This window comes from Camellia sinensis, chromosome 13 (genome assembly GCF_055761805.1).
Source record: "Camellia sinensis isolate YWXY chromosome 13, ASM5576180v1, whole genome shotgun sequence".
In the NCBI taxonomy this organism is placed as follows: Eukaryota; Viridiplantae; Streptophyta; class Magnoliopsida; order Ericales; family Theaceae; genus Camellia; species Camellia sinensis.
Window position 1 is genome coordinate 7,726,456 of NC_138973.1, and position 72,089 is coordinate 7,798,544.

The window sequence follows — 72,089 nt, forward strand, 5'->3', positions numbered from 1 at the left end:
TAATGTCTCAATGGGACCACATAATTAAATGTGGTGTTATCATTTATAAGAAGCCTACAATTTAAGTGATTCAATTTAGTTAATAGGCTTAAGGGTATATGTGTTATGGACCTAATGTGTAGATACTAGTTGTATAATTTCTATTTCTATGAGGGGCAGAAATAGAAATTAAAACATATTGGTTAAAGTTGGTTTTCATTACCTTTCAGTTTGAAAACCAATAATGGTTAATTTATTGGTTTTCATTACCTTTCAGTTTTAAAACCAATAATGGTTAATTTAATGGTTTTCATTACCTTTCAGTTTTAAAATCAATAATGGTTAATTTATTGGTTTTCATTACCTTTCAGTTATGAAAACCAATTACAACCTTTAAAAGGTTATGGTCCCTATTCCTTCCAAAGGTGGAAAATAAAAACACTGTTTGTTTTTCTAAATCCTCTCAAGGAGAAACATAAGGCACCAAAGGGAAAGGATTAGAAGGCTCTAACAAAGTCAATATCAAAGGTTTTATTGACAATCAGACGCTTCCGTTTAACCGTTCATCAATGGATTCAGGTATGTCATTTTGTCTTGATTTCTTGATAATACACATGGTAGATGATCCGAAACATGAAGTTTTATGTTCTGAAATTTATGTTAACAAGGATCTCCCACTGGACCACATATGTATCTTGAAAAATGTGCTTAACTTTAGTGAGCTCAGAAATTTGTTATCATAACTTGAGGGTATCCAAACAATCTTGTCCATTAACTATATTAATATAGGATCAAAGCGGTCATCGTTACATCAATCGTAACTCGACCCACCAATGGTCACGTATACAAATATAGCTAAATGACATAGATCAATCATGGATGCGTAGCATGGAAATTACATGTGATGTGATCCATACATGCCTATGTCCAACTGGTCCTACTTAACTTTATTGAGATCAATACTTCACAATACGTAACAGAGCGTAATAAGCTGAATACTTCATTTCTGCAGAAATTAATCTAATTACATAGATAAAACTCAAGGCTGACATAAAGCAGTAATATAAATACAAACTCCCACTAAACCAGAATGTTCTCAAATAGAACAACACCCATATGAGCAGTGTGCTCATGAAAGACCTTGGGTGGTAGTTTCTTCGTAAGTGGATCCGCTATCATGGAGTTTGTCCCAATGTGCTCTATGGAAATCTGTCCACTCTGCACTCTTTCTTTTACAACTAGGAACTTGATATCAATATGCTTTGATTTTGTCGAGCTCCTGTTGTTATTGGAATATAAAACTGCAGACTTATTATCACAATATATCTTAAGTGGTCTTTCAGTGCCTTCCAAAATACGCAACCCAGTGACAAAATTCCGCAGCCATATCCCTTGGTTTGATGCCTCATAACATGCTACAAACTCTGCAGCCATGGTGGATGAAACTATGAGCGTCTGCTTTGCAGACCTCCAAGAAATTGCTCCGCCAGCTAACAGATAAATATAGCCTGATGTGGATTTCCTACTGTCTTGGCATCCAGTAAAATAGGAGTCGGAATATCCAATGACCTCTAACTTATCCGATCTCCTATATGTGAGCATATATTCCTTTGTTCTCTGTAAATATCGCATAACACGCTTGACTGCTTTCCAATGATCCATGCCATGATTACTTAAATATCTACCTAACATTCCAACTATAAACGCAATATCCGGACGCGTACATACTTGAGCATACATTAGACTCCCTACAGCTGAGGCATAAGGAATCTTCTGCATTTCTTGAATTTCAAGACTGTTCTTCGGGCATTGGCTGAGACTAAACTTGTCTCCCTTAGCAACCGGGGTTTCACCTAATTTACAATTTTGCATGCCAAATCTAATGAGTATTTTTTCGATATAGCTCCTTCGTGATAATCCCAGAATACCCCGAGAACGATCTCGGAGTATTTCGATTCCTAATACAAAGGAAGCATCACCAAGATCTTTCATTTCAAAATTCTTAGATAGAAATCTCTTGGTGTCATGCAATAAGTTTATATCGTTTGTGGCAAGCAATATGTCGTCAACATATAAAACCAAAAATATGTGTTTACTCCCACTGAACTTGTGATACACACATTCATCAACAACATTAGTTTCAAAACCATACGAAGTGAGAATTTGATGAAATTTGAAGTACCACTGACGAGAAGCTTGTTTGAGTCCATAGATGGATTTAGTCAATTTGCAAACCATATTCTTTGGGTCTCCTGACACAAAGTTTTCTGGCTGCACCATATAAATTGTTTCTTTAATGTCACCATTAAGAAAAGCTGTTTTGACATCCATATGATGCAACTCAAGATCAAAATATGCAACAAGCGCCATAATTGTCCTAAAAGAATCTTTCGAAGAAACTGGAGAGAAAGTTTCTTTAAAGTCAATTCCTTCTTTTTGAGTAAAGCCTTTGGCTACAAGATGTGCCTTATACCTCTCCACATTACCATTTGAATCCCTTTTGGTTTTAAATATCCATTTACAACCTACGGGCTTCGCACCAACTGGTAATGAGACAAGTTCCCAAACTTTATTGTCTTGCATAGACTTATATTCTTCATTCATGGCTTCTATCCACTTATGAGAGTTGAAACTTTCCATGGCTTGACGAAAGTTGATTGGATCATCTTCCGACATTCCATTTTCTACCTCATGTTCCTGGAGATATACAATATAATCATCTGAAAATGCAAATCTCCTTTCTCTGGTGGATCGCCTTAATGGCACAGATTCTTGAGGTTGAGGTTGTAGAGTTTGTTCCTCAGGAACAATTACCTCATCTTGAATGGGGGTTTGAACTATATTATCTTGAACAGCATTGTCTGGTTGAGGATTCGAAATTACTTCTCGAGCAATGACAGGTATAGGAACCTGTGATTGGTCAAAAGTAGTAGTAGGAAGTGGGATTACTCCTGCTTCCTCCTCAAAGACAATGTCTCTAACTGGATTTCTCCCCCCAAACTCAACATCCTCAAAAAATGTTGCAATTCCCGTCTCAAATATTGACCTATTTGTGGGATCATAAAACTTGTAACCCCGTGATCGTTCGGCATAGCAATAAAGTAGCTGCTAATGGTTTTAGAGTCCAATTTTCGTTCATGAGGTTTATAAGGCCTCGCCTCAGCAGGACACCCCCACACATGCAAATGCTTTAGACTAGGCTTTCGCCCAACCCAAAGCTCATAAGGTGTTTTTGCAGCTGCTTTAGTTGGCACCCGATTTAAGATATAAGTTGCTGTCTTTAGAGTCTCGCCCCAGAGGGACTCTGGTAAAGTAGAATGACTGATCATACTTCTTACCATATCCTTAAGAGTCCGATTTCGTCTCTCAGATACACCATTCATGCTAGGTGATCTTGGCATGGTGTATTGTGGGACGATTCCACATTCCTCCAGGTATTTTGCAAACGGTCCTGGACGTTGTTCACCTGATCCATCATATCTGCCATAGTATTCACCACCACGGTCAGACCTGACACTTTTAATCCGTTTGTTGAGTTGTAAATCAACTTCGGCCTTAAATTTTTTGAATACGTCCAAAGACTGTGATTTCTCATGGATAAGAAATAGATACCCATATTTGGAATAGCCGTCTATGAATGTGATAAAATATTGTTGACCATTCCAAGACGCCATAGGGAATGGGCCACAAATGTCCGTATGAATTAGTTCTAAGACATCTGTAGTCCTATGGGCACCATATTTCTTTATTTTGGTCTGTTTTCCCTTGATACACTCAACACAGACATCAAAATCTGAAAAATCAAGAGAGTCTAAAATTCCATCAGACACAAGGCGCTCAACTCTAGATTTAGAGATGTGACCTAGGCGTTTGTGCCATAATGAGGCTGAATTTTCCTTAGTTAATTTACGCTTTGTACCTCGTGATTCCACGTGCAAGGTTGCATTATAAGATGCAATAGTTTCGAGCAAATATAGATTATCAAACACATTAAGTAAACCAGTACCACAACATTGGAATTAATAGACATACTAAACTTCATATTTCCAAAAGAACAATAATATCCCAATTTGTCCAATACAGAAACAGAAATTAAATTCCGTCTAAAGGACGGTACAACAAAAGTGTCTAATAAATCCAAATAATAACTAGTTTTCAGTAATAATCTAAAGTGCGCTATTGCCTGCACTTCTATTGACTTGCCATCACCCACAAAGATGTATCTTTCAGCATCAGTTGGCTTTCGGTAGTTCAGGCAACCCTGCATAGAAACACATATGTGAGTAGTAGCACCAGAATCTACCCACCAAGTGTTTCTTGGTACTGAAGCTAAATTTATTTCAGAACAGACCAAAACATGAAATGTACCTTTCTTTACACGCCAGGCGACGTATTTGGCACAATCATTCTTTTTGTGTCCGGGCTTGCCACAAAAGAAACAACCATCCTGTACTTTCTGTTTCTTTGGTTCCGGACCCTGAGGAATAGCAACTTCCTTTCCCTTATGCTTTCTTTTGCCCGTAAGCTTGGAGGTGCTTGCCAGATGAGCACTTTCAATCCTTTCTTGCTTCAATCTCTCTTCCTCTTGCACACAAAATGAAATGAGCTCATTGAGAGTCCATTTCTCCTTCTGGCAGTTATAACTGACCTTAAATTGGTTAAATTGTGCAGGAAGAGAGATGAGAACTAAATGCACGAGCAAATCATCAGATAGATCGAGCTTTAGTGCCTTAAGTTTTGAAGCAAGATGAGACATTTCCATGATGTACTCGCGAACATTACCCTTGCCTTTGTACTTTATTGAAATCAAGCTTGCTAAAAGCGTGCTTGTTTCAGCCTTATCATTTTTAGCAAAACGCTTTTGAATTTCTAAAAGAAACTCACCAGCAACGGTAACATCCTCTGTTATTGCACCCCCGAAAAACTTCTGGAATCCCACGCTTCATGATCATAAGACTTAGCCTGTTAGAACGATCCCACTTTTCAAAGTACACAGTTTCCTCAGGAGTACTTTGTGCAGTGAGAGCATTCGGTTTTGGCATCCTTAATGCCAAGTCTATGTCCATGCAGCCGAGAACAATCAATATGTTCTCTTTCCAGTCCTTAAAGTTTGTTCCATTTAACATTGGAACATTGTTCATGTTGACAGAGATTGAAGTAGTCGACATTAAAGCTGAATCGAAAAGAAAATAAAAGGAATAAACAATTATACTCACATTAAGTTACCAAACAGATAACCTCTAAATAAATTAATTTAATGACAACATCTCAAGATACCTAGCACAACATTAATACCAAGCCTTTGGGTAGTGATATTAACTGTAAGTGGTATTCTTGTTGTAATGATCAAACATTGACAATAAGTTATGTCAAATAACAAATCTATCTTTTGATGGATTTATTATTCACATTAGGTTTCCTTGACAATTGGCACATGTTTATCACCACAAAATGTGTGTGTAATTCTGCCAAGTCTTAATCATGTCTTTGGACTGATAAATACCCGCATGAGATACACAGACATGAATTTCAAAACATTCCATATAAAACAATCTAGACAAGAGAGATCACTTTTGTGACATCTTGTTTGAATTGACTTATATTTAGAACATTAGAAAATTAAATTTCCGTAGACGTTGTATGAAATTACATTAAATTTAAAGATTTCTAAATTTGTTACCCCGTATATGTTATATAATCTGCAGCAATCCCAATTATATACATATATATATATATATATATAAATACATGATGTTCACCATTTGAAAAAAATGAACCGCCCATCCGAATTATGTTCCATTTCCAGAAAACAAAACAGAATTTGCAGCAGAGGGAAAAACAGAAATACAAAAAACAGAATCTGATTCCAGGAAACTAAATAGGATGAATAAAAGCATATCTATTCTGATAATACACATGATATAACCGCTCTGATACCACTTGTTAACATAAATTTCAGAACATGAAATTTCATGTTTCGGATCATCTACCATGTGTATTATCAAGAAATCAAGACAAAATGACATACCTGAATCCATTGATGAACTGTTAAACGGAAGCGTCTGATTGTCAATAAAACCTTTGATATTGACTTTGTTAGAGCCTTCTAATCCTTTCCCTTTGGTGCCTTATGTTTCTCCTTGAGAGGATTTAGAAAAACAAACAGTGTTCTTATTTTCCACCTTTGGAAGGAATAGGGACCATAACCTTTTAAAGGTTGTAATTGGTTTTCATAACTGAAAGGTAATGAAAACCAATAAATTAACCATTATTGGTTTTAAAACTGAAAGGTAATGAAAACCAATAAATTAACCATTATTGGTTTTAAAACTGAAAGGTAATGAAAACCAATAAATTAACCATTATTGGTTTTAAAACTGAAAGGTAATGAAAACCAACTTTAACCAATATGTTTTAATTTCTATTTCTGCCCCTCATAGAAATAGAAATTATACAACTAATATCTACACATTAGGTCCATAACACATATACCCTTAAGCCTATTAACTAAATTGAATCACTTAAATTGTAGGCTTCTTATAAATGATAACACCACATTTAATTATGTGGTCCCATTGAGACATTATCTAACATAATACATCAATATTAACATGGTATCAGAGCTATAGGTTAAAGATCTTGGTGTTCTTCGCCTTCCGGCGGGCGGTAACCTTGCCTTGACCGCCCGCCGGATCTCAACCAATTCAAACCTCCCTCTCCCTCTCGGCACCTCACTGAAACACACTACCATGATCATCACTCACTCAATTCACAGACCCACCCATCAGCATCACCCGAGTCGGCAACGGTAGCTTCGGAAGCACTCCTCAGAAATTCTTGACCAGTAGAATACAAGCACTCCTCTCACATGCTTCCCCTCTCTTTAGCCTCCGCCATCACCGCCATCAAGGGCCACAAAACCCTAGATCTCGTCCCTATCGATAACCTTCCGAAGGCGCTCACCATCGCCGACCTATCTCCGGCGCCGATTCACGGCAATCAGCTCCGAGTCGCCTACCAAGGCGTCCCCGGCGCTTACAGCGAAGCCGCTGCCAGCAAAGCCTATCCGAACTGCGAAGCCGTCCCTTGCGACCAGTTCGAAGTCGCATTCCAAGCCGTCGAGCTTTGGATCGCCGACAGAGCCATCTTGCCGGTAGAGAACTCTCTCGGCGGAAGCATCCACCGGAACTACGATCTCCTCCTCCGCCACCGACTCCACATCGCGCTTGCGGAGGTTCAGGAGTTCACCTCTTTCTTGAGGTTGTTGGGGAGCTATCCCATGGAGATGACACCTTGAGCGGGAGAACATGATCTAAGGAGCTAATGCTCTCTTTCTGCCCGAATGCTCTCTCTCTCTCTCTCTCTCTCTCTCTCTTTGCAATACACTCACCAAGCTCTTTCTCTCTCTCTCTCTCTCTCTCTCGGTGTGCGTGGACGGAGGAGAATATCTGGGCTGAATATACACAGATAAAAAAAAAAAACAAACAGATTTTCTCTCTCTCACTTTAAACCCTCTCTTTTTCTTTCTTTTTCTTTTTATATTGACATCCACAGACCACCAACTGGACCCCAACGGCTAATCAATCCCCACTCTACTCTTTTGTTGATTTTATATATATATATATATATATATAGGAGCACCTCTCCAGACACACCTTTTTTTATCATCATCAACTTTCATCTTTCACTTCACGCTTTACACACCACACCACCCAACTTGTCTCCAACCCCTTTAATTTTTAATTTATGTTATTTTTTTTATCATTTAAATACTCTCTATCTTTTTTTATGTTTTCATTATCTTCTTCCCACTCTCTCATAAAATAATTATTCTTCTCATTTAAATACTCTCTATCATGTGCCCACTCAGACAACAATCTATCATCTTATCTTTTATTTTATTATTAATAGGACAACCATTCTTCTTTTTCTTGTTTTCTTTATTTATTTATTTCTTTTTTTATCTCCTTTTTGAAACCATAATCATCTCTCCCACCAAACCATCTTTCACATTCATACCCACTACACTTTTTTTTATATATATTTCCACCAGGTGCTTCTGTTCTTTTCTTTCTTTTCTTTTCTTTTTATTTATTTATTTCTTTTTATTTATTTATTTTTTTTTTTTTTTACTCTTCTTTGTCAAAACAACACACACACAAAAAAAAAAAAAAAAAACCAACAACAAAAATCCACACACACTCTTTTATTCATGTGGGGGTTCACCCCGATCCACATTTTACACCAAAAAAAAAAAAAATAAATAAATAAAAAAATCATCACCACAACAACAGATTTGTTTTCTTGTCTGCAGACGGCCACCCACCGACCTCCCTTCTCTACTCTGCCGCCGGTCTCTTTTTTTTGCCTCCGTCTTGAGCGGCCCTTGCCGGTGTTGCCTCTGTGTTTCCCACTCCACTGGGTACGATCACTACTCCCTGCTCCTCCACTGCAGCATTTGGCGGACCTCCAAATCAGAACATCACGGTGGCCTTCCGCTTCAGCTCCTTATTTTCCGCCTTTAGCACACTTATCTCAGCTCGCGTATCCTTATACATGCGTTGGAGCAGAGCCAGTTGGGTGTTTAACTGCTGCACCTCATTTGTCCTACTCTGAAGCCGGTGCGACAAGTTTGTGACCGCCGTCATGGTCTCCACACATGACTTCAAAGTATATATCCGTTTGCACCGCCATTTTTTGCTCCACAGACCGCATCGGAAAGTTCAATGAAGCAAAACCGGAGGTGTTTGGTTGAGGTTCACTGGCCACCGCACCAGTTATCTCCCTTGTTGCCTCGTTGAGGTCGGGAAAGAGAGTGAGCAGACCACGGGACGATGAAGCCATTTTCTGGGCAACAGAGTGTCACAGAATCTCTTTCTCAGAAACGGAAGAGTTTTTTTTTCAAAGGATTTTCGCAGTTTTTTTTGTCTCAGCCTCTGCCTCAGCCTCAGCCTCAGCCTCCGTCTTGGTTAAATAGCCAAGGCAGACACGCGCATCATGCGCCGCTCGGCGCTCGACGACAAACTGGGCGCGCCTTTTGATGGCACGCCTTTTGATAACACACCTTTTTATGGATTGGGCACGCCTTTTGATGGCACGCCTTTTGAAAGATTGGGCACACCTTTTGAAGGCACGACTTGTAACGCCCCACTACTTGCTGGCCCAAATAACTTGTAGGTTGACCAACAATACCCAAAAGCTTAAGTCCAAGTTATTTAGTAGCAAGGTAGTGGTGTTATAAATGCCCAAGATCACCCATGCAAACTTCCGATGTGGGACAGGATGTTACAAACTCGCCCACTTATAAATCCTCGCGTCCTCGCGAGGGTCTATAATCAATCAGAATACCACGACAAGCTCGTGGCCAGCCCAGAATAAGTGGCCCACATAGTTGTGTGCATGGGTCGGCTCTGATACCATTTGTAACGCCCCACTACTTGCTGGCCCAAATAACTTGTAGGTTGACGAACAATACCCAAAAGCTTAAGTCCAAATTATTTAGTAGCAAGGTAGTGGTGTTATATATGCTCAAGATCACCCATGCAAACTTCCGATGTGGGACAGGGTGTTACACGACTTTTGAGGGCTCGATATCTATATCCATGTATATCTTTTGGGCAGCCTATACAGTGTCTTCTACACCGGTCAGCTTTATCAATCCCTTTGTTTCAACCTCAAATAGGTTTCTCTCTTCACACCTATTTGCGTTTGAGGGGGGGTTATACACAGTATCATGTATAAGTCGCTCATGGCGCACTCCCTAAGTCGCCCCCTTGGTGCACCACCACAACCTGCTACAATGGTCCGACATGACCCCATAAACTGTCCCGACATTGATTCCGGTCAGCTTCTACTACGGTTCGACATGACCCCATAAACTGTCCCGACATTGATTCCGGTCAGCTTCTACAACAGTCCGACATGACCCCATAAACTGTCTTCTACATCGGTCTGACACGACCACACAGTGTCTGCTACATCGGTCCGACATGACCTCGTAAACTGTCCTGCTACATCGGTCCGGCATGACCTCGTAAACTGTCCTGCTACAACGGTCCGACATGACCCCGTAAACTGTCTTCTACACCGGTCCGACATGACCCCATAAACTGTCTTCTACATCGGTCTGACACGACCACACAGTGTCTGCTACATCGGTCTGACACGACCATACCGTGTCTCCTATCCTGTTTTATTTTATTTATCAGTTTACTTTCCTGTTTTGTTACTCTCTCCAAACTCAAGTTGGTTTGTGTCTAACCTCCTTGAGTTTGAGGGGGGCTGTTAAACCTACTCCACTAAACCTAACCCACTACACCACTACCACCTCACCTACTCCACTAAACCTAACCCACTACACCACTACCACCTCCACTTCACCTACTCCACCACTCCACCTCCACTTCACATCTCCTATATAATGTACATACAATACAATCAATAACTACAATCAATCAATAATACATCAATATTAACAGTTGCTCCACTTTTTTTTTTTTTGGGTATTATTTTATATTTAAAGTTACGATATTTTAAAGTTTAAGATACAAAAAAGATACTACTTTAGTCACAAAATATTATTCCTTTATTTTATTTTTTATTATTTCAAAATATTAGTCCCTTTTCAAAAATCAAAGCTAAAATAATATTCTCTCTCTTCCAAAATAATAATCTCTTTTGAGAAATTTAGGCCTTGTTTTGTTTGACTTTGAGAAATAAGCTTTTAAAAATTATTTTGGAAAGAGAGTTTAGAAATTTTTGTAGTTTGTTTACCTCTGTTTGAGAAGAGGATTTTTGGACTTTTTTGGCTAAAATAGCCACAAAGGACAAAATAGACTATTTTATCCACAACAAACAAAATATCACATCCAGCCCATAATCATTACACTCTTCTCTCACAAAAAAAGTCAAAAAAGCCAAAAAGTCAAAAAGTCCTTCCCAAACCAAGCTTTTTAGCCCAGGCTAAAATAGCCAAAAAAACCAAAAAGTCAAAAAACCAACCCACTTCTCAAAGTTGTATATTTTGAAAATAATTTTGAAGATTGGAAGTTTGGGATGATTTGATATTTTGTTGTAATTGAGTATGTGTATGTGAGAGAAAAAGTGATTGAAAATGAGAAAGGAGAGAGAAAATGTGATTGATTGATGTGTAGGAGAGAGAGAGTGATTTTGAAAATTTTTTGAGAAAAATTACAAATCAAACAAAATTTTCAAAAATTTTCTCCAAAATCTTTTTTCCAAAGCCAAACCAAACAAGGCCTTAACTTTTTTGATAGTACAATTATTACATTTTAAAATTATTAATTTTTCAAAATCATCCTTTAATAGTACTTTTTTTGAGAATATCAATTGTCATAATTGTATTTTTTGTGTTATTAAATGAATTTAAAAGAATGGCAAAATAGTAAATTTATATTATTTTATTCCTTGATTTTTGAAACTGGACTAATATTTTGGAACAATGAAAAATTAAATAAGGGACTAATATTTTGGGATGGAAGGAGTATGAATTTTCTATTTTGTCATTCTTTTAAATTCATTAATAATACAAAAAGTATAATTATGACAATTGATATTCTCAAAAAAATATATTATTAAAAGGTAATTTTAAAAAAGTAATATTTTTAAAGTGCAATAATTATATTACTAAAAAAATTAAATTCTAAAAAAAAAAAACTATTATTTTAAGACACGAGATTCTATCAGCAAGAATGTGCTCACATGTCAGCCCATTCACGCATGAGTTTCTTCCCCTATTAATTGAGGACAAAATCGTCTAACAATAAAAACAGTTAAAAAATAGCCTTAACACAGCTTTTACCAAATATAACTTGTAATTCAAAGTATAATATATGTGGGGATGTATTTTCAGGATACCAACACGTGGCATGGTGACGCCGACGTGTCAGCCGAGGTGCCACGTGCCCTGGTAGTTAAGCCGAGGTAATATCGGAGAAGCCGAGGTCATCTCCGAAGATGTCGGAACCCGAGATAAGGGGCGAGAATCCTAAGGCAAAGGGGATTGAATCAAGATAAGGATTAAACTCTTAGGGAGTTTATCTCTATCACTTAAAAGAGTCCAGAGTAAGCAGTGAACTAGAGTTCATAGAAGTCATACTTCTAGTGGGACTTGGATTGAGTATATTATAAAAGAGAGGCACCCCCGTGGGTCTAAGGTATGTAATTTATACTTTGAGTATTCAGTTTAGTACTTGATTATCTTTGAGAGATATACTGACTTGATCGTCGGAGTGTCCCCGGGTGGAAGAACCACCGCCGGAGCTTTTTCTTTCTGTTTCAGGTTGCTTAAGCCATCTATTCTGCTTGTGCTCTCCAGCTGATCACTAGACGGGCAGTGTGGTCAGATTTTCACCCACACAATTTGGCGCCGTCTGTGGGAACGAAGGAAGAATAGATGGCCAGTAACGGACAGCAAAATATTGGGGATGACGCTCCCACTGGGAGTGACAGCCCAATTGATCTTGATATCGAAGGAGATAACCACAATGCAGAAGCCCGTGACCAGGGTCACAGAGAGAACGACGTCATCCCAGAAGGCGACACGTCAAAAAGAGCAAACCAAGGAAAATACTACAATGAAGATAACCTCCAGGTATGGAGGGACAGGTGCCTACGGAGGGATGAGGAAGTAAAAGAACTAGCAAACAAGTTGGCGGACCTCCAGTCAGTCGTCAACTTCATGATGCAGAATAATGTTATGCAGCCACCATACCCGCTGCAAGATACGCCGATGCCAGCGAACAACACTCAGAAGGAGGTAAGAAAAACAATCCCCGAGGTCCCTCAGCATACCAGAAGCGGAAGGCATTCTCACCGGCCTTCCAGGGAAGTCGGACGGGAAAACCCGAGGCAAGAAGAGTCCCGAAGGACACACCACATGAAGAATCCAGACCCCAAAGAACATCGACATGTTCAGGGGCAAGTACTCCATTTTGGCACATCCCACGAAGAAAGATCCAAACGACCCCACCACGAGGCCGAAAGCAGTGTACCAAAAAGACTAAAATCCAAAGACAGCCGAGCTCCAGGGAGGAGCAAAGAAGACTTGAGGGACTACCTCAAGAGGAGGCAACAGAATGCAGAAGCCGAGGTAAACTCCCCAGTGAAACCGAAGACAGCCTTCTCGGCGGAACTGGACAAATTCGAACCGCCCAAAAGATTCAGTATGCCGAGGTTTCAAATCTATGACGGTAAATCAGATCCAAACTTTCATGTTGGGTTGTACCTAAATTCAATGGCGTTATATAGCGGAAACGAGCCGTTGCTCTGCAAAGTATTCCCCTCATCCTTTGGGGAAATTGCATCTGATTGGTTCCACAAGTTACCAAAAGGAAGTATAAAGACATGGGAAGGCTTGGCCGAGATGTTTGTGGCCAGATTCGTGACCAACAAGCTGCAACCCCTGAGGGTTGATGCTTTGATGGCTCTACGAATCACCAAGGAAGAAGGCCTCAGGGCCTATGCGAAGAGGTACTACGAGGTGTTCAACCGAATACCTGAATGCAACCAGGAAGTAGCATTCGTGTCTTTCAAGAACGGCCTAAAAGATGACTGCCCTCTACGGAAGTCTTTGGCAAAAACATTGCCAAAAAGCATGTAAGAACTCATGGCAAGAATTGAGAAATATGCCAGGGCCGAAGAAGATACATCGGGAAACAAAGAGGTGAAACAAGAAAAGGGAAACGGCTCGCCAAAGCGAGGCCGAATCAACAATGGGCCTACCAAACAAGAAATAGAATTAAGAAATAAACAGGCGGTAACCACAGTATTCCGGATCCCAATCCATAAAATCTTGGATCGGATTCGAAATCAACCTTATTTCAGGGCTCCGGCAAGAGCACCAGGGGAATTCATGGGAAGGAACGTTGGTAGACGTTGTGCCTACCACAATGAAGAAGGGCATCCAACTCAAGGCTGCAGAGCCTTAAAAGCACACTTGGAGGACCTAGTAAGACAAGGCCTTCTGAGGGACCTGGTCGATGAGGCCAGAACAAGGGAAGAGCAGGCAAGGCTGCCCCAAGCACCAGCAGCACCCCCTCCCCCAGCACAGCTACCACAAGCAGGAGAACCAAGGGTGGTCAATGTAATCCACTCAAGGGTCAATGAAAACGAAATCAGAGGAGAAACCTAGAGGGTAAGACATTTACAGCATATTTATCAAGTCGGGGAAAAGAGACATCGGCCAGAAGAATGCCAAGGGCCAATAATAGCCTTTACTGAAGCCGACCTAGAACTGGTCCAACACCCGCATAATGATGCCTTGGTAGTATCCCTACAGGTCGGGGAGTGCCAAGTTAAACGCATCCTAATAGATCAAGGCAGCTCCTGTGACATCATGTATGTCAGATGTTACAAAGAGCTAGGCCTTCACCCCGATGACCTAGAACAATCAAGCGGCCCGATAGTCGGCTTTAACGGAACGCCGACATGGCCACTGGGTGCAACAAGCTTAGAAGTACAAGCCGGCACTAAGAAGATCAGGACGGAATTCCTGGTAATTGACACACCCTCACCATACAACATCATCTTGGGAAGGCCGTGGTTGCATGCAATGGGGGCAGTCCCCTCGACATTGCATCAACTACTCCGGTTCCCAACAGAGAATGGGATTGAAGAAGTCAGAGGGGATCAACTACAAGCTAAAAATTGCTCCATGGCAGCAATAAAATCCACCTGTAGTGTACAGGAACCAAAGAAAGCAGAAGTTGAAGATGAGGACATGGAAGTCCTGGAAGATGTTGGGAAAGAGCCAGCCGAGAAACGCGAAGAGGCGCTAAAGAAAATCCTCGTCCAGGAGGGCGACGAAGAACGATTTTTTCTTCTCGGCTCAGGCTTAGCCAGAGAAGAAGAAAAAGAACTGGAAGATTTTTTAAGGGCAAACATAGAGGCGTTCGCCTGGACACCTTATGAAATGCCTGGCATTGACCCCGAGGTCACTTGCCACAGTCTGAATGTCGACAGATCGGCAAAACCTGTGATTCAACGAGCCAGAAGGCCGACGTTAATGCACGTCGAAGCAGTCGAGGAAGAGGTAGACAGACTCCTTGAAGCCAGGGCCATCCGAGAAGTCCAGTACCCAACGTGGCTGTCCAACACAGTAGTAGTAAAAAAGAAGACTGGCAAGTGGAGGGTTTGTGTAGACTTCACCAGCCTCAACAACGCTTGCCCGAAAGACAGCTTTCCTCTGCCCAAAATCGACCAACTGGTAGACGCCACCTCGGGACATGAAAGGATGAGTTTTTTAGATGCATACAGAGGGTACCACCAGATTGCTATGTACCCTCCAGATGAGGAGAAGACCGCGTTCATCAAGAACGAAGAGAGAAGGCTGCAATTCAGCTCGCAGTATACCAACAACAGCTTGCCAGAGCTTACAACAAGAGAGTCAATCCAAGAGATTTTCAAGTTGGCGACTTAGTCCTAAGAAAAGTCGTCGGGAACAAGAAGGATCCCAGGGAGGGCAAGCTTGGCCCAAACTGGGAAGGACCCTACAGAGTTACTTCAGTACTTGGCAATGGAGCATATCGGCTTGAGGACAATGAGGGCAAAGCATTGCCCAGACCTTGGAATACTTGTAATTTGAAATTTTTCTATCATTAGATAAACATCATTGTTTGGCCGATATTATCAATAAAGTCTTTTCAGAATCCTTTCAACATGTTCGATTGATAAAGTTATGCATGGATGTTTTCGAAGACATATCAAACTCAGGCAAAGTTAAGCCGATGTTATTCCTTAATCCACTTGTTGAAATTTGTAGCAATTTACAAGTTGGAATTAAGCTGATTCCTTATCTTCACTTGTTGAAATTTGTAGCAATTTACAAGTTGAAGTTAAGCCGATGTTATTCCTTAATCCACTTGTTGAAATTTGTAGCAATTTACAAGTTGGAATTAAGCTGATTCCTTATCTTCACTTGTTGAAATTTGTAGCAATTTACAAGTTGAAGTTAAGCCGATATTATTCCTTAATTCACTTGTTGAAATTTGTAGCAATTTACAAGTTGGAATTAAGCTGATTCCTTATCTTCACTTGTTGAAATTTGTAGCAATTTACAAGTTGAAGTTAAGCCGATGTTATTCCTTAATCCACTTGTTGAAATTTGTAGCAATTTACAAGTTGGAATTAAGCTGATTCCTTATCTTCACTTGTTGAAATTTGTAGCAATTTACAAGTTGAAGTTAAGCCGATGTTATTCCTTAATCCACTTGTTGAAATTTGTAGCAATTTACAAGTTGGAATTAAGCTGATTCCTTATCTTCACTTGTTGAAATTTGTAGCAATTTACAAGTTAAAGTTAAGCCGATGTTATTCCTTAATTCACTTGTTGAAATTTGTAGCAATTTACAAGTTGGAATTAAGCTGATTCCTTATCTTCACTTGTTGAAATTTGTAGCAATTTACAAGTTGAAGTTAAGCCGATGTTATTCCTTAATTCACTTGTTGAAATTTGTAGCAATTTACAAGTTGGAATTAAGCTGATTCCTTATCTTCCCTTGTTGAAATTTGTCGCAATTTACGAAACGAAGATAAGCCGAAGTTATTGCTTAAGTTCTCATAGCAATATGTGGGTTGTTTAAACCCTAGGGAAGATGCTTAACACTTGTTGAAATTTGTAACAATTTACAAGTTTATGTTAAGCCGACATATGATCAACCGCCGAGGTATACAGAAAGTTACAGGTTAAAATAAAGGCTAAGTATATTGTTCATTACTTGTTAAAATTTGTAGCAATTTACAAGTGGGTCAGATTAAGATTATCATTTAATACTTAATTGAGAAGAAGCTTGCAAAGTTTACATTCTATATGTTCTATACTTGTTGAAATCTATGAAAAGTTTGCAGGATAGTATCTTGCCGAAGTCAAAGTTTTATGGTTATACCCGAGGTATGAAACCCCGAGGAGATTGCACAAAGGAAGCAACATGAGGAAATATGCAAAAATTTCATAAGTACAAGACTATGCAGAAATAGTCAACAGAATATCACAAGATTGGAACATCCAGAAGAAGAACTGTTGCAGTTACATATAGAAGAAACCACGTTGGCCAAAAGAAAGAGTTTTGCATTACCCAGAAAGTAAAAAAGTACAAAGCGCAAAAAAAAAAAAAACAGAAAAAAAAGAAGAAGGAAAAAAGTACAAAGGACAATTTTTTCAAGATTCTTCAGCATCAGCCACTGCAGGGACTGGGACCTCAGATGACTCTGGGGGTACCTCCTCGGCCACTTTCTCCGCTTCTATCTCGGCATCAATCTCAGCGATTGTTGACTCAACACTTCTTTCTACCAACAGAAGATTGGATGATAGTTGCCCAGTGGCAGTCTCCTTGGGTGCCCCCTCAGCCCCATCACCCTCCTCATCCAAAGTCAAGTCCATAACCTGCTCAGCAGGAGGAGGGGACTTGGCTTCGGCAGCATTCTTGGGTCTTCTCACCAAGGCTTCACAATTATCTTTTTCTTCATCTTCATCAACGGCCTCGGCCTCAGACTCTGATTCACCTTCAGGAGGAGGAGAAGGAAACGGTAACGGAATAGCGTCGGCCTGACGCAATGGCGAGTCAGTAGGAAGGTCAAGCTTCTTTATCAAGGACATCCAACCAAGGGAAAATCCCCTGTTGCATGCCTGCCTGACTTGAAGCTTGTATTCTTCTGCGACGTCGGCCATACCTTGAGCATAGGCCTTTTCGTCGGCCTCTTTGATTTCGGCCTCTTTTGTAGCCAGAGCTTGCTGGAGTTCTTTCTCTGCTTGGGCCTTCTGAACCTCGGCCTCTCTTTTCTCGGCCTCAGCAACTTTTCTAACGGCCTCAGCAGCTTCGGCTTTCTCAAGAGCTAAAGTTTGAACTTTGGTTGCAGCCTCGGCTTGATCCTCCAACTTTTTCATTTTTGCTTCAAGAGACTTGATCTCTCTCTTCATAGAAGATGCTTCCCTTTTCATATCAACCAACCTTTGACGATTTTCAAAGGATTGCATGGCAAATGAGTGGGCATGTTGAATGGCCTGCAGAAAAACAGAAATGTGAGACAGTACTCTCAGTGAAGAACAGAAGAAAAAATCACAAGTACAAACAGAAATACTTACTTGAGCAGAATGTTGGAGCATAAGAGCATAATTTTCATACTCACTAAGCTTGCTATTCCGCTCAAAGTCATTTGGTAGAAGAAGAGCAGTGCTAAGGGCGACAGCAACATTAATGTCGTCAGCACTTTCACTAGCCATGATGGGCCTATCCTCTAGGGATAGATCAGGGGCCCAGGGGACGTCGGGCTTCTTCGAAGACGAGGTTGTCGCAGACGATGACCTTGGCCTCTTTGTTTGTGTAGACCCTGAGGGTTGGCCCTCAGCAGACCTTTTGGTTGAAGTAGAGGCTGATTTTTTGCTTTCAGCTAGCTTCGAAATCGGCAGAGCATCCTCAGCCTCGGCATCTGTAGCTTTGGCCTTAGGCTGAGCCTTTTTTACCCTCTTTGGTTTGGGTGGAAGCATTGATTGCGTTGGTGCGGCTTCGGCGTCAGTTGGAAGGTCGGCGAGAAGATCTTGGACGACAGGCCTTGGACGAACCATTTCGGCTGTTTTTACAAGCTTTCTTCGGCGTTTACGTTCAGGAATTGGTATTAAGTAGGGGGCCGAAGTTGATGGAAGATCGGCTGGGTCAGATGTGGATTCTTGATCTGTTCGGGATATAGAAGCAGTTAAGGTTGTGGTTGTAGGTGGAGAAAGGCTCTTTTTCCTTTTTCTTGGGGCGTCGGGTAAGGTGGATTTGTATGTAGGGATGAAGTTTAGTAATACTGGGGCTTTTCGTTTATGGATTGGGAGGCCAAGAAGTGTTTTCAGATCTGTTCCTGGGAAGAAGGATTGGCGAAAAATTTTCGATGGCTGATGAAGATCTGCAAAGAAACAAGCGTCAGAAATAAAGTATTAAAGTCTTAAGTAAAAACAACTAAGTGTTGACTCAGGGCTCTTACTCTTGCCCTCTGTAATTGTTCGAGGAAGAGGGTAGAGGTGGACATCTTCGTCTGGGCCAAATTCCCAATTTCCAGAAGCAATGAGAAAATCATCTCCAGCCCCTTTGTTGGAGTCTGGGAGGTCGGCTATAATTTTGTACTGAGTGGATCTCGGCTTAAGGTAATAGACAAAACCCCTATCCTTCAGATCGAGAGGGCACATAGTATAACAATATTGAAGGTCGGCTAGGGTGATTCTAAGGTTTTCTTGCCTAGCTAAGGCAATAATACCGTTAATTACCCTATAGGAATTGATAGTAAGTTGCATAGGGTTCAGCTTATAGAAATGGAGAACTTGACGAAAAAGGGGATCAAGTGGAAGCCGAAGTCCACATTCGGTAAAAGCAACTATTGGAAAAGGCATTGTATGATCTGTGGGCACGATGGTATCATTATCCCCAGCCAATTTAAGATGAACGTCGGCTGGGATAGAGAATTCTTGCCTAAAGTATTCAAGTTTTGTCGGGGTATTTACCCTATGCTTCCACATACCCATTATGTTGGATTAAACTAAGAAGAATATGTTTCAGAAGATGGGCGTTTTTCAGGTTTCCCTAAAGATTAAGGGTTCTATAGACAAATCCCAAATCAATGAAGTATGAAGATAAAAATCGAGGGCACAGATCTGGGGCAGATACAAAAAAGAGAAAACAAAGACGAAGTTTCAGATTCAAGAACAGAGGTATAGTTCTCAGAAACAATAGAGATACAGAAACAAATCAAGAACAGCGGCAAAGAGAATGATGAAAAATCATAAAAGTTCTAGACATAGCCACAAATTCAAGATACAAATAAAATCAAGACTTCGAGCAAAGATCAGTAATGGCGACAGACAGACAAAAGCACATAAAAAGAATGGAAGAATTAAAGGAAAGGATCTTACCAGGACAAAGGAAGCCGAGGCAATGTTCGCCGAACCCAGAAACCGGTTGCAACAGCAAAGAAGGCTTTGCAAGAATGAGGGATTAAAAGCAAATCCAGAAGAAAGATTGAGGCGATGGCAGATTCGAAGAAGAATGAGCTTTCAGAGAGAGAAAGAGCAAGAAGACGGAATGAAAAAGTGAAGAAAAGATAGAGGCAAAAGAAAAGTTTTCTCAAAAATGTGAAACGGCGGCAAAATCAGGGTAATCATTACGCCTAGGGTAACGCACGCGTCAGGCGGCGCAGACGAAATGAACAGACAGCTTCAGGCGCGTCACCGACACGCTCCAATAAAGATGAAACACGTAAAAGAAACAGTTAGATATGCATGACAGCTCATGCGCATGGGAGAATACGATCGAAGCCTTGTTCTTCGAAGAGAACACGTCGGCTGAAAATAGATAATCTTGGCAAAATAGTTTTTGAAACGTTACTGAGAATAGAAGTGACAAAATTTCGGAATAGGTTCCATCACCTCAGAATGCCGAGGTAATAGAACCTAGGGGGCAGTTGTGGGGATGTATTTTCAGGATACCAACACGTGGCATGGTGACGCCGACGTGTCAGCCGAGGTGCCACGTGCCCTGGTAGTTAAGCCGAGGTAATATCGGAGAAGCCGAGGTCATCTCCGAAGATGTCGGAACCCGAGATAAGGGGCGAGAATCCTAAGGCAAAGGGGATTGAATCAAGATAAGGATTAAACTCTTAGGGAGTTTATCTCTATCACTTAAAAGAGTCCAGAGTAAGCAGTGAACTAGAGTTCATAGAAGTCATACTTCTAGTGGGACTTGGATTGAGTATATTATAAAAGAGAGGCACCCCCGTGGGTCTAAGGTATGTAATTTATACTTTGAGTATTCAGTTTAGTACTTGATTATCTTTGAGAGATATACTGACTTGATCGTCGGAGTGTCCCCGGGTGGAAGAACCACCGCCGGAGCTTTTTCTTTCTGTTTCAGGTTGCTTAAGCCATCTATTCTGCTTGTGCTCTCCAGCTGATCACTAGACGGGCAGTGTGGTCAGATTTTCACCCACACAATATATATATATATATATATATACATAGTAATGTTGTAATGACTATATTTACGTATCATATTTTGTTTAGTAATTCATATGTCAATATTATATTAGTTTAATGGATGTTATAACTTATATTTGTTACCAATGTAAGGCTGACACATGAAGTAATAAATAAAAGGGTTTTCCTATACACTCTATATGTATCCTATTATAAAATGTGTAATTTTATCACAAATTTTTTTAATATTAACCATAAAATGTCTAAATTTTTGTGATTACTCTTACAAAAGTTTTTGACTTGGTTATAATATTTTTTGTTATGTTAATTTATAATGAGATTATGTAACGCCCTCAAAATCAACCCATTATATATATATATCATTGACATGCATTATTTAAAGAAAACAATTTATTAATTCATTCATCAGAGTATTACTAAATAAAAGCTTTACATGTAACATCGAATAAAATGCCCTACAGGCTTACATCTTTCCAAGCCAACACTTGGATACAAAAAGATGAGTTCTAACTCAACACAAGAAAAGCCCTAGGTTTGGATGTTTACATGTACTAATAAATAAAGACAATTAACTAAAGATAGTCTTCAAAATCCCAGTCCCTTCCAAGCTAAGTCCTTGGAGGTAGCTTATCACCTGAACCTGAAAATGATGTTCCCATCTAGGGTGAGCCACAGCCCAGTAGAAATATACTAAACCACATATAAGCAATGAATAAAGCAATAGCATTCAACAGATGGTTAACCAAGATAATCAATTACTCCGTTTTACAGTCTCATGACACTATTGTCTAAGACACGTTTTACTTTCCAATTTTATCAACATGGCTCAGAACCTGGCCAAACTTACCACTATGAATTATGTATATCAGATTCACATTCCTCCAATATCAACAAGCAAATGAGACTCAAGCTCAAATCAAAACACTTCATACTTCCAGTTTGATACACATTTTAGTGCTGTATCAATAAAAACACTTCTATATAAATAAGCACACTTAAAAGTGATGCTAATGGAGTCCATCCCCTATCTCCTCCCAAACAAAATCCGGTTTAGAGGTCCATCCCCTATCTTCCCCTAAACTGTGGAGTACATCCCCTATCTCCTCCCACACAAAACAATATATGCAAATGCAATGCTCAATCAATACACGTATTTTCTGTATTAATGCAATAATCAAAATTAATGACTTAACCAATGTGATTAGTTTCAGTTATTCCTAATCCACATGCAATGTCTACAACAATCACGACTATCCTCCACCGATAGCCCAAAATAGTTATTTCTAAACCGAAAATAACTATGTCAACAATTCAATAGACAAATGATTCAAATAACCAATTACGCCATTTAATCAATGAATTCCCCAATTCCATGAATTTAACCATCTTTTCCCAATTCCATGAATTAATTATACAAATTAATTTAATAATACAACTAGGGTTTTTCCCAAAATTTACCAAAGTATTCCCAACATATCAAAATACCAAAACTTAGATCAAAACTTATAAAATGGAGTAGGAAATCCCTACCTCGAAGAGAACAACCCAAATGGAGAAGACAGAGATGAATACCCAAAAACTAAAGTGCTCCAAATCGCCAAATGTTCAGATTAAATGGAAGCCCTCGACTCACTCTATCTTTTTAATGAAGGATCTATGGTAGAAACACACCCTAAGTGGATCAAATCTAAGAGAGAAGGTGAGTATGGAGAGAGAGAAGTCGGACCTAGGGTTTGGGATAAAAAAGAAGATGAAAAAGACTGATCAAAACCCGCTACTGTGTATATAAGCTGGACAGGCTCGCTCGAGCGACCAGACACAGAAAATCTACGCTCGAGCCAAGGGAGCCTTGCTCGAGCCAACAACACAAAAGCTCGCTTGAGCGAAAGAAAACTCGATCGAGCGAAGAACTCAAACCCTCAGGTCTGCAATCAGACACACGCTCGAGCTAAGGAACTATCGCTCGAGCGAAGAACGAACTAACTCGCTCGAGCAAAGAAAAGCTCGCTCGAGCCAAAAACCTCAGCTCTCAGGTCTAACTCAAAACGCAACCCTCGCTCGATCGAAGCTACCCTGGCTCAAGCGGAGGACCAAAACAAAGAGATCGCTCGAGCGAAGAACTTCTCGCTCGAGCGAAGAGTCAAAATTCTGGGCAGCAACACTGGATTTCTAAACCCAACCAACCTGAAACAAACCTGCCCAACACATCCTATAACCCCAAATGAGAAAATAAAGGACAACAACAACAATTATACAATGACAGAGTCTACGGAACCTAAATCCGAATACAATAATCAAATGGGAAAAGACCGGGGTCGCTATAGATTATGCATTTTGTGATTGATGTTATCAAAACTTTTGGTGGATGGGGACTGGGTTGGAGTATATGAAGATTTTATTATAAAGTGTATTGAATTTTATTATTTTTTGTATTTAATAAATTTTTATGTTCTTTTCATAAATATTTTATTTTTTGGTATATCTTGATTAAAAACGTTTAAAAAGTTAAAAATAAATATTGATTAAAACATTAAAAAAAATTACTAAAATATGAAAAACAAAAAAGTCAAAAATTATATGTGAAAACTCAAAACCAATTTTTGTTCCCACCTTGGCCTTTAATGGGAGTGTTTGGCCTAGCTTTTTTGGACCAACTTATAGCTTTTAGGTTTGAAAAAGTAATTTTGGACTGTTTGTTTCAATTTTGAAAAAAACTGATTCTGCTTCTAAGGGCTTTTTTTAGAGAAAAATAAGTTGAGAATCGGAAGTTGCTCCAGGCAGCTTCCACAGTTGAGATTATGTGGAGGGGTGTGCAATTACTTAAATGTCCTTCACAATTTGTAGTTATTACAAGTGTGCCATGTATATAAACCAAAAACTCTCTCTCTCTCTCTCTCTCTCTCTCTCTCGCACGAACGGAATAATTTTAAAAAAAAATTTAATAATGAATAAAAAAGATAAAGGCATAATTATATATAAATAAAAAACCCCCAATATTTGACCTTTATAACAAAACAAACTCTGAGTTATTAATTTTATTAATTTAAATACTAATCTTTTGATTGTTTTCAGTCTAAACCATTTACCTATTTTCGTCAAGTAAAACTGAAAGAAAAATAGTATTTTAGTCAATAATCTCGATATACGTGTACATAAAATGTCTAAAATATTTTTTTTATTGAGTTTAATGACTAAAATATCTTCTTTTTTTTGTGTGTGTTAATTTTACTTAGCAAACATAGCCAGATAGTTTAAATTGAAAACAAATCAAAAAATTAAATTTAAATTAATAAAATTAAAAACCTGAGATTTTTTATTTTTTATTTTATATACCCAAGATAAATAAATTGATTGGTATAGAAAATTGTACCTTTGGACTGCATTAGTGTAAAGTTTGAGTTCATCATAGGTACCATATGCATCATAAGTATCGTCGGTAACGGATAACAAAAGCATAATTTTGGTGAGCACTGCACGTCCAACAGAGTGTTGAGGTTCGTAATAAGCGTTAGGGGTGAGTAGCGGATATATCGATTCGTCAAAATCGACCGAATCGAATTGATCCGTTGCATTTTGGACGGATGCGTGATGACGAGCGGACGGTTGCGGATTGATTTTTTCCAATTCGCCAATCTGGCGGACCGATGACGGATTTGAGATTTCTTTGGCCGCAACCGAACCGGCAAACCACAAACACCCCTAGTAATTTATAGGATTTTGTGTTTTCAGTTTGTTTAAATATTCTGTTTGTATTTTCAATTATAAAAAAGTTTAAATATTCTGTTGAAAAAAAATTTCAACTTGAATATCTTTTTTTAATTAAAAAAAATAAGCGTATTATTTATCTATATTTTTTTGGTTTTTAAATCTATCTCTAAAAATAATAAATAGAAAATATGATATATGTTGGTTGATTTTTTTTTTCAAAAATAGATATAGATGTACCAATATAGAGACATATAATCTCTACTACTGCTCTATTCATGGCTTTGGTGGTCTGAATTGTTTTTATATTTCAAGAACCACAGATTGTAATACTTTATGTGGATGAGGCATGCTGCGATTGTAGTATGTGGATGAGGTTTGCAGTGATTGTGATATTTTAAAGTTTCAAACTTTCTTGCTTTGGATGAGGCATGCAGCGATTGTAATTTTTTTAAAGTCATTAACTGTAATACTATCATTTTTTTTTTGAGGAAGTGCCCAAGTTGAATTATGTTAAAAATTTATAAAATTTTAAACCGCCAAACCGATTTGCATCCATCTGCCAAACCGCCAATCCGCTCAATCCACATCCGCCGGATTAGCGGACAGATGCGGATTGATTTTCTCTAATCCGCTAAGCTGGCGGACGAATGACGGATTGAAGGTTCCGTGACCGCAACCGATCCGCGCTCACCCATAATATGCACATGTTGACCAAAAAAAGCACTCCACTGCTCTATCCCTCGCATATGGAACTTTCGATGTTAAATCCAACTCTTTCCACCACCTACATAAACAAATAAAAATTTTATTTTATTTATTTAATGTTTTTTACCAATAATAATAATAATAATCACAAAACAAAGGATTATGTATTTAAAAATTAAGATTAATTAAACTTTTCACCCTAAAGTTTGATCCTAATTTCACTTTAATCCCTATAATTCAATTTAAATAGTTTTGTCCTTACACTTTAAGTGACCGTTTGAGAATAGATTTTTAAATTTTTTTTTACTAAAATATGAGATGAAATAAGTTTAATATATGTTCAGGATGAATTTTTTTTAATTTTTTACAAAAAATTATGCAAAAAGTATGGTGAATGAAAATGAATATTTGACTTTTTAATATTTATTAATTTTTTAACTTTTTTAGTAACCTTTTCACTTTTAAACTAAAATTTGATGTTCCCAAACGATCCCCTAGATCTAGTTTCGATTTGGTCCTTATAATTTTAATTTAATATAAGCCTAAACTTTAAGTTTAATTCAATTATTTGTGTGTGTGTGTGTGTGTGTGTGTGTGTGTGTGTGTGTGTGTCTAACTTACAATTAAGGGGGTGTCTAGAATTATCTAAATAAGTATATTTTTAAATTTTTTATAAAAAGTGTTAAAAAAAATAGCGATGTGATGTGACTCAAAAAAGATAAATTATAAAAAAAAGTACACTTTTGTAGTGTATCCCAAACACTCTCTCTCATTGCCAAAGTGTTAGAAAGTCATGCGTTTCAACATCTAACTTTGAAAGGATGGATCAAATTAAAACCAAACTAAAAATCACGAGAGTACACATAATTTGAATTGATATAATAATGACCTAAATGAAATTTAGATTAAATTATAAAGATTAAAATTTTAAGGGTTAAATACACTATGACCCATAGCGAATATCACTTTTATAGTTTAAAAGATTAAAATATATTAGTTCATAAATAAATAAGAATAACGTGATATTCGCTAATAGTTGAGGATGTTTTTGTCCTAAACAACCCAAATTGTAATCTATCCTAAAATAATTATGGATGTTTGTTCTACTTATAAAAATAATAAATAAAAAAAAAAAACCTCACAAGAGAGATTCGTTAAGAATATAAATGATCATATTACCTAAAGATGTGGCACAATTCTTCCCTATGGGACAACTGTAACTGATTGAAATCTAACTTTGCAAGCCTCAATAGAGTTTCATTCCTAGAAGCATCTTTTTCATAGAAAGAGATGAAATGCTTTGCCTCTAGTCTTGGAAAGCCCCTGTGGATTGACTGCTTGAGGGCATGCATCACTTGTTCAGAAAGATCAGAGCTTAAATGTGGCCCTCCCACCAGAGACTCAAGTTGGGCTATTGTGAAAGCATGAGCCTCATCTAGAAAACCTTCTCCACGGATCTTCAAATATGTAGCTTCATATAAGCTTAACATACCCTGTACATCATTGCTCACCGTTTCCTTGAATTCACCATTACTGTCTCTAAATTTGTTGAACACATCTGATTCATAAGCCATCATATTATGGCATGTCAGTAATTAGAAAGTGGACATCTATTGAGTCTGGTTAAAATTACACTATATATATATGTATATATTTATCATGTCATGCTAAGCAGGGACAGAATCAAGATTTTATTAATTGAGATGTCAAAAGAATTTTTTTTTCACCATATACTCAAACATATATAATTATATATACAAAGAAAAAATAAATAAATGCCACAGAAATAATTTCTAAAAGGATGAAAAAGTTTTTTTTTTGCAAAACAAAAAGAGAATGCAAGATGAGAGAATGATGAGACATATTTTTTATACTGGAGGTCATTTTATGTATAAAATAATATATATATATATATATATATATATATTTAAAGTTATGTAGCAAACAATATTCTTTACAGAAACATTAGGGCCATGACCCCCATAGTCTTCTCTTAATTCCATCCCAGATACTAAGTTATGTCTAGTGTCATGATTAATTTAACTATCAGAAGAGTTTAAATTTTAAATCTGACCACTTAACTTGATATATAAGAGTTATTATTTATTATTATTTTTTTAAAGATTTTAAAGGACTACTAAATGAATTTGACCCTTTGAAAAATATTTTGAATTTTGCCCATCAAACAAAATTCAATCATAAATGATTTTGAGGCTTTTGACAATGTTTGAAAGCCTTCGAGAGAAGCATATATATGTATAGTTTACATATGTATATGTTGTTGTGTGAGTGATTTTCTGACCACACTGCCCGTTTAGTAACCGGCCGGAGAGCACCGACAGAATAGATGGCACCTGGTTGACCTACAACAGAAAGAGAAGATTCCGACGGTGGTTCGTCCACCCGGGGGCACTCCGACGATCAAGTCAGTATATCTCTCAAAGATAAATCAAGTGCTAAACTCACAAGCTTGAGTATCAAAAGTATACCTTAGACCCATGGGGGTGCCTCTCTTTTATAGCCAACATAAACCTAATCTCAATAGAAGCCTAACTTCTATGGACTCAGGATTACTGCTAATCTTGGACTCCTAGTAAGATTAGGATAAACTCTCTAAGAGTCTTATCTTAATACAAACTAAAGTCTTCTCTCATTCTAGGACACTTGCCCCTCACCTGCTTATCTCGGATTCCGATATCTTCGGAGGTAACCTCGGGCTATCCGAGATGACCTCGGCATAACAACCAGGACACGTGGCACCTCGGCTGATACGTCGGCGTCACCTTGGCCACGTGTTGGTACTCAGAAAATATATCCCCACAACTACCCCCTAGGTTCTATTACCTCGGCATTCTGAGGTGATGGAACCTACACTGTTCGTTCATCTGTGCCCCTCTGTCCGAGATCAAACTCGCCGACCTCAAAGTTTCCTGGACTTTACTGTCCACTTCTGTCAAGTATCAAGCTTCATGCTTTCCAAGCTGCTCGAGATCACACCTCCTAGCCGAGGTTCTTGTTTCATTAATTCGTAAACTCCAAGAGCTTTGCAACTGTTTCACTCACATTCTTCGGCAGGTTCCCGACTTCCAGTCATCTATTTGACTCCAGCGATCTTCATATCAGCGTTCATTTCTCTTGGTAGGTTCATAAACTCTTTTATTAAGCTCAATCTTTCATAACTCTTCTGAATCCGTTTACTTGCCCTCTGTTGTCTTCTATTTTCGACTGTTTTCAAGTTTTGAATTGTTTGAACGCTTGGCACTGTTCTTGCCATATCCTCTTTATGTTGCTAGCATCGTGTCTGGGTCATTACTTTCTTGTTCTTCACAGACTTACTTAGTGCCTGTGCACTTGGCTTTATTCTTGAACTTTGTCGTCTTCTTGACTCTGATTTTTCTCTTTTTTCATTCAATCCTCTAGATTTTTCTCTTTCTAGCTCTTTTGCTTAAATCCGTCATTGTTCCAAGCTTTCAAGCTCTGCAACTGTTTTCGTTCCTCTCCTCCGGTGAAGCTTACGTCATTCTGTCATTTTCGCATCCGTCGTCAGACTTCGGCAATTCTCATTCCGGCTTCCCTCTTTCTGGTAAGCCACTGTTCCTCCTGGTTTTATTTCTTGTTGCTTTCCAAGAAGCTCTGCTTCATTGTTAATCACCATTACGGTTTTACCCGTTGTTTTCAAATCATCTTCTTGAATACACACTATTTACACATCTGTTGATTTCTGCCACTGTTTTTGGCTTGACACACTTGTGCAATCATTCTTGATTACGAATTACATTCTTGTTTCTGTTTTCTGTGTCTTTTTCCAGATTCTTGCTTTCAATCCTTGCCTTCAAACTCCGAGGTGCCAATCGCCTAAAAGAGCTTTGATCAAACTCTTTCGGGAGATCGATGCTGAGCTCGAGGCGGAGAAGGCTGCTGAGAAGTCTTCCCAACTGTCTTCTATATCCTGTCATTGATGCCGAGTAGTTTTGTTTCCTTCTTTTACTCCTTGTACCTTGTACCTTGTACTTTGTCCTTCTCTGTATGCTTTTAATCCGGCCGACGTGCTATTTTTGTAGTCTGAATAATTTATTTTTCAATATTCAGACCGAAGTGCCTTCTTTCTTCTTTAAATGCATTTCTCTAATTTCTTCTTTGAATGAATGTCTTCTTTTTTCTGCTCTTGTATGATTCCATACTTAGAATAATTTGCATGTCTTCAAAGTACACCTTGACTGTGCAATCTCTTCGGGTAAAATACCTCTGTCACAACTTCTAATCTTGCTCATCTCGGCCTTGTCCTAGCACTTGAAAATATTGTAACAAATATTTTCACAAGTGTTGCTTAGGACTTGTCACTTTCTCAATGTCTTCTATCAAGACTTCAGTTTTCCATATTTCAAGTTTTGACAACCTGGTAGTCTCGGCAAGTACGCAGATATTGCTTTTAACTTGTAAATTTTTCTCAAAAATTTAAACAAGTGTTTTAACCATCATCCTTTATCATAACATCGGCTTAACTTCAGCTTGTAAATTTTTCTCAAAATTTCAACAAGTGTTAAACCATCTTTCTTTCGATACGACCTCGGTTTAACTATAACTTGTAAATTCACATAGAATTTCAACAAGTGTTTAAACCAATCTTCTTTCGATACGACCTCGGTTTAACTTCAACTTGTAAATTCACACAGAATTTCAACAAGTGTTAAATATCACATCGGTTTAACTTCAACTTGTAAATTTACACAGAATTTCAACAAGTGTTAAATTTGACATCGGTTTAACTTCAACTTGTAAATTCACACAGAATTTCAACAAGTGTTTAAATATCACATCGGTTTAACTTCAACTTGTAAATTCACACAGAATTTCAGCAAGTGTTAAATATCACATCGGTTTAACTTCAACTTATAAATTCATACAGAATTTCAATATGTGTTAAATATCACATCGGTTTAACTTCAACTTGTAAATTCACACAGAATTTCAACAAGTGGTAAATATCATATCGGTTTAACCAACTTGTAAATTGTTACAAATTTCAACAAGTGTTAAACATCATATCGGTTTAACCAACTTGTAAATTGCTACAAATTTCAACAAGTGGTAAACATCATATCGGTTTAACCAACTTGTAAATTGCTACAAATTTCAACAAGTAGTAAACATATTCTTCTTCTCTCTGCCCTCTGCATGGCTTCCACATACTCCTTTGCGAACCTTATAAAAGGTCTTCAACCTGGCTAACTGCAGTCCAACCTTGTGTTTTTTTTTTTTTCTTCTGGGATCTGAGATCTGCCCACTGAGCTCTTCTCTTCTCGGACTTAAGTGTCGAGATCTTGTCTACTAGAATCTTGGATCTGCTCACTCAGGTTGAGCTCTTCTCTTCTCGGACCTACTCATCTAGGCCGAGATTATGTCTTCTAGGATCTGGAATCCGGGATCTGCTCACTCAGGATAAGTTCTTCTATACTTGAATGTTATCTCCTTGGGAGCGCTTATGCCCCCTGTCTTTGCATCCCTTCTCGAAGGGTCTTCGTTCCTTCACAGGTATCTATCCTTCCATACCCGGAGGTCATCTTCGTTGTAGTATCCGCTTCGATCTGTTGTCTTTGGTGCGTCACCTTTCTGGCCGGCGTCTTTCACTCCGTGACTCTGGTCACGAGTTTCTGTGTTGCGATCGTCCCCTTCAACGTCGAGGTTGATAGGTCTCCCACTCTCAGCAGAAGCGTTGTCTCCAATCTGATCCTTCTGTCCGTCATTGGCCATCTATTCTTCTTTCTTTCATTGGCCATCTATTCTTCTTTCTTTTCCACAGACGGCGCCAAATTGTGTGAGTGATTTTCTGACCACACTGCCCGCTTAGTAACCGGCTGGAGAGCACCCGCAGAATAGATGGCACCTGGCTAACCTGCAACAGAAAGAGAAGATTCCGGCGGCGGTTCGTCCACCCGTGGGCACTGTAGACGTCCCCGAACGTCCCGGGAGGGGGAACCCTCGTTCTGTTCAATTGGGCTCACTACAGTTCAGGACTCTCAAATTGTCACGGTTCTTAATCTGATCTCACAATGTGCAATGTGAGATTAATAAATCACCAAAGAGTCCAAATTCGGCAAATCGTTTTGGAAAACAGATTTTTGTAAAGAAGTGCCAAACATGGACTGCTTTGCCAGATATAGAGTCGCCACCTAAATATTTATTTTGGGGAAATTTAGGAAACCCTGACTCGTTGCCTAAGGCCACGTGTTCGTCATCACCAAAGTTGTCTCGGCTCGGGAACTTGGGTACGATTGGGGAAGGTCAGCTATAGGGGTGTGCGCGGTGCGGGTCGGTGTGGTTTGAGAGAAAAATAGAAACCGTATGGCGGGTGGTGGATTGATAAAAGTGTCACTAGAATTTGCCATTTTCCTTATCAAAAATCAGCTGTTCGGTTGGCAAATAATGGCGGATTTGCCTTGGCGGTTCGGGCAGATTGGCGGTTTATAAAAAAATATAATTCAAATTACAAAACTTAAATCAAAGAGTAAAAAAAAACGAGAGATACCGTGATGTTAAGCATCTTGCGAAGCTTTCTTCTGATGCAGCAAGTGTATCAACAACATGATAATATCAACGACTATGCCATCAGTTCATTACAAGCATCTGTGGAAGCTACAATGATCAAATACAATACATAAAATTAATATCATTCAGGGTTTACAATATATTGAAAATGTTTACTGTTGAAAAGTATTTAGATTGAAAAGTGAGCTGATGCAAGTTTGCAACATGGCCAGAAAAAAAAAAAGATTGAAAAGTGAATTGGAATCCAACTTTATTTTGGATTACTGACATCTTGAATTCCCCTCGAGCAGTAATGTAATACTATATTTTAAGGTATAGAACAACAAGCAAACTTAAGTAAAAAAGAATTTTTAGAATCTTATAAAACATGATTTAATAGCGGTGCGGGTCGGTGCGGTTTGGAAGAAAAATAGAAACCGGCGGATTGATAAAAGTGTCACTAGAATTTGTCATTTTTCTTACCAAAAATCGGCGGTTCGATTGGCAAATAATAACGAATTTGCCTTGGCGGTGCGGTTCGGTGTGGTTTTGGCAGTTTCAACGGTTTCGGCGGTATTATGCACACCCCTAGTCAGCTATGAGCACCCCCGCTCGCCCAATCAAAGATCGGCCTCTACTAACCATGATATCTAGTTTTGAAAACATTATGCGTTCTTATTCCGGTTATTAGCCTAGATTTCCTATATGATGCGCACAGCACAAGTATAGACTGGGTCGCCTGAATTGGAACAAAGCATTTCATGTTTGTTTTGAAAACGGTTTGCTACTCGCAAGTAGGCTAAAATGCAAGTTTTGCCACCCTCAAGTGGGCTTAGAAAATATGATTTTGCCACTGTCTAGTGGGCTTAAAACTCATAGTCAATGCATTATTCCAATTCAGATAACCCAACCTTCACCCACAAGCATTCAGGCAGATATATCACATAAGCATATAGCCTCATGGTAAGCATGCTATCATGGCAATACTCACACTCATGCAAGGATACTAAAACATAAATGCTTACCGAGTACTCCAAGCCAAAATAGAAACTAGTTAGTAATCATATGCATGATCCTAGTTCATGTTAAGATGGCTAATGCAACACACGCAAGATGCAGCTACAATAGGCTCGGCTAATCTATGGATGGCATATGATGATGCTACAGCTAACACGTATTCAACTTGAAATTGAAATACAATGCAGTTAGTATGATGCGCCGAGCCCGGTGCATGCAAGACAAATGTATGGATGCAAAACATGCGAGCATAAGGATGCTAATTTAAACATGCCCTAATCTAACCACTGAAAGAGAATAAATAAAAGGGAGAAAGGCCTGGGATTGGAAGACATACATACACCCACGCACACTTATTACACGATTGCCCTCGCTCGGAGGGTCCAAATAAATAATACAGTCCGAATAAACAATTAAACTATTCTAACTAATTAAATATTACAAAACTTCTAATTAATTAAAAAAATTAACTAAGCTATGGAAAGCAGTAAAAGGCCTCGGGAAAAGGGATGCATGCATGCTCGGATTGGCTTTGCCCGGAAATCCATTGCCATGACACATGTTGCATCTGTTTACACTACTCTACACCTCTGAGACTTGCACAAATCCCAAGGATGCTCCAGAACCACCTTCTGAGCACTGTGGAAGGTCACCAGCCAAAAGTAAAGCCCACCGGCCATCCATCGACCATGGATATTGAAATCGGCCACAAATGTTTGGTCGATCGGCACTGTAGATGGCCGACCGGTCATACCTTCCTGCAAAAACTTGTTTTGACAACAGCAAAGGACAGACAAGGCATGACAATGCATTTCAAAGCAAATGTTTGCACAACCATACTCTATATCATGTTTAAGACTCAAGGGAGTATGGTGCTCGACTCTCGGATCACCAATCGTGCATTTCAATGCGTGATGGCCCAAGAAGCCAAGTTGGGCATTTTAATGTCAAATATAATGCACACAAACACATAAGGAACCCAACCTCAATCATGGTGATTCAAGAGGCAAGGCATGCATGCCAAATGCAACCTAAGCATGTGAGCTAAATATGCAATATGAGCATGCAAGCAAGTAATGTACATTAGGCACACAACCTAAGTGAACATGCATGCAAGGCATGAAGCAATGTAACAACATTTGAGCAACATGCAAAAGGTGGACTTAGACTAATTTGGGCAGCTCTCAAATAAGCCCGAAACAGTGGCCAAATGCTATGGAAATGAGGGCGAATGTTCATACAAACATGCATGCACACATGGTCCAACACTTAAGCACAAAGAAGCAATTTTTAAACACATTTAAAAGAGACTATTATGGACAAATGGCAAGCACATTAGACTCTGAAAAAAAAACATGAGGGATGATGCCAAATCAACCTATCAATGCAAGCATGTACCAAAGTAATGGGTTAGCCAATAGTTTTTAAAAAAAAAATTTAAATGTAAAAAAATTAATATATAGTGTTGGAGCTCTTCTTATTGAAATATTATTTTGTTATAATATATAGTATAAATAAATGTGACTGCTAATGGAATGAAGATTGCCCTATAATAAATGAACAATTTATGTTTAAAATAAATAATAAATAAATAAAATAAAAATAAAAATGAGGTGTCAGTTTTGGATATATGGTGAGGATGTAAATTACCACATGACATTTTATAGCCATGTTGTCTGAATATGCGAAAGTGTAGTGCAATGTTGAACAAATCATAGTCCTCATTGTCTTCAAACTTAGCAAACAATTGCTCCAACTGCTCTTCAATCTCTTTCTCGAAGTGATACGACACACCAAGGCGTTCGAGCACGTTGATCAAATTCATTTGTTCTGCTGCTTTACGTCCACCGGCTACTACCATGCTCCTCACTTGTTCTTTCAATACTTCAATCTCATTACCATACTTGTCCCATAGCTGCCCCCAACAACCCACCACATTCATTAATTACAACAACTTCACAATAAAATTTTGTTAATGTTGTGTTTAGTTCAAAGAATTGGATAGGAATTTGGACAAGGAAAGAGAAAAAATGTATAAATGGTGTGTGAAATGTTATTATATTTTATTTATATTTCACTCATTTTTTTTTTCAATTTTCAAATCTCTCACCAAATCTATAAATCAATTACAATCTAAGAGAAATTTATTTATCAAGAAAAAGTGTATAGAATTTTAACCTATAATGTAATAAAGTAGATATATATAAACATCACATAAGGTATAACCAAAAATCTTTTTAATCATAATCAAAATAATTGTTAAAATATGTTAGTGCATTATATTGTTAGTGTATTCTATGTTGTTATTAGCTGTAAAGTGTGTCCTAGCTGATCATGATGTCTTTGCTTTCGGTCCAACCTCTGTACACTCTTCTATAAAGAAGAGTAAGTTTCTCCTTATGTAATACACAACACTTAACAATCAATCAATAATACATGTATATTATCATGGTATCAGAGCCATAAGATTTAGGCCTATACTCCTTTCTTTCCGGCGGGCAGCCGGCCGGCAACCTTGCCTTCGCTGCCCGCGGGAGTTTTTCAACACATATCACTTACACATACCTCCTACTCCTACAGCTTCTCCTCCTACTTCAAATCAAGCACGAACAGAACCCCTTCGTGATCTCCGAATCGCTGTCGGCTCTGAATCTCATTACTTCCAACCACACCTGGGTCGTACAACCCATGACCCGATCCGATTCCAATCGATCTGACCACCAGTCCCACGGCGGCGGCACCTCCTGTGGTGTCCGCTCCGCCGAGAGGCAGCCCAGCCGGAATCTGAAAAGTGATCCTCCAATCTCTCTTCCCCAAAAGCAGAATCCAAAACCCATAAAAAAAAATGCTTTCAAATCCATTAAAATCATCATCTCTTGTTCTTCATAGAATCAACACCACCACTACAAACACTTGCCACAAACAATCCCATCAACGGCGTACCCCTCTAACGTGCGCCACTCCGGTGCCGGACTCCGTCGCGCGCTACCACACTCACGCCGTGGGTCCCAACCAGTGCTGCTCCGCCGCCGTCCACCACATCGCCGCTCCCGTCTCCACTGTCTGGTCCGTCGTTCGCCGCTTCGACAACCCACAAGCGTACAAGCACTTCGTCAAGAGCTGCCACCTCATCGACGGCAACGGCAACGTCGGCACCGTCCGGGAGGTCCACGTCATCTCCGGCCTCCCCGCCATGTCCTCCAACGGGAGGAGACCGTTGGGCAAACCCACTTCTTTGAGCAAGAGCTTTGATTTCTCTTGGCATAGGTCGTTTCCTTGGTAGAACTCTGCTTTTGCTTTGACCTCTTCTATGATCAGAGACATGTTTTTTTGCCTTAACCTCTTCTGTGATCAGAGACCATTCATTAGGCAGGCTACTTTTCACAAATCCACCACTAGCACTCTTTCACACCATTAGCACACTTTTTCTTTTATTTATTTATTTTACTTTTTTTTTAATTCTTTTTATACCATACCCTCCCGTCCATGTCATCCCACTTGCTGACCATGCCATGTTCACCAGACACGGTCTCTCTCTCTCTATAATTGCTACCACACCCACCACAGTACCGATCTCTCTCTCTACTCACGGACAAAACCCTTTTTTTTATTTAATCCCACCCACTACGCTTGTTTCCCTCTCCTTATCACATGCATGTGCACTTTTTTTTTATTCTACTTTTTGGCAGGTTAATGGCTTGACACTTTCAACCCACGTGCCTCTCCTTTTTTTTTTTTTTCTTTTATTCTACTGTTTTGACTCATCTTTCCACCACCTTTTTTATTCTACTGTTTTGCCCCATGCAACACGCAGCATATAGAAATTTTTTTCTTATTATTAAAAAGTGGTCTACTCAATACCCTCATGTTTTCCACTGGCAGTGTCCACCTTTTGCGCTCCACTTTCTTTATTTTCTTTTATTTTATTTCTTTATTTTTTTTATTTTTTATTTTTTTTTTAATTTTTTTTTTCCTTAAAAAAAAAAAACACACCATTGCAGATTTTCACTCTCTCGAATTTCACGCATCTTCTTTTTGATTTCACACGCAGATGAACTGCCAACCAAACTCAACCTCATTTTATTCATGTCGGGGCTCCCCCCGATCACCATACACGAAAAAAAAAAAAAAAAAAAAACCAAAAAAAAACCAACAAACAAACAAAACCACACCAAAACAACAACATCCACAGGCGGGATTTTTCTCTACTCTGCCGCCGGTCTCTTCTTTTTGCCTCCGTCCTGGACGGCCCTTGACGGTGTTGCCTCTGTGTTTCCCACTCCACTGGGCATGATCACTACTCCCTGCTTCTCCACTGCAGCATATGGCGGCCCTCCAAATCGGAACATCACGGTGGCCTTCCGCTTCAGCTCCTTGTTTTCTGTCTTTAGCACACTTATCTCTGCTCGCGCATCCTTATACATACGTTGGAGTAGAGCCAGCTGGGAGTTTAACTGTTGCACCTCATTTGTCCTACTCTGCAGCCGGTGCGACAAGTTTGTGACCGCCGTCATGGACTCTACACATGCCTTCAAAGTATACTGATTAGCCTCCACATCCGTTTGCACTGCCATTTTTTGCTCCACCGACCGCATCAGAAAGTTCAACGGCGCAAAACCGGCAGTGTTTGGTTCAGGTTCACTGGCCACCGCACCCGTTATCTCTCTTGTTGACTCGTTGAGGTCGGGAAAGAGAGTCAGCAGACCACGGGACGACGAAGCCATTTTCTCTCGCAACAGAGTGTTACAGACTCTCTCTCTCAGCACAACAGTGTTACAGCCTCTCTCTCTCAGCACAACGAAGAGTTTTACAGAGGATTTCGCAGGTTTTTTTGCTTCTGCCTCGGCCTCAGGCTCTGTCTTGGTTAAATAGCCGAGGCAGCCACGCGCATCGCGCGCCTCTTGACGCCGACAACCTGGCACGCCTTTTCATGGCACGCCTTTTCATGACTCGGGCACGCCTTTTGAGGGCACGCCTTTTGAGGGCTCGATCTCTACATCCATGTATATCTTTTGGGCAGCCTATATACACACTCATACAGTGTCTTCTACACCGGTCCGCTTTATCAATCCCTTTGTTTCAACCTCAAATAGGTTTCTATCTTCACACCTATTTGAGTTTGAGGGGGGGTTATACACAGTATCATGTATAAGTCGCTCATGGCGCACTCCCTAAAGTCGCCCCCTTGGTGCCCCACCACAACCTCTTCTACAACGGTCCGACATGACCCCATAAACTGTCTTCTACATCGGTCTGACACGACCACACAGTGTCCTGCTACATCGGTCCGACATGACCTCGTAAACTGTCCTGCTACATCGGTCCAACATGACCCCGTAAACTGTCTTTTACAACGGTCCGACATGACCCCATAAACTGTCCCGACATTGATTCCGGTCAGCTTCTACATCAGTCCGACATGACCCCATAAACTGTTCCGACATTGATTCCGGTCAGCTTCTACATCGGTCCACCATGACCCCATAAACTGTCTTCTACATCGGTCCGACATGACCCCGTAAACTGTCTGCTACAACGGTCCGACACGACCATACAGTGTCTCCTATCCCATTTTTAATTTTATTTGTCAGCTTATTTTTCTGTTTAGTTCCTCTCTCCAAACTCAAGTTGGTTAGTTTCTATCCTCCTTGAGTTTGCGGGGGGCTGTTAAAATATGTTAGTGCATTATATTGTTAGTGTATTCTATGTTGTTATTAGCTGTAAAGTGTGTCCTAGCTGATCATGATGTCTTTGCTTTCGGTCCAACCTCTGTACACTCTTCTATAAAGAAGAGTAAGTTTCTCCTTATGTAATACACAACACTTAACAATCAATCAATAATACATGTATATTATCAATAATAATCATAATAAGTCATATCTAATGCTACAATGAATCGTAATTAACTCATAACTAACACTACAATAAGTCATAATTAAATATTAAAAAATAATGTTATATCTGCCGCATATAGTATAGAAATCGAATTTTCCATATAAGGATATATTTGTTTACATAATATTATTTCTTTCAAATTTTTATTTATTTTTAAAGAAAAAAATTCTAGATACTCAGAAACATGCAGCGACACGAATTAAGAAAAGTGTAGAGATCCACTCTTATTCATTCAGAAAATTTTAGATTCGATGATTATGTGCTAAAAATTAATTTATATAATTTGAGTTCATATGAGATCTATATATGATAAAGTAAAGATTAATTTTTGAACAACTTCGTTCGGATACTCTATCGTGGCAGTATATGGTAATTCCTACGGTATTTTCAAAACCACGTGGTGTTGAACATATATACTATATATATTTTTGGCCCTTTCCAGAGAGACCACAACCCCAAACTAGGGGTGAGTATGGTTCGGATTGGATCGGATTGAGGTAAAATCAAAACCAATCCGTTATTTACGGTTCTTGAAAAATTGGAACCAATCCAATCCGTTTAAATCATGGAACCAATCCGAACCAATCCATTTAAATACGGATTAGATCAGTTTAGGACCACGGATTCACATAATTAAATAACAAATATATATATATATATATATGTATATAACACTTTAATTTCATAAAACATAAACATAGCACTGTATTAGTTCCACAATAGCAACATGTTTTTCTATAATAGCGACATACTGTTCTAGAATTTAAAAAACCATAAGAAAATTGGTTTCACCATAAGTATTTAGACTATTACAAATTAAAACTAAAAACTAACAAACAAAAGTGAAAAATCTAGAAATCCTCCAGATGTTAATTTGTGATTATGTATCAATTTTAAGCAATAAAACAATTCCAATCAAACAATAAAAGATAAATCAATACAACGATTTTACGTGAAAAAATCACAATTTGACACCTCCAACTGTGATTAAAAAATCACGGGCAACAACCATAAAAACAATCCACTAAAAAGATTTAAAGAAATTACACAGGTATACTCTCAATTACCTAACAAATCCACGCCTAATTGAACCAACCTCTATGTGCCTCTTCCAACCCCGTCTTCACCTCAGAATTGTCTTTTCAATGAGCCACTCCAGAATCCACCGAAGTTTCAAGCTCGAATTCTTCAGAATCCACCGAAGAATAATTCTCTCTTTTGTATAACAAACAAAACCTTTGATGTACTCTATTTTAAACCATGATTTGAATACTCAATAAAAACATCAAAGAAAACCTAACAAAATATCTCCAGACATAAACCTTAAGATCAAAAAAGAAGATATGGAGAAGTACCCTTTAGCTTTGGAAGAAAACCAAGCATTTGTAGAAAACCAAAAGTAATCCTAAATTTGGAAGAAAACCAACTCCTATAGAAATCCGGATTTTGAATCTCGCTCGAGCGAGAACCTTAGCTTTCGTGATTTCTACTAGTGCCTTGGCTCGAGCAACGAATCCTTAGCTCGAGCGAGCAATCAACTCTTTCAGGTTTTTGTATGGACGCAATCCTTAGCTCGAGCGAGAATTCCTTGGCTCGAGCGAATTTTGCTCGAGCGAGCATTCCTTGACTCGAGCGAACATGGGCGGACATGCAATTTTGAATGCAATTTTGCATTTTGTTTCGGTCGTGAAGTGGCAATCTTGAAAGTATTAACATCACAAACTTCTCTGAATGACACAATTCGGGTTGTATTCGCATCTAATAAACTCATAGCCTCACTAAAATAAAAGTGTGAAAATAAATACAACTGAAAGGAGTTTTGTCAAACGGTGTTGCCAAGAATAAAACCTAACAAAAAGTAATAAAAGAAGATATTATACGATTTTATATTTGAGTTTAGATTTCATATAGAATAAAAGAAGATACTATGGGGGATAATGTATAATAAAAATATAGACTATTTATATACGGTCCGGAACGGTCCGGATCGGTTCCAATCCGGAACCGTGGGGTTCAATCCAGAACCAATCCGTGGACTACGGATTTTTAATTCTTCAATCCGGAGCCGAACCGCGGATTCAAAAAATCAATCCAAATCTATCGAATTGGACTGGACTGGATCGGATTACGAATTTCACGGATTCCTTGCTCAGCCCTACCCTAAACAAACAGAGAGACAAAGGGCGACGGCAAGGCAACGGCAGCGGCGAGGAGGCGACGGGGGCGAGCTTGACCTGGAAAAGATGTTGAACATACCTCTTTAATGATCAAACCAACCAACTGTGAAAAAACTTTGAGAAATTTCCCAGGTCCATTTTCCTGTATGTAAAGACACCAAGATGATGTCCTCTTCTGGAGTCCATGGCCCTTTATCACAGCAAGGTGGTCTACCCATCTCTCTCTCTCTCTCTCTCCCTCCAACTATTTCACACTCAAATCTTTTTGTTTTATCAGCAAAAATCCTCTCTTTTTCTCTTTTTTCTTTCCAAGAGTTTCTTATTTTCTTGTCCATATTCATTTAATTACAAAACAAAAACAGTAAAAGACTCAATAATAAGTGATCTTTGTTCCTGGGTTTCACGGCAACCAAACAGGTTCTGGGTTTTCTCTTTCCCTCTGAGAACCAATCTTGAGAATGAACTCGTCGCCGCCTTCCCTCGCCTCGCCACCGGAATCACCGTCGGCCACCCTCTTTCGCGTTTCGCCTCCGCCCTTCTCTGTTCGTCTCTCTCTCTCTCTCTCAGACTGGCTAGGGTTATGGAACAAATGAGATAGAAAGCAAAAGAAAAAGGAAAAAATAAAAAACCTTAACAAAACGGCGTCGCTTTAAAATTAACACATAAAACACTGCAGAAAACTATGGTAGAAGATCTGAACTCAATTTCTGAATTGATGAGGGTATAAAATTGATAAGAGTGAATTTGCAGTATTTTGCAATGGAGATGTAATAATTACCTGTTTATCTAAAGTGAATGAAGTGAACCTATCACCCCATAAACTAGGGGGAAATTTGGCCAAGTGGCGAGTACGCTCGGCGTTGCCATTCACCATATCACCAACTTGAGATGAAGCCATTTTTAGATGAGAAAATAAATTAGCTTTATCTATCTTGGCTGGAGGATGATACATTTGGGATCTATAACTATATACAGGAGTGTTTGGTGATGTTTATTTTGGTTGATTTATAGATTTTAATTTTGGAAAAGTTATTTTCGATTGTTTGGATAAATTTATTTCAAACAGTTTCTGATTCTAGTAATTTATTTTAACTCATAAAAGTTTATTTTGAGAAGTGCTCATCCCTTATTTCTTATTATCAGCTTCTGCTATGAACATGTTAATTTCAAGTTATACTCTTAGATTTTTATTATTATTATTATTATTATTATTATTATTATATGAGAAATATAGACAAGCAGTAAATAATAAAAAATAAAAGTTAATTCAAAAAGTTATTTCACAGTTTATTTAACAAACACTACTTTGTAATTTAAATCTATAATCTAACAACTACACTAAACAGATTAACAAATTAACAGTTTTTGATTAAAATTATAATTTATAATTTATTAAATTAAATGTCAGTTGCTTTACTAATAAAGAATTACAAATTTGGTTAAAGTAATAATATTCATACTTGAGGACCCATTTTGACAGAACTGCCAAATTTGATTTGTCCAAAAGTATAATGTGGCCTCATTTAAAAGAGATGTCAGATTTGGTTTGTCCAAAAATATAATGAGGCATTTAGGTTAGTTTGGAAAACGTTTTTTTTAATTAAAATATAAGATAAAATAAATTGAAATATTTAGAATTGATTGTTTTACTGTGTAGTTAAAAAGTAATTGATAATAATAATAATAAATGTGTAAAGAGAAGAGAAATGAATATTTGATTTTTTTATATGATTTTTGATATTTTTAATGATTTTTTTGACTAAAATATATATTTTATAAAAAAATAAATTACACTTTGCTCTTTTTATGTAAAATCACTTTTTTACTTTGGCATTTAAAGTTTTTTTTTTTTTTTTTTATTGAGCAGTGCTAGAGGCCTCAAATTCGAGGCCTCCAATTTGGCTCGAATGCCACCTTTTTTTTTTTTTTTTCCTGTGTTAGTTAGTTATTTTTATTTTGTTTTGTTTTGGTTTTTTTTTTTTAAGGGTGAGTTAAAATGTCTAATATAAATGTGGTTATGTGTAAGGGTGTGCCAAAAAATTAGACATCTCGCACCAAATTATCGTACAAAATTATATGAAATTAACAAAATTTAACTAACAACTCAAGTGATCAGTCAATTTTATCACTTAACCAGTCCAACTTAATTGATTGATCAGTTAGACTATTGGTTAAAATTCGTTAATTCTATATAATTTTGTACGATGAGTTAGTATGTGATGTCTAGTTTTTTGGCACACCCCTACACATAACCACCTTTAAAAAATAAAAATAAATAAATAAAACCAAACCAACACAGCCTAACAAATTAAATTAAATTAAATTTAAAAAAAATTGATCAATCAATTTTATCACCCAATCAGTCTAACCCAACTCACTTGTAGAATGTATAATTTTTTAACACACCCCTATACATAACTACCCTTGCAAAAAGAAAAGAAAAGAAAAGAGAGGAAAAATAAAAATAAAAAATAAATAAAACCAAACTAACACAGTTTTAGGAGGAAAAAAAAAATTCAAATTTGAGGCAAATTCGAGCCCTCAAGCATTAATCTTTTTTATTTTGACCTTTCATATTTTAAGTTTTTTTTTTATTTTATTTTACTCTTAAAGTTAATTTTTGTTTAAAATTAAACAGAAAATAATATATTGACAATCACGTGGCAAAAAAAAAATTATTATTCGCACCTCTGACATAAACTTAAAATCTGATATAATAATATATTTTTTATGTTATGTGACAATTATTGTGGTATTTTTTGTTTAATTTTAAACATAGATTAACTTTAGCAGTAAAATGAAAAAAACCTAAAATATGAAAAATTAAAAAGAAAAAAAATTAAACTTTAAAAGCCAAATAGATCGATGACCAAATATAAAAAGAGTGAAACGTAATTTATGCTGTACAAAATTGTTTAAGGCTAGTTCCTCCCCAACAGACTTTATGCCATTAAGTGCTGCTAGTTTATTTTTTTCATAGGGCTGGGCTTTCTTCCCTTATGTGGTCGGATCGAAGGGTATTGTTAGATCCGTGGAGACTCATTACGGGTCTCGTTTCAATAATTCGAATCGTTAATGTGTAGAACTTATCGAGTACTATATGTCCGTAAAATATCACATTGATCGGATATCGACAGCTACGTGATTAAATTAGTTTTGTATAAAAAAATAGACGATGAAAAAATAAATGATTGATAAAAATCTGATCCGATAAGATAACTATCACTATCCAATCAACGTGATTTTGTATAAGCATATAGTACTCATCGAATTTTACACATTGAACAGTTTGGATTATCAAAACGAGACCGTGATGAGTTTTCACGGGTCTAACAATATCCTCAAATCCGAACATGGACTGAAGGGAAGCCTAGCCATTTTCATAATATCCACACATGCAAATATGCGCGTATAGTTACAAAAAAAAAAATTATGAAAAATGGTTGAGAGCACTGAAAGTGGTGCTCTAATGGCACCACTAATGATGTGGTGCCTATAGCTTGTTTTTTTTTTTTTTTTGGCATTCCCAATACATTAGTGCTATTAGTGGTCTTTTTTTCAGTGGTATGAATCATTGCTGAAAAATTATTAAGGGTTCGTTTGGGAAGTAGATTGGCTTTTTGGCTTTTTAACTTTTTGGCTATTTTAGCCAAAAAGTAGTCTCGTTTGAGAATGACTTTTTGACTTTTTGTAAGAGAAAAAATGTAATGATTATGAGTTGGCTGTGATGTTTTGTCTTATTGAATTAAAAAACCTATTTATTCTTTTTGTGACTAAAATAATCCCAAACTCATCCCAATCCATCTTCCCAAGGCTAAGTGTTTCGAGTGTATTGTATGACAAAATCATCTATTAATTACAAAATATCATATTCTCATGTCTCAATACAAAATTATAGGCTCCACCTCCTCTCTTGAACCACCATCTGGCCATGTCGTAGAAACACTAATTTCTCTTTAACTGAAGTGGACCCATTTCAAGATGTTAATGTGCCACTTATTTTATTTTTTGTTATTTCAAAATTTTAGAATTTCATAATTTTTATTATAAACATTCATTTTAAATAAGATTTATATTTTTAAAATTTACACAATAAGATCTATCAAACAAAACTAATATTGAATATAATTTTTTGTAAAAAAAAATATTCAGTATATTTAGTTTCAATTTTTTGAATTTAGTTTTTTGAAAACTGAGTTTTTATTTTTCATATTTTTTTCTTTTTAGTGAATATTTTTTAAATTTTAAGCATTTTTTTTTCTTTTTCAAATCCACCTTACTTAGATGTATCTAAAAAATAAAGGGAAAATTGGTCTAGGGTCCCTCTCCCACTTTTCATAATGGAAGAGATCCACAAAATTATTTTTTGATGTCTAAGATCCCTAAACATACAACAGAGAAATTTCAGTCCTTTATACTATCTTCATCATCTGACCCACCGCCATCCCCAACAACCCGACTCTCAGTAGCGGTGACCATTTGTTCCTTGCATATATGCGAGCGATGGCATTGGGTAGTAATTTCCTTGCAGAGGAATCTTATCATAGGTTTCTCTCCGGCTCATCTGAAAGCCATTCAAATCAGAAAAGAATATCCGTCTGTTATCAATGTCTGTCTTGTATCTAACTATTAGTTCTTTGTCATTGAAACTCTGACCAAGAAGCTCAACATGATATTCCTTCTCAATGAGAAATTCCTGAATTGTGTTATCACCATTATAAATTCGGGTACTGTGCGAAATTAGGCTTTTATCCCAAGCAGTATTCGGGAAAGAGAAAACTTCCTGCATCAAAGGACCCTCTGATACCACCACTTGTGCACCAGCGTGTATGATAGAATCAGCACCACCAACAGGTTTGAATAAATACGCTCCACTTTTCAAACTAGAATACATACCTATTTCTTCACCGACAACATTTTCGTAACCACCTTCACGGTTTACTTTCTGCAACAAACCCAGATTGGCATCGAAAGTGAGAATTTGGTGCCGGTTACGGATTACTACAGTGTCTGCACTTTCTAATTTTGAGCATGAATATGGTGTTAGATACAAGACCGGGATCAACCGTGAGAAAAGTGATCTTCCGGTTGAAGCTAGAGAAATTCTCTAATTTTTTAACTGAATTTTCTCTGGGTTGAAACTAGAGAAATTCTCTGGTTTTTGAACTCAATCATCAAGTTCTGTTCATAAAAATACAACTTTACTGTAAATAGAGAGAATTTCTCTGGTTTCAATCCAGAGAATTTCTCTGGTTTGTCTGGTTTGAAGAGAATTTCTCTGGTTTTGGACCAGAGAAATTTGTGGGTTTGTGGGTTTGTTAGACATGGGTTTAATTGTAGTTAATAGAGACAGAGAAATTTGAGAAGTCAAAGAAATTTCCTGGATAGCCATAGAAATTTCCTTTCCACAATTTTCTCTGGATTTATTTGATACTCAGAGAAATTTCAATTTTCTCTGGAGAGAATTTCTTTGGAACTGAAATTTCTCTGGATTTCAATTTTCTCTGGAGAGAATTTCTCTGGGACTGAAATTTCTCTGGATCCTGTTAAGGGACCTTAGACATCATGAAAATATTTGATGTCCTTTATATTATAAAATCATAATATCAGGGACCTTAAAAAAAATACCCCAAAAATAAAATATTTGTGAAAAAATATTCTAAAAAATTAATAAATACACAAAATACGAAAAATATAGTGAATTTTTGTTTTTGTTTTTTTTTTTTGTATTTTTGATATTTAGTGAATTTTTTAAAAAAAAATCACAAAAATTATACTTTTTAAGTGTATTTATGTTAGGTGTGTCTAAAAATTAAAAAAATTGCTTAAAATATTTAAAAAATACGAAAATAGAATTTTTTGAAAAGTGTTTTCAAAAAACTGAAAACAAACATAATGATTCTTGTAGTTGTATGAAATTGAGAATTTTTCAGTTTCCAAGTTTTTCCAATTTTAAAAGTAATAAATTTCTTAGTTTTGCACAACAATGTTTCATATAGTTGCTTTACTAATTTTTTTTTTTTTGGTAGTATTTTATATTTAATAGTATTAGTCTTATTTGATAAAACTTGACGAGTAAGTTCTAAAAATATAGATTTTATTTATAAAAAAATAGATGTGTAATATAAAAATTATGATATTTTAAAGTTTAAAATACAAAAAAATACTCCCTCCGTCTCAAAATATTAGTCTCTTATTTCATTTTTTATTATCTCAAAATATTAGTCTCTTTTTAAAAATCAAGAACTAAAATAATACTCTCTCTGTTTCAAAATAATAGTCTATTTTAGAGAAGTCAACTTTTTTTTTTTACTGTACAATTATTACATTTTAAAATTATAATTTTTGTAAAATACAAAAACATAAAAATGAAGGAACACGTGACGACGACGACGACGACAGAAAGGAAGAAAAAAAGAAGAAGAAGAAGAAGAAGAAAAACAAGAAAACATACGAAGAACATAAAATTTTTGTAATTCATTCAAAAGTATAGTTACATTCACAATTGTTGCATTCACTATAATCTAAGGGAGAGTCATCTCCCCTCATTTTAAACATATAAAAATTAGAATAACAACTATTCACTAACTATTAAAATTTTGACAAATGATAACAGATGCCTCATAAGTATTGTTTAAGAAAAAATTTATAATACACGCTTCAAAAAATGTATGTACTTGTAGGTGTTGATTTCCGACCACACAACCAAACGGAAAACTCAACTGGAGAGCACCGATAGAATAGATTCAGCCCGAACAATCTGTCACAGAAAGATAAGAATCCGGCGGCGGTTCATCCACCCGGGGACACTCTAACGATCAAATCAATAATCAATATCTCTTAAAGATAGCAAATGGTGCTTAAACTCACAAGAAAGAACTTACTACTCACAGTATATCACACATACTTGAGACCCACGGGGGTGCCCTGCTTTTATAGCCACCACTGACCTGATCCTTGTAGAAGCCTCACTTTAGTGGATTCAAGTTCAATGCTCATCCTGGACTCTCAACTAGATAGGGATAAACTCCCTAAGAGCTTTATCTTTATCAAGACTGAGATCCACCTCTGTTCTAGGACTCTTGTCCCATATCCGCTCATCTCGGATTCTAGTATCTCCACAGACAACCTCGACTTAGCCAAGATCATTTCGGCACATGACCAAGCCACGTGGCACCTCGACTAACACTTTGGCATCACCTTAGTCACGTGCTGTCATTCATAAAATGTGTCCACACAATTGTTCCCTAAGTTTTATTATCTCGGCAACCTGGGGTGATGAAACCTACATCGTTTTTTCATATATCATGTCGGCTAAAGTTCAATTTTCTCTTCGACCGAAATCATGACTCATCGGATTCATATAACCAGGACTCAACTGTCCGCTTTACCAAAGATCAAGAACCAAGAATCAATTTCTTTAAACCTTTCAATGGAGACCGCTTCTGCTTCTATGGCCAAGATCATGGCCTCATTACTTCAAGAATTGTAAGAGCTCTGCTTGCGCATGAGCTGTCATGCACGGTCTTTTCAACCATTTTTCTCTTCACGTGTCCTTGCCCCATTGGTTCGTACTAGACATGTGATATCAGGCCGCGTGGATTCTGTTCACGCCGCCTAACAAGCAAGTCGCCTAAAGTGTATTCATTCCATTTTTGCCGTCTTTTTAGTTTTTGACAAAACACACTCTCTCTCTTTTCGTCTTCTCACTTTGTGAATTTGCATTCCCTCTCTCTACTTTGAGTTTCTCTCTCTAAAAATTTCCCAAATTGCCATTTTCATACCCTCGAAGCTTTGCAACTACCTTTTCCGTCACTGTTGGCACGCCTTTCATCATTTGACTCTGATTGTTCAAGTCGTCTAACTCCGGCACATCTCACTCTGGCGTCTCCTTCTTTGGCTCCAGTCGGTAAGTCCCTAATTTCTATTCGTACTGTTCATATTTTCGAATAACTTGTACTGTTATTCGCCATATTATTTTACATTGTGTCTGTTTAAATGCCTCACATGTTGCTATTGACTCAATTTTCTATTTTTCATCTATTATCATGTTCTGGTCATCATGAGTCATTTCTGGTTTCTTAAATCTTCACTGTGCTTTGAATTTCATCATTTAGAATGTCAAACGTGCTTGTTTGCAATTTGTGCTATTCAATCTATCTCTATGTCTATATACATTGTTCGTGGTTCTTGCACACACATATGTACTGTTCATGTGTTTAATGCTTTAACAATTTGTCACTACTCTTGACTTTTGCACATTTGCACACAGCTACTCAGTGTTCTTAAATCTCTGTTGCTTTCTTGAGTTTGAATCATGTTCTTTTATGTTTTCTCTTTGACTTGTTTTCTAGATTCTTGCCATTGCATCTTTGTTTTCGTACTTAGTTTTTAGGTTTGGGATTTGCCTAGAAACCAAACACTTAGGTAAAACAGAAACAAACTCTCGGGTGAAGTTTTTAGACCCATACCAGTCACTTTTTCCCGAAATCTTGCTCCAACTTCACTAAACGGACATCATAGGTATGTTCAGGTGGAGGGTAGACACCCCGGCCAAAATAGAGTATTTTCGATAAGAGTTCTCCATCCCAGTCGACGTTCAACTCAGGTTTGCTAGGGAGGAGAACTCTATCATGCCTGATGGAGATTCTATGCCCTTCTCAGTAGTTGCCTTCATAGAGTGTGAACTTAGGTTCCCCTTAGACACCCTATTTAGGGAAGTCCTCCACTACCACAAACTCAACCCTATGCAGCTAGCCATCAATTCCTATAAGGTTATTAATGGTATAATCGCCTTAGCACGCTGAGAAAAGGCTAGGATTACACTAGCCAACATCCAATTTTGTTACACAATGTGTGGCCTAAAGTCTGAAAAAGGCTACATATATTTCCTTAAGCCTAGATCCACTACCTACAAACTAATAGCCGACCTTCCAGACTCCAACAAGGGTGTTCGAGATGATTACTTCATTGTCTCGGGCAACTGGGAGTTTGCGCCTAATGACGATCTTCATCTCTATCCTCTGCACCGAATAGTTTTTAAAAAGAGTGATGGTAAGAATGGAGTCATCCCATAACCCTCCCTGTTTAAGATTCATCAACTCATCTATTGATACTAATGTTTGCTTCTTTGTTTTTGTAGCTCTTCCCCAACCATCAAAGGACTTTCGCCAGACCTTCTTCCCAAACCCATAACTTAAAAGACTATTGGGCTTGCCTATTGAAAAACGCAAGGCCCCACTACTGCTCAATTACATTCCGACCTACAAGTTTGTCCTTCCTAACGTTTCCCGCCGAAGTAAGACTCCTCATTCTACCACAACTCCACCAGCCACTTCATCTCTACATTGGATCCTGCCTCTACATTGGATCCTGCCGACCAGCCGTCCACTTCTGCCCCCTAGCTAATTCCTTTAGCTCAGCGTTAGTGCCGACACAAAGCTCATGCTAACGCTTCAGCCGGCAGAACTCGAAGTAGAAGATGCCAAGGTCTTGAGTTCTTGGAGGCTGACCCTTCAAATCAGTCTATTGCCCTTCCGATAATTCGTTTTGGCACCAAGGTTACCGTCGCTGCAACAGCTGACGAGATGGGTCGTAAACCAGCCGTAATAGAAGATATTCTCGCCAACATTCCTAGGGTTGTGACTGTACAGTCCTCCTCTTCTCCATCACAGTCCAAACCAAAGGCAAAGAGAGTAAAGAAGGTTAAGGCCAAGGCAACAGTGACTCAGATTGACTCTGAGGACACTGTGCCGATCTCCAAGCTGACCGAGATCAAGAAGAGTTCAACTACAGCCGAAAAGAGACCAGCCGAGGTCGCAACACCTAATGCCCCACCACCAAAGAAGCCGAGGTCTGATCGCCCAGAGGGAAGCAGCAACTTTCCTCGCAATATGACCTGGGCACCCGAAGTCATGGTGAAGAATAGACCTTTGAGAGTGTCAAGGTCGGCGCCGCCCTGTCAATGGTTGTACTCCTACCAAAAGATATGAACCACATGGCTGATCTTCATGAGTATGAGAACTTTGGCTTAATGATACAACACTCAGTCTTGATAAGTCTCCTGTTGTATTCTTTCAAGCTTTTCAATACTTAGCCAAAACACTTTTTTACCAATCTGTTTCATTCCTTATAGGCTATCCAGCATGTGCACTCATATGCGGTCAAGACCGAGATGATGACGAAGGAGTTAGAAAAAAAACTCAAAAAGCTACCAAACTCCTCTCCTCCCTCAACCATGTCGTATCGAAATCTGTTGGATCAAGCCAAGGCTGCTCAAACCGAGGCTGAGACTAAAGTCGGAGTTACTGATGCTATTACCGAGACTGCTAAGGCCGAAGCAGAGGCTGCCAAGGCCAGGGTGATAGAGCTAAGAAGGCCATTGACTCAAAAGAGGCTAAGGTCAAGGCGGCCAACGAAAAGGCTTTTGAAAAAAGCCAAGCCACCATCTATGACCCATACAAAGAGCTAGTCAATCTGGCTTGCAACCGAGGTTATTACCTCGGTTGGACGACGACGCTCAACAAGTTGTCTATCCCCATGGACTCCCCACTCAGAGACATCAACCAGTTCAATGTGCCCTTCCCTCATTCTTTAAAAAAATTCGAGGATGAAGTTGAGGAGGAAGACGCTGAGGCTGATGATACTGATGAAGAGAGGGACGTTGCATGTGGGGCCAAGTCCTCCACTCTGAATGAGCAAGTCCTAGACTTGACTCAAGATGATGAGAACGAGGTCTCCAAAACCATCTCTTCTAAGAAGACGACATCTGAGACCGAAGTCCATATAGCCGAGAAAAGCCTTGATGATACGTTGCTCGAAATTGATGCTGAGATAACGGCAAAAAAGGAAGCCTTACTGCCAACCAAGGCTGACACAACGCCAATAGCCGAGGTTGAGCAATCTGACATAAATGCCAATGTTTCCAGCACTTGGGATTTTTTCTTTACTCTGAACTTTTCTATTTCAATTGTAACTTCTCTTTGTAACTTGGACAAGTAATCTCTTATGCCAAGCCGAAGTGTCTTTTTATATCTAAACAAGTTTCTACTTTGAATGCATGCCTTCTTTTCTTCTAAGTGTTGAATGTATCCTTGTTTCTTTCTGCTTTACTACTTTTCTTCTATGCATTGTACGCTTCCATACTTAGAATATTTTTGCACTTCCGCAACTTGCTTTAAGTGATTTCTTGGGATTAGAACACCTTGGACAAGAATTACCTTGGATCCACCCATAGTTCGTTACCTCGGACCAAACTACCTCTAAGTTCACCTTTTATTGTGATCTTGGTCAAACAAGACTTAAAAATATTTGATTCAAACATTTTTACAAGTGTTCTTCCATTACTTGTACTTGCTGTATTCTAGCAGGACTTCACCCTTCCAACCCTTCCAAGCCTGATAGCTTGGTTGGTTATCTCGGGTAATGAATACCTCGAATACCCCTTCCCTTATTATCTCGGCTAACTTCAACTTGTAAATTGTTCTGAATTTTCAACAAGTGTCAAGCTTAGTCTAACTTGTAAATTTCTTCTAAAAATTTCAACAAGTGCCAAACTCGCAAGCTTATTTATCATTCCTGCTCCCTGCTCCCTGCCCCCCTAATGTGAACCTAAGTTCCACTTAAGCTCACATTATGCGTTTATGGTCTTTTGTCGAAGTCAGATTCAAACAAAGATTAGCCGAGGTGTTTAACCTTGGTTTCTTTGTTAATCTAACTAAAGCAAACTTAGTTTCATTCTACCGACACATTAAGCAAGTCTGATTTTATTCAACTGAGTTCAACTCTACTAATATGGCAAGTCTAAGTTAATTCAATTTAATTCAACTCTATCATATGTGTTAGACTTATTTATTTTGATGATTTATTTAATTATGTTTTAATTTATTTGAAAGAGAAAAATAGAATCCAAAATTTATTTTGATGATTTATTTAATTATGTTTTAATTTATTTGAAAGAGAAAAATAGAATCCAAAATTTATTTTGTTGATTTATTTAATTATACTTTAATCAAAATTTATTTTAATGATTTATTTGAAAGAGAAAAATAGAATCAAAATTTATTTTGATGATTTATTTGAAAGAGAAAAATAGAATCAAAATTTATTTTGTCCCATTATTTCTCACCTAAACTTTTATCCTAAATGTTGTTAGAATGTATTTAATATTTGATTAAATCAGGAGTTCAAACAGCCCAAAACAAATGTTCAAATAGCCTAGCACAGCAGCAGACCGAAAGGTTCAAAAGGTTCAAGTGGAAGATATTCAAATTTGTAATGATGGAGGGGAAAATATTCAAATTGGTAATGATGGAAGTACAACAGCTATAAACGGCTATAAATTCAAATGACTACAATGGCTATAAATGGCTATAATTTTCATTATATATACCAAAGCCTCTAATGTAAACAAGTTGCAAAAAATCTGAAAATATTCTTTGATCTATAATCACTCACATCTATTTTCAGAAATTATACACTGAGCCTTATAGCTTTAAGCTCATTTTTCCTATGTGAGGTTTATAGAAAAACCAAAGCTTCATTTTTATATCCATCTTTGAGAGATAATTCTTGTAACTTTCTGTAAAAATAAAAACACATTCTTTTCAACCTTGTAAGAGTGTAGTACACTCAGTATTCTTGACTTAGAAAATCTGTGTAAAATTCGTGGAGGATTGCTTCCATTTGTAAAGAGATGTGGGAGGGATGCCCACATCTCAAAAGGAACCCAATAAAGGACTTTCTGTAGAGATGGCTATCTGCTGAAAAGCAGAACCTGGTCGACTTCAATCTGGTCTTATGTGCCTCTTTGCGGTCATCCGACAGTTTGTCATCCCTTAGGAACATTACTATTACATTCATCCAGCTTGGACTCATCTCTACACATATTGCTTCGTACTCCGTGATCAGTGGTTCTACACTTGGGCCTGACAAATAATCAACCATTATTGTCCTTGTCTCTCCTGATTTCATTGCACTAGCCAGGTTAGCCAAGGCATCGGCATGACTGTTATCATCTCGGCTGACCTGCTGTAGCCGACAATCCTGGAACAATGTTAGCAGTCTAACAACTTCTTTGACATAGGCTATCATTCTTTCATCTCGGGCTGTATACTCGCCTATTGCCTGATTCATAATAAGTTGGGAGTCATAGAAGACTACCACCTCATCGGCTTCCATTTCTGCTACTAACTTCAATCCTACAATCAGTGCCTCTTACTCTGCTTCATTGTTTGAGGCCTTAAACCCCAAACGAATGAACTGCTCTAATATTCCCTCATCTAGCGATACTAACACTACTCCTACCCCTGCTCCTTGACGGTTTGAAACTCCATCAACAAACAGGCGGAAGGAGTCGCCGATGTAGATGTCGCAGGGCTTTAGTTTCTCTTATTTCTTCTGTTTTGCTAGAGTGGGGTTCTCGGGCCCCAATTGGGTTTCTTCCTGCTCTCTTGGGCATCCCAAGCCGCAGCTCACAAGAGTCTGACGCGGGATGGCACTAGGGAGGAACTCGGCCACAAAGTCATCCAGAACCTGACATCATACACACCTCGGTGAGCCCTACCACGCCTCCTGCCTTTACCACCACGAACTTGACCCCTTCCTAACATCCTAATAAAGGACACAAGAGAAATAATTTAGCAGAATAACTCATATGTGTTGGTAACTTGACTCACACGTTCGACTACAACAATCCCATATATTTCTCTACCATATACACAAGTCAATTTCATTACACATAATCACTTAGTCATGTAAACACATACGGATCATTCTTTCATGATGAAATTTGTCCCACAAAAAACCAAGAATTCTTAGTAGAACGGGTATTGATCAAGTACCCTTCTAATGAGACCTCAAAGAATTTAACAGGCGCAAACAACATCCCAAAAGTCCAATCCCATACCCATTTAGTCACATAAGCATGTTATCACATAGTCGCAAAATGCATAACACTTCCTGAGCATGCTAGATGAACCCATTGTGGCTAAACAACCACTTCCCATGAGCTCAAAGTATTCAAACCCGGTAGCTCTGATACCAAGTTGTAACGCCCCAAATTTCTAGCCCAAATGATAATGCAACAATCATGGCTCTCTTAAAGGAAAACCAAATATAACTTCTCATACTTGCATTACAAAATAATAATAGTTCCTCATACGATATTACATTGATTCAACAACAAGTAAATAACCAAATAACCACCCCAAGGGTTTACAATCTTCCAAGGCTTAAGCCCGGTACACAAAATGGTTATTCAAACCCACACATACATAGCCCTTGGCTTAAAAATAGGATCACAACAAATGATAACTTTAGTGCTCTCAACACACACATTTCCACGCCCTCAATTAGGCGGACTCACCACGTCTTTTCCTGCACAAAAATCCAGTAGGGTGAGCATAAAGCCTAGTAGGAAATCCTTAACAAAGTATATACATTTTATACAAGTCTCAAGAGATGAATGCACATGTCATGCCATGCCTTTTTAAAAATAAAACACATCTTCATCTTTTGAAAACCATCATGCTCAATGATGTTATGCAACTTCAACTGTTCAAAATTTATCAATTTAATTAAAGGGGGCGGTATATACAACTCTGGTAATCTCTAGGTCGGTATCTGCAAATAGACTATACGAGTACTACCAATTATCATTTTTACCGGTATTAACTGGAAGGATCGACATCTATCCGCATTTTGGTCTTTCACCAAGAACACTTAGGCTAACTTAAACAATTTGTTGGACAATCTTCACTGTATTTAAATAGATTAATTATGTTGTGTACTTAACAACAACTAGAATATAAAAGAAATAAAGGAAAGAAGAGAATTTGTTTGATTACAAAAATCAAACTAGAAATAGAATTAAATAAATAAAAACAGGTTTTATTTTGTTACTAAAACAAAATTAAAATTTGATTTAAATAAATAATAATAAAATCAGAAAATAAATAAATAACTTACTTGATTAATATCTTGAATATTATTCTGATCAAGTCCAGTGTTTGACACTATGTCCTTCAGACAGATTCATCCTCTCCACGGTGCTTTCAAAATATGAACGTCTATCTCCCAAGATGAAATGATCAACAACAAATATATGTAGCACTACAATATATTTGTACAACGAACACACTAAGTGTTTTATACTCTCTCTCAGAAGAAAATAATGCAGCAAAATGAAGAATAAATTTGTAGAGCTATTAAGGACGAAAATTCTGAATATCAAAATCAAATGAAGGGCTGATCTATTTATAGGCAGAATTGTGGCTGTTAGTTTTGAATTAAACAGGTGCAAAACCTGTTTGAACAGGTATGATACCTGTTCAGTTTGAATAAACAGATACAAGTCTGTTGGATTCAAAATTTGAATAGATAAAAACGAGAAGGGACCTGTTTGGGTGTACAGAAAAAACCGGACCAGTTTATTTCCGAAATTAATTTGAATTCTGAATTTTATTTTTTTTCAAAAAATAAAATTAAACTCGAATGTTTTTTACCCAAAAAGATATGCATTGGGCCGGACAAGCCCAACCCAACCTCACACCACGCATCCGCACCCAAGCCCAGCCCAGCCCAGCCCGGACGGACGGCGGCGGCGGCGCGCGCGCATGTGTGGTGATTTTTGGGTCCAATGGGTCTAGCTGATTTTTCCCATAACCTTCCTCTCTAAAACACTTGGGTACCCCCTTGGGGCACACCCCAAGTTTCAATCCCATGCCTTATAAACCCATTTAAAACTTCCCACCAAATCAATATGGGACAAACCTTATTCAAACCTTTAAGGATTTTTCACCAAAACTCCATTTCCATGGAACATACTTTGGCTTCAATTTTCCATTCACTCGGTAATGGTTTTGAGCAACCAAATATACCACGTGACTCGCGAAAATCGACGCACGGGTCTCACCTAAATAATAGACCAAAGTTAGGAAAAAATTCTGGTTTTACCCAAAATTTTCCCAACTATTTCCAACAATCTCCTACATGAATGGAATTTGATGACAATGGAAATGGAACAATATGCAGACTTTATCGAAAGAATATAAGTCGAAAATATCTTGCATCAGGATAGGTAACTTTCGGCCTTGAACCTTCCCTAGTGATAACCTATCGGACTTACTGGCTAACCAATGGACGCGATGCCTTGAATTGTTCAGCCGTTTATGTAAGCCAAGACAATAGATTTCACACAAAATATCTTTTAACACATCGTGGTTCTCACTGTTGTGTTCATTTTGGCCTTGAACACTCCTGGTTTTCATGAGTGTTTCTAGAGAATTTAGCCTCTTCATTCTCATAGAACCGGCCCCAGTTCGACACTCATACAGGTGATTCTTATTGTAAAGTATCTCTTTATACCTGTCTTGATTTTTATACCTAAATCAAGATATAAGTAATCATTAAAAGCAAACTTATCCTTATACCCCTGCATGCAACATATGTTGCAGATATCACTCTCACCATAGGAATGGGTAAGGAATTTTAATCCCTTGGTGATTTCTGGTGAGCCACACATAACTTAGTTGTCCCTTTGAACTTAGTTCTTGGGATCTCCAGTCATATAAGTAGGGTTACCATTATGACGACTCTTATGTAATAGGCTTTAATCCCATCCCCTTTGATGAACTATACACTAGCTCTTTTGTCAAACCTTTTGTTAACAGATCCGCAATATTCTCTTCAAATATTATATAATCTATTGAGATTATTCCATTTGACAACAATTGCCTTACGGTATTATGTCGACGGTGAATATGTCGTGACTTACGGTTATACATGTGATTCTGTGCCCTGTCTATTACAGATTGACTATCATAATGAATGCAAATAACTGGCACAAGTCTTGGCCACATTGGAATATCTTCTAAGAAGTGACGAAGCCATTCTACTTGTTCTCCTGCTTTGTCTAAGGCAATGAACTCGGATTCCATTGTGGATCGTGCGATATAAGTTTGTTTCGTGGACTTCCAAGAAACAGCAGCGCCCCCTAGAGTAAAGACATATCCACTAGTGGATTTTGAATCTTTAGTATCCGATATCCAATTGGCATCACAATAACCTTCGAGTACTGCTGGATATCAAGTAAAATTCAAACCATGATCATGGGTGAATCTTAGATATCTAAGAACCCGAATGATCGCCTTCCAATGGTCTTCTCCGAGGTTACTAGTGTTCCTACTCAATTTACTGATAGCATAAGCTATATCTAGACAAGTACAATTCATTTGGTACATTAGGCTTCCAATGATTTGGGAGTATTTTAACTGAGACACTGCATCACCTTTATTTTTCGATAAATAAAGATTGACGTCTACAGGTGTTCTAGCTAAATTCATATCATCCTTGATAAATTTACCAAGAATTTTCTCAATATAATGTGATTGAGATAATGCATATGAGTCAGATGTTTTAGTAATTTTCATTCCTAATTTTCATTCCTAAAGACAAACTATGACATATCCTTGGTCAGTGTTTTTAACATAAACGCATTTGTCACATTCATTTATCTTAAACCCATTAGTAAGAATTGCATGATCAAATTTTTCATGCCATTGCTTAGGTGCTTGTTTTAATCCATAAAGAGACTTTACAAGCCGACAAACTTTCTTTTCTTGCCCCGACACAACAAACCCTTCGGGTTGCGCCATATAGATCTCTTTATTTAGATCACCGTTTAAGAAAGCTGTCTTAACATCCATTTGATGTATTTCTAAATTAAACAACAATGCTATAGAAATAAGCATGCGAATGGATGTTATTCTTGTCACAGGGGAATATGTGTCAAAATAGTCTAGACCTTCATTTTGTCTGTAACCTTTTACTACAAGTCTTGCTTTATACTTGTCAATTGAACCATCTGCTTTCATTTTTCTCTTGAATATCCACTTATATCCAAGAGGTTTAGAACCTGGTGGAAGATCCACCAATTCCCAAGTATGATTTTGCATAATGGATTCAATTTCATTATTAACAGCTTATTTCCACAAATGTGCTTCAGGACCTGTCATTGCTGCCTTAAAGCTTTGAGGTTCATTTTCTAACAGGTATGTCAGAAAATCTGGACCAAAGGATTTTGGTGTTCTCACTCTCTTACTTCGTCTTGGTTCATCATCAGTTAAATCATGTTGGTCGAGACCATTACTAGCCTCTTGTGTTTGATTGTCATTAGTCTCTTGACTTTGTGTATAATCATAAGTTCTTTTCTGTGAACTTAATTACTGTCCTTTCTTGTAAGGAAAGACATGTTCAAAAAACACAACATTCCTTGACATTATAATAGTGTTCACATTTATATCAGGTATTTCTGATTTATAAGTCAGAAACCGATATGCACTACTATTCTGAGCATAACCAATAAACACACAATCTACTGTTTTTGGTCAAATCTTAGTCTTTTTAGGAATAGGAACTTCAACTTTTGCCAAACACCCCCACACTTTTAAGTATTTGTAAAAAGGCGGTCGACCTTTCCACAATTCATAAGGAGTGCTGATGGTTTTCTTGTGGGGTATTCTGTTAAGAACATAATTAGCAGACAATATTGTTTCCTCTCATAAGTTCTGTGGTAAGCCTAAACTTAGTAACATGGCATTCATCATTTCTTTTAGGGTTCTATTCTTTCTTTCAGCAATTCCATTTTGCTGAAGAGAATAGGGTGTTGTAGTTTGGTGAATAATGTCATGTTGTGCACAAAATTCATTTAATGGTGCATCATATTCACCACCCCTATCACTTCTAACCATTTTAATGGTTTTACCAAGTTGATTTTCAACTTTTGTTTTGTAGAGTTTAAACATTTCTAAAGCTTCGTCTTTACTTCTAAGTAAATAAACATAACAATATCTTGTGCAATCATCGATAAATGTTATGAAATACTTTTTGCCTCCGCTAGTTTGAACAAATTTTAGATCACATACATTAGTATGAATTAATTCTAGAGGTTCAGTTTTCCTTTCAACCGATTTAAATGGAGCCTTAGTTAGTTTCGCTTCTACACAAACTTCACATTTATGATTAGGATTAATTTCAAACTTTGGTATACAATCCAAACCAATTAATCTACGCAAAGCATCATAATTTACATGTCCTAATCTACCATGCCATAAATTCAACTCAAGAATATAAGCAAAAGATGTGTTATTCTTATTCATTGCAACTTTCGGTACAACTGTCATTACATTCAACTTAAAGAGACCATCACTCATGTATCCCTTACCAACATACATACCACTCTTTGTTAATACAAATTTATCAGACTAAAAAATAAGCTTAAAACCATTTTTACTTAACAAAGAACCAGAAACTAAATTCTTCCGGATATCAGGTACATGTAGTACGTTGTTGAGGGTCAGTTCTTTCCCTGATCTCATCTTCAAGATCACTTTCCCTTGTCCAACCACAGCAGAAGTAGAAGAATTTCCCATGAAAAGTTGTTCACCATTTGCAGTCTCATTGTAGGTAGTGAACATCTTGTTATCCGCACAAATATGACGAGTTGCCCCAGTGTCAACCCACCATTCCTTGGGATTTCCAACCAAATTAGCCTCAGACACCACAACAGAGAGGTTAATGTCATTTACTCCCACGGAGATGTAATCTAGTTCAGTTACATTGGCCTGATTGGTAGTCTTCTTGCTTGTACTTCCATGATCCTTCTTAGGGCTGTGACAGTCAGAAGCTCGATGTCCAGTCTTGCCACAGTTATAGCATTTTCCTTTAAACTTCTTGTTACTATCACCTTGTTTAGGACCATCTCCAGTAAACTTCCTCTTTTCGTTATGTGGTTTATGAACTTGTTCAACCACATTAGCCTTGGACTCAATGAGATTTTTCCCATTCCTTTTTTCAGCCTTACGGTTATCTTCCTCAATTCTTAGTCTTACAATAAGTTCATCCATGGTCATCTCTTTGCGTTTATGTTTTAAATAATTTTTGAAATCTTTCCAAGCCAGTGGTAACTTTTCCACTAAAGCAACGACTTGGAAAGACTCGCTTAGAGACATACCCTCAGAATGAATATCATGTAAAATTAATTGAAAACTTTGAACTTGAGAAATTACCGTTTGGGAGTCTACCATAACGAAGTCCAGAAATTTACCGACAACAAATTTCTTCGTGCCGGCATCCTTTGTCTTGTATTTCTTCTCTAAAGAATCCCATAATTCTTTTGCTGACTTCAAAGGACTATAAACATTATACAGCATGTTGTCAAGGCCATTGAGGATGTAGTTTCTACGTAGGAAATCTGAATGTTTCCAAGCATCTACAGCAGCAACAACTTGTCGATCACTTTCACCCTCTTTAAGTGCTGGAGCCTCTTCGTGGAAAAACCGGGCCAAATTAAGAGTTGTAAGATAGAACATCATCTTCTGCTACCATCTCTTAAACTCAATACCGTTAAATTTTTCTGATTTTTCTCCATGGTTTATTGGTACATGAACATGGTTCTGGATAGCGACCGGTGTTGGTGTAACAATCGGAGTGCCACTTCCAGTTGCAGTTTCAGTTGCAGTAGCCATAATCTCTGATTACAAAAATCAGGAAAAATTAAAACACAAATTAATTTTCTAGTTACTAAAACCAGAAAATAAATAATAACACAAAATAATTTTATTTTCCTTGTTACTAAAACTAGAAAAATAAAATGGCACAATAATTTTCTGTAACACAAATTAATATTCTGCAATTGTTAATGACACCAGTATATTACTACTAGTTGTCAAAGAAAAGAGATAGTATATTACTACTATCTATCAAATAGCATAAATCACTATTTGTTTTTCCAACCAGAATATGTCTTTATGAAATCACAGAAAATTAAATACAATGAAGATACCAAAAAATAATCTGTCTTAAGATTGTTGGACAATATTCACTGTATTTAAATAGATTAATTTTGTTGTGTACTTAACAACAACTAGAATATAAAAGAAATAAAGGAAAGGAGAGAATTTGTTTTATTACAAAAATCAAACTAGAAATAGAATTAAATAAATAAAAACAGATTTTATTTTGTTACTAAAACAAAATTAAAATCTGATTTAAATAAATAATAATAAAATCAGACAATAAATAAATAACTTACTTGATTAATATCTTGAATATTATTCTAATCAAGTCTAGTGTTTGACACTGTGTCCTTAAGACAGATTCATCCTCTCCACAGTGCTTTCAGAATATGGACGTCTATCTCCCAAGATGAAATGATCAACAACAAATATATGCAGCACTACAATATATTTGTACAACGAACACACTAAGTGTTTTGTACTCTCTCTCAGAAGAAAATAATGCAGCAAAATAAAGAATAAATTTGCAGAGCTATTAAGGACGAAAATTCTAAATATCAAAATCAAATGAAGGGCTGATCTATTTATAGGCAGAATTGTGGCTGTAAGTTTTGAATTAAACAAGTGCAAAACCTGTTTGAACATGTATGATACCTGTTCAGTTTGAATAAACAGATACAAGTCTGTTGGGTTCAAAATTTGAACAGATAAAAACGAGAAGGGACCGGTTTGGGTGTACAGAAAAAATCAGACCAATTTATTTTCGAAATTAATTTGAATTCTGGATTTTATTTTTTTCCAAAAAATAAAATTAAACTCAAATGTTTTTTACCCAAAAAGATAGGTATTGGGCCGGACAAGCCCAACCCAACCTCACACCACGCACCCGCGCCGAAGCCCAAGCCCAGCCCAGCCCGCCTGACAGGACGGACGGAAAGCGGCGGCGGCCCGCACGCGTGTTTGGTGATTTTTGGGTCCAATAGGTCTAGCCCATAACCTCCCTCTCTAAAACACTTGGGTACCCCTTGGGGCACACCCCAAGTTCCAATCACATGCCTTATAAACCCATTCAAAACTTCCCACCAAATCAATGTGGGACAAGCCTTATTCAAACCTTTAAGGATTTTTCACCAAAACTCCATTTCCATGGAGCATACTTTGGCTTCAATTTTCCATTCACTCGGTAATGGTTTTGAGTAACCAAATATACCACGTGAATCACAACGTGGCATAAAACGTGTTACCACTTTGACCCGCAAAAATCGACGCACAGGTCCCACCTAAATAATAGACTAAAGTTAGGAAAAAATTCTGGGTTTACCCAGAATTTTCCCAACCATTTCCAATATAATTTCATCTACACCACCTATCAAGACTTACCACCGTATTTACCCCATAACCATTTCATGAAAACCCATTTCCAATATTCTTTTCTCAATGCAAATTTCCAAAGCTTAACATAGTCCAATGAATTAAAATGCCAATGTATGCTTAATAATGCAATGCAACATTACTTCCATATTCAATTGTTCCACATAATATACCATTGTGATCAAAATTCCCAATCCTCTTTTCAACACAATTCCACAAGATGAATATATATATATATATATACTTTTATATCCAATTCATTCGAGAGAATAACGTAATTCCCGCATTTCGAGCAATCTCAACAATTTAGTCAATTCAAGACTAAATCAACATTTTGATAACAATTTTCAAAATAAACAACATTTCTCATTTTTTTCACAAAATTCGTCATTTATATATAAATAAACAATTTTCAAAACATCCATTTATTTTGGTACACAAAATAAATATGACAACATCTTCCAAGGATTTTCAACATCTTTCAAAGAAAAGACTCAATTTCTAGGTTTTTTCACCAAAACCATTCATCTCCAAGATATTTAGAAGAATCTTCCTAAAATTATCTTTCTTCAATCAATATGGTTCAAAACCTTCAATTTCTATTTTAAAAGGAAAGGAAATTAAACCCCCTTTCAAAATCACTCATCTTCTTGAAATCAACAATTAATTTCACAAAGCTAATCAAAGGATGATTTTGAAAATCATCTAGATCTTGCAAAAACATATATATAACTCTAAGAAAATCCATACCTCAAGTTTTGAAGAAGAAATGAGATGAAACCCCCAAAATCAACGGTGTCGAAACTCGATCTTCACCGCACACAACGAAACCCTCGAGATGATAACAAACTTTGGTGAAGAACTTAGGTCTAAATCCCAATGGATTTGGAGAAATCAAAGAAAGAAGATGATTTCTAGAGAGAGAAGCTCACGATAAGGAATTCTGGAGAGTTTTAGAGAGAGGGAGAGGACTGAAAAAGTGATATGAAATATCAGATTTACAAACTGATATAACATGGCCCGCTCGAGTATGGAATGCCCCGCTCGAGCGTCAAATACACTAACCCATTACTTTTGCAGACATGTCAAACTTTTGAAACCAAATATTCTCCGCTCGAGCGCATAAACGGCCGCTCGAGCGGACAAGCAACTTCGAATGCACTTTGCATTTTTGTTTTAGGGACGTTGCCCCTCAACCCCGCCAAGGCGCTGCCCTAGGACCCGCCAAGGGGCGCTGCCCTCTAGACCCCCACAAGCTGACCGGGCAGCTCGACCCTTGCCAGGGCGTTGCCCTTAGACCCGCCAAGGGGCGCTACCCTCTGGACCCCCGCGAGCTGACCGGGCAGCTCGACCCCCGACCGGCCCATTCGAAGTGGCAAAACATGAAAGAAGGATCGAAACCGGGATCGCTACAAAAACTGTCTTCAAGTCTGCCAAATAGTTCCCAAGTTCTTTGGTCTTCACGACCATGTCGTCAATATAGACCTCTACCGTCCTCCCAATCAGATGCCTGAACATCTTGGTAAACAATCTCTAGTAGGTTGCTCCTGCATTTTTCAACCCGAAAGGCATCACTCTGTAACAATAGAGTCCTTTCGAAGTGATGATGCTGTCTTTTCGTCATCTGGGGCATACATTGCTATCTGGTGATAGCCTTTGTATGCGTCCAAGAAACTCATCCTTCAATGCCCTGAAGTGGCATCTACTAACTGATCAAGCTTGGATAGTGGAAAACTATCCTTACTCAGGCTGGTGAAGTCAACACAAACCCTTCATTTTCCATTCTTATTTTTCACAACCATGGTATTGGGTAGCCAAGTAGGGTAGTTCACCTCGCGAATGGCATTGGCTTCCAGTAGTTTGTCCACTTCCTCCTCAACGGACTCAACATGCATTAATGTTGGCCTTCTTGCTCGTTGGATGACAGGTTTAGCCGACCTGTCTATATTAAGCATATGGCATGTGGCCTTGGGGTTAATGCCTGGCATCTCATATAGTGTCCAGGAAAATACTTCTATGTTGGCCCGTAAGAAAGTCTCTAACTCCATTTCCTTCTCCTCGGCCAAGCCTGAGCCGAGAAGAAAGAAGCGCTCTTCATCCCTTTCTTGGACCAGAATTTTTTTTACGGCTTCCTCGCTCTTTTCGGTCGATTCTTTGCCGATATCATCTAGGACTTCCATGTCCTCGTCCTTGATTTCCATTTTTTCTGTCTCTCGCACATTGTAGTTGGATTTCATTGCTGCTATGGAGCAATTCTTTACCTGCACTTGATCCCCTATGACTTCCTCAATCCCTTATTTAATTGGAAATCGTAACAACTGGTCTAGCGTTGAGGGAACAGGCCTCATTGCATGCAACCACAGTCTTTTCAATATAGCATTGTAAGGGGAGGGGGTATCAATTATCATAAATTATGTGCTAACATTCCTAGTGCCTGCCTACACCTCCAAATGTATTGCTTCCAGAGGCCATGTCGGCGTTCCATTGAACCCAACTGTAGACACCCCATTTTTGACCATCCTCGAGACTTGGATGTGTTTGTAGGTACATCCGATGACAAGTTTGATCGCTCGTCGAGTGCTCAACTTTCACGATGGAATGCCCCAGGTTTGATCCTTCCAGACCCTATTTCCATTCTGTCTCTTTTTTGGACCATGCTTTGGTCCCTCCATATTGATGTTCATGATGGCCTGCTGGCCATGATCAAGGGCTGCCGGTCATCAGTAAGACACTGCCAGCCACCACTGATGGCCGGCCACCATTATTTCAACAGATATTTTTTAAATATTTTTGAGCCAGCTGTTTGCAGGATAGACCATCTACACCCACGTGGATGGCTGGATCTTCTTGGATTGCTTTTGTGTCTCCTATATATAGAGACCTCCCTCATGCATTCAAAGGGTTACAAAAATTTTGGCTGAGATTTTTTTTTTCTCTCTCTCTAGAATCCTCTCTCTCTATATTTTGTGCTTGAAAGTGTGTTTTCTTCACATATTTGCACTAAGACACCTAGTCAAACACCTTCACCTTAGTGTTGAGGATCTTGGAGGCCTTATTTGAGCTCCTTGGAGTGGTTTTGGCTTGGTTTTGGCTCAGAAGCTTGATGTTTTCTTGATGTGTTACAAGGGTAAGAAACTACCTCTTTTAAGCTTTGTTCGAGTTCATTGTTTTGCCACCTTTGCATGATGTTTTGAGGCTGCTCTTAACCTCTTAAAAGCTCTGATTTTAAGGCTTGAAAATTTTGGTTTGAGTCTTGTGTGGTTAGGGGGTGCTTTCCCCTCTTTTGCTCTTTGGCTTGTAAAGCCTTTTGAGCCACTTTTCTTAGCTTTTGTAAGAGCCTTTGCTTGGCCTTTCTACCACTGAAATTCAGAGAAATTTCAGTGGTGGAAAGGTGGTCTTGAGGTCCAAAATGGGAGGGGGTAGTCCTCTCTCCTTTTGTCTTGCTTGTATGTGTTGTTGGCCTATCAAGTGAGCATGTGTTTCTCCTTTTCTTAAGCTGAGTTCAAGCATGTTTTTGTGACTTTTGGACCTGTCATAACTCTGTTTTAGGCTGGTTTAATCTTTGCTTGCATGCTTCTTACACTTGTAGGGGAATTTTGCTAATTAGCCTTGTATGCTTGATGCTTTGGTCCATCATTCCAGCATGTGTTGACTCTACTCCAGCATGTTTTTGTCCTTTATTTAACATGCTTAAGCTCTGTTTGAAGTGGTCTTGACCTTTTGAGGCTTGCCTTGTATGGTTGTAGTGCAAGTGGCTTTGACTAACTTTGGGTTTCAAAGTCTCTAGCATGCTTTACTTGAGTTTTTTGTATGCCTTAACCTCATTTCTCACATGATTTCAGTGTGTATAGTGTGGTCACACTCTCACATGTTTCGCTCTTTCAATGCTTTTGAGAGTTGTGCCTCATGCCTTGATCATGAGCCAATTTGTATGCATGCTTGTCTAAGCTTTTGGGCTACCATTTCAGCATGTTTGGACCTTTGATTTGGCATGATTGAGCTCTGTCCAGAGCTGGTTTGGTTGTTTAGGCTATGTATTGCATGCTTCTTGTGTAGTGCTCTTTACTAGCCTTGCGCTTTAGGCCCTCTAGCATGCCTTGTTTGTGATGTTTACATGGTATGGCATTATTTAACATGTAATTTCAGAGCATATATCCTTGTCATACTCTCATGTATATCGCTCTTTAATTTCTTTGGAGAGGTAAACTTGGGCCTTGTCTATAAGCCAACGCATAAACATCATTTTTTTTCCTTTCATGGTATCATCTCAGCACATTTAGGCCACTGTTTTGGCATGCATGAGGTCTGATTAGGGCTAGTTTAGTCCATTGAGCATTGTATTGCATGGTTCTAGTGTTGTGTTCTTCACTAGCTTTAATGCTTAAGTCTCTTAACATGTTATGCTTGCATTGCTTGCATGCTTTAAGGTCTTTAGCATGCCATATTACCACTAAAAATCTGCTACCCTCCTCATTTCTCCACTTTTGATTTGTTTTGAGGGTTGGTTAGTCTTAAGTTGTGTTTAAGATATAGGATTGATGCATATGCTTAAATGGTTTTAACCCTCCTTTGAGGATTCCTGCTAGTCAAAAGCGTGGTCTCTCCCATGTCTTGAGTCATCTTCTGATTGACCTTCCTCTCATTAGAGGACTTTCACAATTGGACAAATTGGTTAATGAATGGCTTGGTAACTTAAAATGAGTAATTAAAATGAACCAAGTAAAACATGCCAAGATAAGCATGTAGTTTGCATTGCATGGTGTTCAACCGGACGTTATGTTGAACATAAGGAAAATTGGTTCATTTCATACTTAAAGTGATGAAAATGAGCCAATTCCCTTTGTCTCCATTGCCTTTGATCACCCTTTGATAAGGTAGTGGTTTTAGTGTCTTGTTTGTTATGCATTTATTGAATTTGTGCAAGTTGGATCTTTGGCCATCATGCATTGAGATGCTTGATTGATGGTCTTAGATCCAATGGTGCAACAACTTTGATGTTTTGGGGTGATAAGGAGGGGCATGGTACATACATACCCTTGGGAGACCCTCCATTTTTTCTTTTGCTTGAGCTCTGTTGCAGAATGGTGATGCAGCACACCAGTGGCCGACAGTTCTTTACTGTTGGCTGTCATCCTCTCATTGTTGGCCGACAGAGGCACACTCTTGGCCGGCAGTGCACTTTTTTTGGCTGGCAGGTGGCCAGCAGCAGCTCCTCATGGTCGGCAGGCCACTGGTGGATTCCTCAGAGTTGGTTTGGTAAGGTGGAGCAAAAACTTCTTCAAGACACCCTGCAAACAGAGCCTCTCAAAGAGCAAACTGGAAGGTGTTTCGAGGCGGCAACCGAGCGCATGCATGCATCTTCTTCAAACAGAGCTGGGGCAGCGTAGTTTGTAGTTTTGTGTTTTCCTTGTTAATTAGCATTTGTTTGGTAATTCAATTAATTAATTTGTTGATTAGTTAAAGTGTTGTAATAATTAGTAAGTAGTTTGCTAGTTATTCAATTTGTTGTGTAATTATTAGTCTAATTAGCTTAATTAGATTAGTTGATTAGCTTAGCTTAGATTAGCTTAGCTTTTATTCAGACCCTCCTCCGAAAGGGCGCAATGTTGTAATAAGTGTGCGTGTGTGTGTGAATGTCTTCCAACCCCACATCTTTCTCTCTTTTATTTACCTGCTTTCGGTGGTTAGATTAGGGCGCGTTTTGATTAGCATACATTATGCTTGCATGTTTGCATCATTCATTTGTCTTGCATGCACCGGGTTCGGCGCATCATACAAACTGCATTGTATTTCAATACACTTACTTGAATACGTGTCCCAAAGCATGTTACCAAGTGTTGCATTCATATGCCATTTTAGATAGCCGAGCCTATTTTAGTAGCATTTTTGCATGTGTTGCATTAGGCATTTTAATATAGCTAGGATCATGCATGATTTCTAACTAGTTCTCTATTTTGGTTTGGAGTACACTGTGAGTGCTTACGCTTTAGCATCCTTGCATGAGTGTGGGTGTTAGGGCTGCTCGCGGGTCGGTTTTGGTCGGGTGCGGGTCAAAACCGACCCGACCCGCACTTATGCGGTTGGGGAAAAATAGACCCGCAACCGCCCGCGATGCGGTTCGCGGTTTGTGTGGGCGGGTGCGATTCGGTTTGCGGTTTAGTTTTTTTTTTTTTTTTTTAGTTTTTTTTTTAACTTCAGCAAATTTGACATTTTTTTGTTACTTTCTAAACACTTTTTTTTTTTTTAGAAGAGTTATAAATTAAATTACAAGATATACAATTCATGATCATAATAAATAGTCCACATGTTAGATAAGATGATATGGAACCATGCTTGAGGATAGTAATTAATCTTCCTCCTTAGCTTGCAAAAACAAACCATTAAAAGTCAAACTAGTAACACTAATTTAAATATGCAAAAACAAACCCTTAAAAGTCAAACTAGTAACACTAATTGTAATAGTGGATTAATCTTCACTGTTTAGCTTTTAATATGCAATAATGTGATAATAGAATGACAATTCAAAATATCATATTTAACTGTGTCTACTAGACTAATGGAATATAATGATTTTTTTTTTTTATATGTATAAATAAAAGTCAAACTAGTAACACTAATTTAAATATTATTAGATCATGATAATGTATATAAGTGCCCATATAATAAATTTTACTTTCATCCAAAATGTAAAAATAAAAATAATAACTAGTTATCTCCATCCATCCAAAATGCAAAAAATAATAATAATAACTAGTTATTTTTTCTTTTTTTTAAAAAAAAAAAAAAAGAAGATGCGGGTTGAGGGCGGGTCGGGTTCGACCCGAACTCGATCTTTTGCCAATTTCTTGACCCGCACCCGCCCGCCTACCTACATCGAAACCGCCCAAAGCACTGCGGGTAGGGTAGGGTCGGGCGGTTTGTGCGGGCGGGTGGGTTTGTTGCCCAGCCCTAGTGAGTGTTACCATGATAGCATGCTTGCCATGAGGCTATTTACTTAAATGATTAACTGCATGAATGCCTGTGGATGAAGGCTTCATTACTCGAATTGGAACAATTCATCAAATGTGAGTTTTAAGCCTACTCAAAGTGGAAAATCATCATGTTTTCAGCCCACTTGAGGGTAGCAAATCCGCACTTTAGCCTACTTGAGGGTAGCACTCTCAAACCATTTTCAAAAGCAAACATTGAATTGTTTTGTTCCAATTTGAGCGGTTTAGTCTATACTTGTATGTTGTGCGCATCACGTAGTAAGTTAGCTAAATAACCAGAATAAGAACACATGTGTTTTCAAAACAACATATCATTTTAGTAGAGGCCGATCCTTTGATCGGGCGAGCGAGGGTGCTTATTTCAGGACCTTCTCTTCTCGTACCCAAGTTCCTGAGCCGAGGCAACTTTGGTGATGACAGACACGTGGCCTTTGGCACGAGTCAGGGTTTCCTAAATTTTTCAAAAATAAAACATTTAGGTGGCGACTCTGTAATCTGGCAAAGCAGTCCAGTTTGGCATTTTTGATTCAAAATCTGATTTTCCAAAATGATTTGTCGGATTGGACTCTTTGGTGATTTATCAGTCTTACATTGCACTTTGTGAGATTAGATTCAGAACTGTGACAGGAGTCCAAACTATAGTAGCTATGAACCCTAATTCACGCCCTCTTCGAAAGGGGGGCATGCGGAGGAAGTTCGGGCGGTCTACACCAAACATTAGGCTGTCCGACTGCTCCAAATCATCTCAGTGAAGGCCAAGCTCCTCGTAACATCTGACATACATGATGTCACAAAAGTTACCTTGGTCAATTAGAATGCGCCTTACCTGGCATTCTCCAATCTTGAGGGTCACTACCAGAGCATCGTTGTGTGGATGCTGCACCATGTCTAGGCCCGCCTCAATAAAGGATACCATTGGTCCCTGGTACTCGTTTGTCCTAGGCCTCTTTTGCTGGACCTGATAAACATGATGTAAGTGCCTCACCTTTTGGGTCTTTCTTCGCATATCATTCTCATTAACCTTCAAATGGATCACATTGATCACCCGAGATTCTGCTTGTTGTGGTTGTGGTGGTGGTGGTGCTGTTGGTGCCGAGGAAAGCCTTGCATGCTCTTCCTTGATTCTGGCCTCATCTACTATGTCCCTCAAGTGACCCTGTCTGACCATGTCTTCCAAGTGCGTCTTTAGGGCTCTGCACCCCTAAGTCAGGTGCCCATCCTCATTACGGTAAATACAGTGCTTCCCAAGGCTCCTTTCCATGAATTCACTAGGAATCTTCTTTGGCGCTCTATAATACGGCTGGTTTCTAATCCTTTCTAGAACTTTATAAACCGGGATCTGAAACACAGTAGTGACTGCCTGTGCAACCCTTAACCCTATTTCCTGCCTGTTAAAACCAATATTACCTCGGCCTCGCTTCGGCGAGCCATTTCTCTTCTCCTGTTTCGGCGCCTTCGTTCCCGACGTATCCTCTTCTGCTCTGGCATATTTCTCGATCTGTGCCAAGAGCTCCTCTATACTCTTTGGTAGTGTTTTTGCCAGCGACTTCTGAAGCGGGCATTCATCCTCCAGACCATTCTTAAAAGACACGACCGTCAACTCCTAGTTACATCTTGGTATTCGGTTGAACACCTCATAATACCTTTTGGCATAAGCCCTGAGGCTTTCACCCTCGCTAATTTTCAAAGCCACCAGGGAGTCTACCCTTTGTGGCTGTAACTTGTTTGTAACAAACCTGGCCATAAACATCTTGGCCAGGCCTTCCCAACTCTTCATAGTTCCTTTCGGCAACTTGTGAAACCAATCCGATGCAATTTCCCTAAAGGATGAGAGGAACACCTTGCACAACAACTGTTCGTTCCCGGTATACAAAGCCATTGAATTCAGATATAAGCCGACGTGAAAGTTTGGATCGGACTTACCGTCATAAATCTGAAACCTCAG

The 72,089-nt window shown here is 38.1% G+C and overlaps 1 protein-coding gene and 1 pseudogene across 1 annotated transcript; both read right to left on the reverse strand.

The window, feature by feature from the left end:
- Positions 1-6,952: 6,952 nt before the first annotated feature.
- LOC114282627 (valerianol synthase TPS1A-like) lies at positions 6,953-41,970 on the reverse strand. Its single transcript, XM_082900253.1, has 7 exons — positions 41,768-41,970; positions 34,568-34,832; positions 26,555-26,933; positions 25,378-25,454; positions 24,296-24,474; positions 24,049-24,067; positions 6,953-7,251 (listed from the first exon to the last, which is right to left on the reverse strand). The coding sequence occupies exons 1-7, from the start codon at positions 41,939-41,941 to the stop codon at positions 6,953-6,955; spliced, it is 1,392 nt and encodes a 463-aa protein (XP_082756379.1). The 5' UTR covers positions 41,942-41,970.
- A 3,481-nt stretch (positions 41,971-45,451) lies between these two features.
- LOC145805194 (alpha-mannosidase 2 pseudogene) lies at positions 45,452-47,988 on the reverse strand (annotated as a pseudogene).
- Positions 47,989-72,089: the final 24,101 nt, after the last annotated feature.

What these genes read in the sequence shown, in the direction of transcription:
- LOC114282627 (XM_082900253.1), bottom strand. Translation starts at nt 41,941, where the DNA reads ATGTATCATCCTCCAGCCAAGATAGATAAAGCTAATTTATTTTCTCAT. An exon ending in CATTCACTTTAGATAAACAG is followed by an intron (nt 34,833 to 41,767) that starts GTAATTATTACA and finishes TGTTGGGGGCAG; the next exon opens with CTATGGGACAAGTATGGTAA. An exon ending in TGGCTATAAAATGTCATGTG is followed by an intron (nt 26,934 to 34,567) that starts GTAATTTACATC and finishes CTTATGAATCAG; the next exon opens with ATGTGTTCAACAAATTTAGA.